This window comes from Miscanthus floridulus, chromosome 1, assembly GCF_019320115.1.
Source record: "Miscanthus floridulus cultivar M001 chromosome 1, ASM1932011v1, whole genome shotgun sequence".
Lineage (NCBI taxonomy): Eukaryota > Viridiplantae > Streptophyta > Magnoliopsida > Poales > Poaceae > Miscanthus > Miscanthus floridulus.
The window spans coordinates 125,862,882-125,934,340 of NC_089580.1; the positions used below are offsets into that span (position 1 = coordinate 125,862,882).

The following is a 71,459-nucleotide window of genomic DNA, read 5'->3' on the forward strand; positions in this document are numbered from 1 at the left end:
ATCGGTACCTCGTCCGAGGCCTTACGTTTGGAGCCTCGGGCGAATCGGAGAATCGGTACCTCGTCCGAGGCCTTACGGTTTTATTTAGGGCCGAGCCCGCTTCGGGTGAGCTCAGATATTGTTCGAGGTGGGCTGGGCGGTCCAGCCGAGCCTCAGATAAGGTGGGGGTTTGCCGGTAGTTGTCCCTTGGCTTTGATTTTTATAGGGTCTAAGTGATTTTTTTGGTTCTTGCTTAGGGGGCCCCTTTTATGGTACCCGACAGTAGCCCCCGAGCCTTGGGGAGAGTGTGAGCGCTCTCCCTGAGGTTTTGACGAGACTTGGCTCATGGTAGCTCCTGGTAGGATGGTGTTTCGTACTCAAGGCCTCGGTGGGTGCACGCGAGCGCACCCACCGGGTGTAGCCCCCGAGGCCCTGGAGGAGTGGATTTATTCCTCCAGGGGCTTTTCTCATGTTGAGCGAGGGGTTTTATCGTGTTTGCCGAGCCCATGAGTGCGAGTTCGGGTCGCTGGGTCTCGGCTTGGTTGCAGGAAGAGCCCTCGAGCCTCTACGTGGAGCAAGAGGGCGATCGGGAGTTTTCCTGTCTTTTTTGTATGGCCCTCACGCATCCTTTTCATTTGAAAGGAGGGGTGGAGTATGCCAGGCTACCCTCGGTGGGCGCGAGTAGTGACACCTCCAGTGAGCTGTTATCAGGTAAGTCCAAGTGGAGGCCCATGCCCCATTCAATAGGGGTCGGCCATGTACGGGCTTGCCCATAGTCATCCTTGACTCTGTTTATCCTAGGGCAGCTGTCGAGACCCTCGGGGGCCAAGCCTTCGAACCCCAAGACCATAACGGGGTTGGTGCCCTTTTTTGTGTTTGTCGAGCCCCCAAGTGCGAGTTCAGGTTGCTGGGCCTCAGCGTGTATGCAGGAAGAGCCCCGAGCCTCTACGCAGAGCAAGAGGGCGATCAGGAGTTTCCTAGTCTTTTTTGTGTGGCCCTCACGCATCCTTTTTGTTCAGAAGGAGGGGTGGAGTATGCCAAGCTACCCTCAGTGGGTGCGAGCAGTGACACCTCCGGTGAGCTATTATCGGGTAAGTCCAAGTGGAGGCCCATGCCCCATTCGATAGGGGTCGACTAGTGGTCCAGAGACGTGCTCCAAAAGTACCAGAGGGCTTCTCTAGTGGGTCCCAGGGCCATTCAATTGGCCCTGGGGGCTCGGTGCCTCCCTACGGTGGGATCCCATTTAGAGACCTCCCTACTGGTCTCAGACATGACTTAGGGCATCCAGAGCAATTGCTTGCTTAGGCCTTGGCCATGTACGGGCTCGCCTATAGTCATCCCTGACTTTGTTTGTCCTGGGCGGCTACCAAGACCCTCGAGGGGCCAGCCTTCGAACCCCTGGATCGTAACGGGCTCGGTGCCTAGTTCCTTAGTCTGAAAGGAATCGGGTGGGGGATATTCCCCTCCCATCGGCTGACAATGGTGGGTGTGCCTTTTGAGGTGGTTTCTCAGGGAGACAGAATGGCGCCTGCCATCACTGCGGTCAGATGCAATGCGATGTCTATGGATGGGACATTACTGTGCATGCGCGGTTAATAAGGAAAAGGTGGATGCATGGGCGGTTTAATCGGATCCGGATTAACTGCGCCAGATCTGAGGGAAACTTCCCTGGTTTCATTGCCCATCCATTTTGCCCCCTTCCCTCATAAATACGTGACGAGCCTCGCCCCTCCCCTCCATACCTTGCCTGCATATGCTTGACTTTTCTGCCCTCGAGCGGTTGCAAAGAACAGAGAGCATCGGGGAGAAGAAGGTAGAAGGGAGAGGAAGAGAGAGAGAGAGGGAGAGGGATAGCGAGAGCTTGCCTTACCATCATAGCTGCCTTCTCCACCGCATCCATGGCCAGCGGTGCTATTGTTGTCTAGGCAGACCCTTGGGGTCCATCTGACATGGCCCCAGCGACACTGCAGTCGCTTGTTGACAACGGCCTCCTCCGCCCAGTTACCAACCCCAACAGACCAGAGTGGATCGCTCTAGGGGGTGAGCCAGAGCCGAGGCCACGTGATGGCTACATCGTGAGCCTCATGGCCTTCCACGAGCGTGGTCTTGGCCTACCGGTGGACCGGTTCATGTAGGCGCTCCCGCACTACTACGGCGTGGAGCTCCACAACTTCAACCCCAACTCCATCGTGTAGGCGGCCATCTTCATCGCCATCTATGAGGGGTACCTAGGCATTGCCCCCACTGGGAGCTATGGATCCACCTCTTTCAGGTGGGGCTCACCACCAAGCCAATGGGCACGATGGGCACGCGGAAGGCGATGAGGGCCGGCGGCTACACTCTCCAAGTGCGCCAAGACCGACAGCTCCTCTACATCCTGGCCCAACTCACATCGTCCAACCATCGCTGGTACAATGGCTGGTTCTACCTTCGTAATGACAATGGCGGACTTCCCCCCTATACCAGGCGGGTCATGGAGAGCCAGCCGGAGAAGTGGAGGTACGGCGTCCCGATAGTCTATTAGCCCAAGCTATGGCCGCTTCTAGAGGCGCTGGAGAGGCTGCGTAGCCACGGCCTTACAGTGGCTGTGGTTGTGGTGGCCTTCCATCACCGGAGGGAGCTGTCACTGATGGCTCAGCGGCAGTGCCTGTTCGAGATGACACCGGACGAGCCGATCGATGGTGTCCGGTTGTCCGTCGTCGCCCTCTCTGACGAGGAGATTTTATGTCGGGTGAGAGAGATGGTGGAGGGGTGGCTGAGGAGCAGTGGTCTATCCCCATTCCTGATGCGCCCGACATGGGGGTACATCTCTCTGGTGAGTCACGCACCGCTACGGTCCCTGAGGCCTTCTCACTCCTTGCATTTTCCTGTTCCCTTATTTGCGTTCGCCGTTCCTATAGGGGATGAGGGATGTGCGAGCCTCCCCGCCGCCCGTTCCCGAGGACATAGAGCGGCGGTTGGTGAACAGGGCACATGCTAAGGCGTAGAAGAAGTGGAAGGACGTCGAGGAGGCAAGGCACAAGAGGAAGAACTTTGAGCGCAAGGAGCTGGAGAAACGTCGCCGGCAGCAGAGGCACGACAGTCTCATGGTGGAGCCGTCTCCATCGCCGTCACCGTCGTCGATGGATTCTTCGAGCGACGACGACGAGAGCGAGGCGGGGCGAGGTACCCTAGACCATCTTCCTGATGTTAGGGGGACAGTGCCCGGGGTGTTGGCGAGTAGCCTGGTGTTTCTAGGAGGAGGAGGAGAGGGCGCCTAGGGGTCGGCGATTGCCCACCCTAGGGCTGAGGCTGACGCACCCGAGGCACAGGTGTTAGGGAAGCGCGCCATTAGCCTAGTGGGCTCAACGGCGGAGGTGGAGCAGGTGGCGGTGGGGGCGACGCAACCACCTCCGCCGAGGGTCGAGGGGGTGCCAGAGTCCGGCGAGGGCCGGCTGGCATCGGCGAACATGGAGGCCGTGCCACCGCCGCCACCACTGCCGTTGCAGAAGACGAGGGACGTAGTGCAGAAGTGGTTGTGTCCCCATTCAAGGTAAGTGTTTTGTCAGTGGAGTTTGCAGCATCTCCCGCTCGTCCCTTGGTCGTATGCTGACCTTATGAGTGCTTTGCCTTCAGCCAGAAGCGTCAGGCGGAAGCACCCACCCTGGTGCCACATAAGGCGCTCAAGGTGAGCACTAGCTCCACCGCCCAATGGGTGATGGAGGCACAAGCCGCCATACAGCATGGCGTGGCCTCGGCTAGGGCTGACCCGAAGGAGCCAGATGCCCAAGGAGAGGCTACCGAGGTGGCCTCATAGCAAGCGAGGGATGAGGCACCTATGTCCCTCGAGGCCAAGGCCTGCATGTTAGATGGGGCCGAGGTGCCCTCAGTCACTAAGGCCACCGAGGGTGAGGCCGAGGCCCCTAAGACCTCCAAGGCCGAGGCAATGGAGGCCGGGGCGTCCAGGACCACCAAGGCCATGGTGGCGGAGGCCGGAGCTCCTAGGACCACCAAGGCCAAGGTAGGGGAGGCTAGCGTGGGCATGGTGGAGCCGGTGGCCCAAGAAGCGGAGATGGAGGTGGGGCAAGCTTTAGTACCGCGCCCGGTCCAAGACCCGTCGTCGTCGTAGGAGAGCACCCAGGAAGTGGAGGTTCATTTGATCTCCTCTAACGATACTTCCTAGGGGATGGAGGTGGCGGATGCCAAGGTGGCCAGCACCATGGAGCAGCCAGCTCCGACCTCTGGTGAGGGAAGCTCAGCCCTCGTTCAGGTACAACCCGAGCCCCACGGGTAGGATCACCTGCGCGTCTTGTGGCAGAGCCAGGACAATCCTAAGGGGGAGCCTCTGTTCGCCCTTGAGGACGTGGCCGAGGGGGGCGCTGGGGCTCCTTTGAGCAATTTCACCAGCTGGCGGAGCGGTCGCTGCGGACAGTGCTATCCGTCGTGGTTGATGATCTACCCAGCATTGCCTAGGTACGCACCTTCTTTTCTCGTGCGGTGTCGTCTTTTTCCTAAGTTTTCTCATAGTGCTTGACTCCTATTCTGCTTATCCAGGAGCTCGAGGCCCGATCCCTTGGGAAGTCGATGTTCCTCCGGTAGGAGAGGGACGTCTGGGACCAGCTCCAGTGGTAGAAGGACTTGCTCGCCCATGCCAATGAGCTTTTGTCGGTGTGGAGCGTGGAGGTGGAGGACCTCCGCCTTCGCTGTGCTGATATGACGGCCGAGGCGGCCATGGCTTCGAAGCAGGCCGCCCCTTTAGCGGCACGGATCAAGGAGCTGGAGGAGGAGTTGACCCGGGTGGCCGGCGAGTGGGATGCCTTCAGGTCTCGGGCCACACAATTGGAGGTCTCTGCCAAGGCCACCACTGGGCAGCTGGGGGCAGAGTAGGGCACGCACCTACTGACGAAAGGCGCCTTGGCGGACGCCCATAAAGTGGCCAAGGCCTCTTGGGTCGAGGCTTTAGTCTGGAAGGGAAAGGCTGAGAGTGAGTCCTGTTCCCCTTGTTTTATTTGTTTTTCTTGCGTTCGACCCCTAACTCCCCGATGTGATGCAGAGCTGGAGAAGGAGGCTTCTAGGGTGGCCGAGGCCTCTCGAGTCGAGGTCCAAAGCTAGAAAGAGAAAGCCGAGGGTGAGTCCCATAGGACTTCGCCCCTGTTTGGCTTATTTCCTTTTGTGCTTAACCCCATCCCGCTTGTCTTGGCGCAGGGTTGGAGAAGGAGGTCTCCCAGGTAGCTAAGGCCTCCGTTGAAGTGCAGGCGGTGCTCGAGGCCGAGATCGAGGAGCACAACACGCTGCAGAGCGCCACCCGTACAGCCTGTGAGGCCCAAGAGGTTGAGGGGGTCGAGTTGGGCAGCTCCCTTGGGAGCCGCTTGATCGCGTTGAGCGGCCAAGTGTGCGAGCGACTCCGGGGGGCGTTGCACATGGGCATCAAGCGTGCCCTGGCCGTCGTCTCTTCGTACTACGCCGGCATCAACCTCAAGGCTGTTAGCGATGGCTACGTCTTGACTGAGGATGATGAGGAGGCCGAGGTGGAGGTCATGAAGCTGGTGGAGGCGGCTGAGGCCCTTGGCACGGCGCTGGCCAAGCTGTTCAAAGAGGAGGTGGTTCCCCCCATGCCGTCCGCTAACGCTGGCGATCCAGAGTCTTGACCTAGGCCAAAGGGGCCATATAACTAGATTAGGATTTACGTTATTGTACAATAACACTTGTGGCCATCGAGGCCTTGTTTAAAGTACTTATGCATATATGCTTTTTAATCATTTTTATTGTATTTCGGAGCCTCTGCCCTCTGTCGCGTCTCTGAACATATCACTTGCAAAAAACTTCCTCAGAGCCTAAGCTGCCCTTCGGTCAAAAGGTGGTGAGGGAGTTGCTGTAGCCCAGAGGCATAGGCCGTCTCATGGCTTGGCCGGCCTTTTGGCCCTGAGACAGACTTTCGGTCCTTAGGTTTTTTACAATCAATTTGTCAAAGTACATGAGAGAGTTTGGCATAGAAATTTTTTTGGAAAATGATTAAAAATGGTGACTGGGACTTAGGGGAGTCCTTCCTTCTAGCCCCTGAGGGAGGCTTGGTTCTGTAGAGGCCGAGCCATGTCTTGTCCGAGCCCCACAGTGGGCACCTCTACAGAGGCAGAGCCGAGTCTCCCTTATGGTGTTATCATAATGCTAAGCCCCATGATGGGCTCAGGGGGTTTCTCAAAAAATTAGAACTAAAGAACATTTCTTTATTGTATTTCCAGAAACAATGTATACAATGCTTGGAAATTTAAGGGTAGAAGCGACATAGTTGTTCTATGTTCCAAGCGTTGGTGAGGATTTTGCCCATCTCATTAGCTAGCTTATAGGTCTCGGGCTTTAGCACTTGGACGATGATGTATGGCCCTTCCCATGGTGGGGTCAGCTTGTGGCGGCCCTTGTTGCTCTGCCTCAGTCTCAACACCAGGTTGCCCACCTTCAGGTCTTGGCTTCGAATGCACCGGGCTTGATAGTGTCGTAGGGCTTGCTGGTACTTGGCCGAGTGTAGCAGCGCAACGTCTCGGGCTTCTTCCAGTTGGTCGAGGGCATCCTCGCGAGCAGTGTGGTTGCTTTGCTCGTTGTAGGCCTATAGCCTCGGGGAACCGTACTCCAAGTCAGTGGGGAGTATGGCCTCAGCTCCATAGACCAGGAAGAATGGTGTGAACCCCATGGCTCGGCTCGGAGTGTTCCTTAGGCTTCAAATGACCGATGGGAGTTCGGCAAGCCATTTCTTGCCAAATTTCTTCAACTGGTTGTATATTCTTGGCTTGAGGCCTTGTAGGATCATGCCGTTGGCATGTTCTACTTGGTCGTTTGTCCTAGGGTGTCCTATGGCCGACCAGGCCACACAGATGTGGTGGTCATCGCAGAATGTCAGAAACTTGTGGCCGGTGAATTGTGCCCCAATGTCGGTGATGATGGTGTTTTGAACCCCGAACCTGTGGATGATATCAGTGAAGAACAGCACCGCTTGCTTGGATTTGATTCGAATGATCAGATGAGCCTCGATCCACTTGGAGAACTTATCGATCGCTACCAGCAAATAGGTATAGCCCTCGGGGGCCTTCTGTAGAGGCCCAACCAAGTCGAGCCCCCACACGGCAAATGCCATGTAATGGGGATGGTTTGGAGGGCTTGGGCCAGGAGGTGCGTCTGCGCGCATAGTACTGGCATCCCTCGCAAGAGCGTACCAACTTGGTGGTGTTAGCAACCACCGTTGCCCAGTAGAACCCTTGGCGGAAGGCACTTCCGATGAGCGTCCGAGGCGCTGCATGGTGCCCGTAGGCTACCACGTGCAAGTCCCAAAGTAGGGCTTGGCCTACCTTGGTGGTGATACATCGTTGGAGGACGCTAGATGGGCTTCGCCTGTGCAACTCGCCGTTGCTGAGGACATAGGTTTTGGCTCATTGAGCAAGCCGTCGAGCTTTGGTCCTGTCTGTGGGAAGCTCTCCTCGAGCAAGGCAATCAAGGAACGGGACTCGCCAGTCCATGCCCTAGTTGGCCTTGGGAGGCTCAGCATTGACTTCCATGGCCTCGAGCTCGACCACGGGGGCCTCGGTGACAGAGGGGGCCGCGGGCCCTATGATGGGCTTGACTGATGGGCCTTCTTCCGCTGCCGAGGCATAGTCGATGGAAGGCTTGTGGACGTCTCTGGCGAAGACGTTCGGGGGGACCGGGGCCCATGCCGATGCCATCTTTGCCAGTTCATCTACGGCCTCATTGAATTTTAGCATAATGTGGTTGAGTTCGAGACCATCGAACTTGTCTTCTAGGCGATGCATAAACTTGCAGTACGCCTCTATTTTGGGGTCATGGCAGTTCGACTCCATCATCACCTGATCAATGACGAGCTGCAAATCACCCCATACATTGAGATGTCGTACTCCAAGTTTGGTGGCGATCTGCAGGCCATTGACGAGGGCTTCATACTCGGCTGCGTTGTTAGAGGTGGCAAAGTGGAGCCGAATCATGTAGCTCATGTGCACTCCGAGGGGTGAGATGAAGAGTAGACCCATGCCTGCCCCAGTCTTCACCAGGGACCCGTCGAAGTACAAGGTCTAGCACTCCGCCTGGACTTGAGCAGGTGGCAGTTGGGTGTTGGTCCACTTAGCCACAAAATCGGCCAAGACCTAAGATTTAATTGCTTTCCAATGCACAAAAGATAGGGCTTCCCCCATGAGTTCGACGACCCACTTGGCTATCCTACCCGAGGCCTCTCGGTTATGGATTATCTCTCCCAGGGGGAAAGACGACACCACGATCACTGGGTGGGACTTGAAGTAGTGATGTAGCTTGCGTCGAGCTAAGACTACGGCGTAGATCAGTTTCTAGATGTGGGGGTAGCGTGTCTTGGTTTCGGAGAGCACTTCGCTAATGAAGTAAATAGGTTGTTGGATGGGTAGAGCATGCCCTTCTTCCTGCCTCTCGACTACTATGGCCGCGCTGACCACTTGGGTTGTTGTAGCGGCGTAGAGTAAGAGGGCCTCGCCTTTGGCCGGTGGTATCAGGACGGGAGGATTGGTGAGCAGTGCCTTGAGCTTGGCAAGGGCTTCTTTGGCCTCGGGGGTCCAAGAAAAGTGTTCGGATTTTCTCAAGAGGCGGTACAGAGGCAAGCCTTTTTCACCAAGGCATGAGATGAAGCAGCTCAGGGCCGCAAGACATCCCATGACCCTTTGCACTCCCTTGAGGTCTTAGATTGGTCCCATGTTGGTCACGGCCGAGACCTTTTCTGGGTTGTCCTCGATGCCGCATTCTGAGACTATGAATCCCAAGAGCATGCCTCGGGGGACCCCGAAGACACATTTCTCGGGGTTGAGTTTGATGCCCTTCTCTCTGAGGCATCTAAAGGCTATTTCCAAGTCGCCGACGAGATCACTGGCCTTCTTGGACTTGACCACGATGTCGTCCACGTAGGCCTCGATGGTTCACCCGATGTGCTCGCCAAAGACCTGGGTCATGCACCGCTGGTATGTGGCCCCTATGTTTCTGAGGCTGAATGGCATAGTCACATAGCAGTACATGCCAAAAGGTGTGATGAAAGAAGTTGCGAGCTGGTCGGACTCTTTTATCTTGATTTGATGGTAACCGGAATACACATCAAAGAAAGATAGGGTTTCGCATCCTGCAGTGGAGTCGATGATTTGGTCAATTCGAGGTAATGGGAATGGAACTTTTGGACATGCTTTATTCAAACTGGTGTAGTCTACACACATCCTCCACTTCCCATTTTTCTTTTTAACTAATATAGGATTAGCTAACCACTCTGGATGGGACACTTCCTTGATGAATCCGGTCGCCAAAAGCTTCAGCACCTCCTCGTCGATGGCCCTATGCTTTTCCTCATCGAACCAGCGCAGGCACTGCTTCACCAGTCTGGAGCTAGCCCGGATGTCCAAGGCGTGCTCGGTGACTTCCCTCGGTATGCCCGGCATGTCCGAGGGACTCCACGCAAATACATCAGCATTCGCGCGGAGAAAGTCAACGAGCATGGCTTCCTATTTGCTATCAAGGGTGGTGCTGATCCTCAGCACCTAGTCGTTGGAGCGGGTGGGGTCGACCGAGACGAGCTTGACGGCCTCTGTAGGCTTGAAAGTCCCAGCGTGACATTTGGAGTCAGACACCTCGCTACCAAGCCGGTCGAGGTTGACGATGAGGGTCTCGGCCTCCACGAGAGCCTCGACGTACTTGATGCATTCGACGTCGTAGTCGTATGCATGCTTGTACGTGGACTCGACTATGATAACGCCATTGGGACCCGGTATCTTGAGCTTGAGGTAGGTGTAGTTGTGGACCGCCATGAACTTGGCATAGCACGGGCACCCTAGGATGGCATGGTAGGTTCCCTTGAACCTAACCACCTCGAAGGTGAGGACCTCCTTGCGGTAGTTGGAGGGAGTGCTGAAGCAAACGGGCAAGTCAATGCACCCGAGGGGTCACATGCGTTTCCCTAGCACGATGTCGTGGAAAGGCGCGGCATCACCCCTGAGCTATGACTGGTCGAGCTCCAGGAGCTCTAGGGTGTTGGCGTAGAGGATGTTGAGGCCACTGCCTCCGTCCATCAACACCTTGGTGAGCCGGGTGTTGCCGATGATTGGGTCAACAACGAGTGGGTACTGCTTGGGGTTTGGGACATAATCAGGGTGGTCATCTCGATCAAAGGTGATCACCTCCTGAGACCAGTCAAGGTACCGGGGAGTGGCCACCTTAACCAAGAAGACCACCCGGCGCTCCCTCTTTCGCTGGCGCACCGTGAAGCACGCTAAAGGCCTGCCAAAGATCATGAAGGCGTTGTGCACCTCAGGGAACCCGTCGTCCCTATCACTGGCGCCCCTCTTCTTGGAATCATCGTTGGGGAGCCCGAGCTTGGCGTAGTAACACCGAATCATGGTGCATTCCTCGAGGGTGTGCTTCACCGGGCCCTGGTGGTAAGGGCAGGGTTTCTTAAGCATATCATCAAAGAGCTCGGGGCCTCTGGCGGGGCCTCGGGGGTTCTTGCGATCTACGGCCGCGACCAGACCGGCCTCGAGGACCTCCTACTTCCCCTGGTGACCCTTTTTATTTTTCTAGGGGAGGTGGGGGCCGAGGCCCCGGGGGCCTCGTCCCTCCACTTCCCCTTGGCGTTGTTGTCGGGGAAGATGGCCCCAACAGCCTCTTCGCCCGAAGCGAAGTTGGTGGTGATATCGAGGAGCGCAGCCACCGAGGTCGGCATGTTTCGGCCTAACTCTTGGACCAGGTCTCGGTAGGAGGTGCCAGAGAGGAACGCCTGGACAATTTCCGTGTCATCGACGCGGGGCAACTCGGTGAACTGCTTAGAGAAGCATCGGATGAAGTCTCGGAGAGACTCGCCCAGCTTCTAGCGACAACTCTTGAGGTCCCAGGAGTTCCCAAGGCGCACGTATGTGCCCTAGAAATTCCCGACGAAGACCTTTACCAAGTCACGCCAGTTGTGGATCTGCAAGGGAGGGAGGTGTTCGAGCCAGGCTCACGCCGAGTCTGACAAGAACAAGGGGAGGTTGCGGATGATGAGCAGGTCATCGTCCGTGCCACCTAGCTGACAAGCCAGGCGGTAATTGGCCAGCCACAGCTCGAGGTTGGTCTCGCCACTATACTTTGCGAGGTTGGCCGGTTGCCGAAACCGGGCCGGGAAGTGAGCGCCGCGGATGGCCTTGCTAAAGACTCAAGGGCCAAGTGGCCTAGGAGAAGAACTGTAGTCTTCCCCACTATCGTAGCAACTGCCTCAGTGTGGGTGGTAGCCTCGGGCGGGCCCCTCGTTGTTGTGGCGCCGTCGCCTGCTGACCACATCATGGTCGCCTTGCGCCTCGCGTCGGTCACCGAGGCGGTCGTGCACCGAGGGGGCCCTATTGGCCGTCGGTGCCCGAGCGGGCTCGGGATGAACCGAGGCCTCCCTATCCTACTGAGGCAGTGCCATGGGAAGTTCTGAGGCGCCTCTGCACCGTCGAGAGGTAAAACTTTTGGCCTGCTGCACCACTGTAGTCTCTACGAGGTCCAGAGCTCGCTGTGGGCCCGACGCCCCTCCGAGGTAGAGGGCTCAGGCATCATTTAGAGTAGCATCACCGCTGCCGCGACGTTCTGGCTAGCGCGATGAAAGATAGGGGGTTGACCATCCCCTTCGTCGTTGTTGATGCGGCAGTTGACGTCGTGAGCCCTCTACCGGGCTGCTTCGCCATCACCACGACCCCACTGCTCTTGCTCAAGAGTGTCTCAGAGCTGCTGTAGAAGGAGTCGATCTTGTTTGACCCTGGCTTGAAGCTCACAGAGCTGCTCTAGGTCTAGACGTCGAAGTTCTTTGGGGGCAAGGTCCTTGTTCCGCGCTGCCCAGGGCTCAACATGTGGAGGTGCGGCGCCGCCCACCCCCTCGGGGGCAGAGAGCGAGAACCTACCCCTTTGTCCTCATCGCCCGTGCTCGGCATCCTGAGCTCGACATGGAAGCACTCACGAGTGGGGTTGTAAGTGTCTTCGTCATCAGAGTTGGAGTAGCCGAAGCAGTAGTCGCTCGCGGCCAGGAAGTGGCGCATGGCTTCAGGGTCACGAAGCCCGGAGAAGTCCACTCTGACCCACGCCTCGTCCTCCTCCGAGGAGTCAGTGTGGGTGTGGGTCGGTGTTGTGGTGATGAGGTCGAGGGCAAAACATTGGTAGGCAGCGGCGGTATTGCCAAACCCGAAGGGGTACGGGGATGGTGTCGTCGCCGGGCTCTGCTCCGCTGGAGGCGACTCCTCCGAAGGTGGTGGGGCAGAGCTTGATAATGGGGTGTCGCTGCGCGCCACCGGCGTCTTTCCCTTGCCCAGGCTTCGGCTAGACAGGTCCCCAACCAGGGACTCTGTACCAATAGCCAGGCATGGGGCGCCGGTGGAGCGCAGTGTGTCTCCCTGAGCTTACACGGTGTTAGGGTGGTCCCACCCACGTCATGACTGGTGAGCGCGACGAGAGCGGCGGCCCAGGTGCTGCCTATGCCTGGGTTGCTGGGGCGTGATGTCATCATCGGTCAGTGGGGCTCTGGGTGTGAGGAGTACCATATCGTACTCACATCCTAGAGACATGAACTCTAGGCTCCCGAACCAGATCACCATGCTGAGACGCAGTGGTCGCACGGGGTCTGCCATTCAGAACTTGTTGGGATGACGAGGCTAACACGCAGTATGTCCCCCTACCTAGCGCGCCAACTGTCGGTGTTTTGGACCGGCGGGCCCTCAACCGGCTAGTAAAAGTGTACTGCGTGCCCCTAATCCCGGATGGTGATGCAAAGAGACATAAGGTTTATACTGGTTCAGGCAATAGGTGCCCTACGTCCAGTCTGAGAGAGCGATCTAGTATTCCTTGCACCGAGGTGCTTGTGGTAGGGGTTTACAAGCAGGGCGAGAGAGGGAGCTAGTCCCAAATCTCTACGTGGAGCGGCGTGGGTTGCTTGAGATGTTGATCTCTTGCAATGTGGGGGAGTGTGAGTTATAGAGCGTTATCCGTTGCTCGTCCATGTGTGTCTGTCTGAGTCTACGTCCATCTATAAGTGCGTGGTTAGTAATGGCCCCGGTCACTCCCTTTTATAGTTGAAGGGAGGCACAGGGGTAGTACATGCATTCGCTACATGGCGGTTCATGAGCAGTGGCGACGTGTCTAGGCCCTGTAGCTTGTCATTGTGGTGGCATGGTCGATGGAGCGGTCTTGTCCTTGGTGCACTGGAGCGACGTGCCGGTCACGCCCGGTCCTGTGCGACGTGGGAGCTCCTGTGATGGCTTGACGCAGGGCATGGTGCATGTTGTGGATGACGTGCCAGTCGCTGCATGTCGACAGCGTAGAGAGCCAAGGCCCAGTCGATGCAGAGGCCGAACTATTGCGGGAGGGGGGGAGGGCTCGGTGGGCGCGAGTCCCGAGGCTATGGGGTGCGAAAGCAGGTAGCCGAGGCTCAGAGGGAGCAGTTGGTCTTGTACGCTGATTCCGAGGCTATAGGGACCCGGACATGACTCTCCACGCTGCGCTTCCCTCAGAGCAGGTGGGGTTAGGCAGCATAGTGCAGCATGGGCGTCGATCAAGGACACAGCACCGAGCACAGCGATCGGTAACCCCCGCCCCATCCTATCCCGGACGGCATGGCATTGATGCGACTCCCACCTCGTCGGTCACTCCACTATGTCGAGCCATCGTTCGGCTGACGTCGCGGGAGTGGTTGGCCGCGTTAGTTGGACGTGACATCCTAGTCGAGGCGGCGGTGATGGGGTGGCTGTCGAGCCGGCCTCGAGCGAGGCAAAGAATTGGTACCTTGTCCGAGGCCTTACGTTTGGAGCCTCGGGCGAATCGGAGAATCGGTACCTCGTCCGAGGCCTTACGTTTGGAGCCTCAGGCGAATCGGAGAATCGGTACCTCGTCCGAGGCCTTACGTTTGGAGCCTCGGGCGAATCAAAGAATCGGTACCTCATCCGAGGCCTTACGGTTTTATTTTGGGCCAAGCCCGCTTCAGGTGAGCTCAGATATTGTTTGAGGTGGGCCGGACGGTTCAACCGAGCCTCGGATAAGGTGGGGGTTTGTCGGTAGTTGTTCCTTGGCTTCGATTTTTACAGGGTCTAAGCGATTTTTTTTTGTTCTTGCTTAGGGGACCCCTTTCTATGGTACCCGACAAGTTGGAAGTGAATGGAGGGTCAAATGCTGACCGGACGTTGGCTGCAGGGTCCGGTCAGTTCATTTGACCAAGGAGTTGCGTTCGGTGTGACCGGACGCTGAGTGGTCGAGTGACCGGACGCTGAGGGCCAGCGTCCGGTCGACTCGAGTAAGGTTCCCGAAGAGAAAATCTGCGACCGGACGTGTCCGGTCAGTACTGACCGGACCCTGGGGCTTCAGCGTCCGGTCGAGTACAGTAAGGTCCCAGTGAGGGTTAAATGCGACCGGACGTGTCTGGTCAGTGGTGATCGGACCCTGCCAGCGTCCGGTCAACACTAAAACACTGGTGTGCGGGTTGAACTGACCGGAGCGTCCGGTCACCCCGCAGAGGCACATAACGGTTTGTTTTTCAGCCCTTGTTATAAATAGAAGCTCTACTCGTGTGTGGAGTCACTTTTGCTCATTCCAGCAGCTGAGAAACACGTTTATGAGTGCCAAGAAGAACAAGGTCCTAGTGAGGTGATTAAGATTTGAGAATCCAAGAGAGTAGCCTCATTAGTGAATCAAGAGTAGCAAAGTGTGCATCCACCGTTCTCATTAGGCTTCACGTGGTCAAGTGAGAGTTCGTGCTTGTTACTCTTGGTGATCGCCATCACCTAGGCGGCTTGGTGGTGATTGGGAGCTTGGTGATCACCCGGCGGAGCTTGTGGGTGACCCAACTCATGTTGTGAGCGGTTGTGGGTGATTCACCGCGATGGAGTGTCGAAGAATCAAACCCGTAGAGAGCACTTGATCCTTGCGCGGATCAAGGGTGAGTTACACCTTTGCGCGGGTGCTCTAACGAGGACTAGTAGGGAGTGGCGACTCTCCGATACCTCGGCAAAACATCGCCGTGTTTCTCTCTCTCTATTTACTTTGAGCAATTCAATACTTGTTTTTACATTCATAGAATTGTCATGCTAGAGTAAGTTTGGAACATAGGTTGTAAGTCCGTTGTGCGTTAGATTAATAGAAACACTTTTCTAGGCACAAGGGGTTAATTGGGCTAACCGTAGGATTTTATTATTGCAAAAAAATTTAGAATTAGCCCAATTCAACCCCCCTCTTAGGCATCTTGATCCTTTCACACGAGCAGCAGTGAACTGGACGTAGGGACGTTCCGCCCGAACCAGTATAAACCCTTGTGTCCTCCGAGCACACCATCCGAGCCAGACGCGTAAATACAAATTTACTCATCGGTGGTCCGAGAACACCGACACATAGCCCTCTTGATAGTATGGTCAAAGAAAAACGAAAAGCCCTGGCACTACGTCAAAGTGCCTTCACCGCCAAGTCGTATTTGGATACTATTGTATATTTACCTTTCATAAATAATCTTGGTCCATAAGATACATCGAAGCCAAGAAAACCAAGAAACCTTAATGTAAGTAATGCTTTGTTATAAACCCTACAACGCAAAGTTAGTCACGTATTCTTGTGTTGATCAATCATCGAAACCCACCGGGCCTTGATGCGTTCAGCACCCCTCGTCGTAATGTTCGGTACACACTGTATAGCACAGTTGCACCAAACAATCCAATGACCTTGATCAACTAATCAAGTGCACTTTAAATTTTAGTTCTGGCTCCGTTTCAAGTGTGATCTTGTCCAATTTAATTTATCTAAGATTCTAAAATTATTCTCTATCTATTTCATCCACTCTTGATCAACTACGCTTGGAGTAACTCGCATGTGTGCATCAAAATGTTCTTGACTCTAAATTTGATCAAGCTACTAATGTCGGCCACTTAATAGTACGGACAAAGATAAACAAAAACCGCAACACCAAGTCTAAATGCCCCCAACACAAAGTCTGTACTTAGATATTACCGTGTCTTTTAGTCTTAATGAATATCTTGGTCCATATGCTGAATCCAATTACCGGGCGTCAAGAAGACAAAGTTAGCCACAAATCCTTGTGATTAGTTCCCGAAACTCGAACTAGGCGCCTCAACGTGTTTAGTGGTTAATTATTAACCAAACAGTTGCCGCACATTTTTTGCCAAACGTTAGGCGGCACTTGCGGTAGAAAATCAAACGGTACCCAAACTCAATTTGCCATAACTTCTAAAAGTTTGGCTACCTACCAAACGACTCTATTTTGCCACTTGTTAGTCAATGCCACAACCTTGGCATACACTTAACCTTAGTAATGGCAACCTGTGGTAATAAACCAAACAGACCTTAAGATCCTAACACCTTAATTGTATGATATCTTAATCGTTTGTTGGTTTGGATTGGCCCAAGAAGAAACAATTAATTAATATATAATGTAGCATAAACAGTAACAAAAGAATTATATAAATCATAACAATTCTAGCCACCTAATTTACTTTCTTTGTCACCTGCTGGTTCCACTTGGTAGTAGTAGTGTAAATGAGCAGGGCATGGACGAAGCAATTGTGTGTGTGTTTTAAATTTCGGGGGGGAGATACTGAATCATCAAGCACTTGTCCATGACACAATGCAGCATCACACGCATTCAGATCTGCACATTGCATTGCCGGCTGTGTCCTGAGCGCCGATGCGGCGATGCCGCGCATCGTGCAAAGATAAGATGCCGCCGGTGCTGGAGATCTGGATCAAGGTTGCCACGCCCACGCGCAGCAATAACTCGAGCCGGCACGCAGCAACGCGGGACAGCTAATGAGGTTTGAAAAGGCTGGACCGGCAGCGATGGGATGGCTTTGGCTGCACGCGGCTTGTCAATCTCCGTCTGTTCCGTTCTGCTTGACTGCAGCCGGCCGGCGCTTTGCTGCCTTGATTACGCATCGAATTGGTAAACGCTGTGAAAGGCTATCGGTCGCAACCTACCTAGGATGATAGGATAAGAAAAGAAATGGTTAGCAGCCTAGCAGCAGCAGCAGCTAGGAGCTTCTTGACTTTATAGAAGGCCACAATCGCAATGCATGCAAGTGAAACTGTTACTACTAAGTAGTAGTAAGAGCCCGTTTAGTTCCCGGATTTGGGAGTGACCAAATAATTAATGTATACTATAGTGTTTCGTTTATATTTGTGAATTATTGTCCAAACATTGACTAATTAGGTTCAAAAGATTCGACTCGTAAAGTACAACCAAACTGAACAATTAGTTTTTGATTTCGTCTATATTTAGTACTCCATGTAGGTACCACAAGTTTGATGTGACGGGGAATATTCTTTTTGCATAGTGCATTTTTCAGGAGTTTGGTGGCAACTAAACATGGCCTAAAGGGTAAAGGACGTGCCGGGAGGCCGGTGGGTGATTTGATTTGTAGCCGCGTGCTTTACCACTTTACTGGCAACGAATCATATCAGTAACTAACAGGTGGAATCTGTGCGGAGCCACTCCACGCAAAAGCAGCGGCCGGTGTAAGTGAAATGCAGGCATGTCGGTCCCGGACAGGTTTTTAAATTTACCGCGCGCGGGAAGACCGCCGCCTCTAGTTTCATTAAAAAAAAAGACCACCGCCTCTAAGGCTATCTCCAACAACAACATCTAAAATATAAGATTCATTCATCCTTTGGGTAGCGCTACAGGCAAAAGGTTTAATACCTATTCGGCATCTTCTCTAACAACAAGACACAAAAGATAATCATTTCTACAAATGGATTTTCAGGAGAGAGAATGCCCATATTTGGGTTGTGTCTCTCAGACAACCCAAAATAGGTCTTCCGTATAGCCTATAGGTACTTTGTTAGAGACTGATTTTAGATCTCTTGCTACCCATTTTGGATTTGGATGCCCATATAGGTTTCTTGTTGGATACAGTCTAGGCCCCCATTTGCAACGCGGGAGTTTTTACTATTTTCTACCTTCTGGTTTCTATAAAATCTATATATGATTCTACATTGTAAGGTGGAAGGGAGGTCTAAATCAACTTCTATAAAAAGAACTATTTTAAAATTTATACTAAATTTACAAACTTGAGCGAGTGAAGACTTTGCTTTCTAGGATTGTAAGCAGTGATGGATCTAGAATTCAAAACCTATCAAGCCAAGTTTGTTGATTTAAAGTGAATTAATACTCCCTTTATCAGTAAAAGGATGCAATTTTTTTTAGGAGTTAAATGATTCAAAGTTTGACTAAAGTTATCTACAAAGGTACTAACATTTATGTTACAAGATAAGTACTACTAAATTAATTATGGTATACATTTTCATAGTAAACCTCTATTCGATATAAAATAAAATAAAAAGTTAAGCTAATTTAACTAACGGAAACCATATAATTATATCCTTTTACAAACGAAGGGGTTACAAACATTATACAGTTTGGCAAAACCTGTGGGGACAAGTGGAATACACCACTGCGGTCAAGTACAACTTCCTTTAGGGTTGCACGGAAGTTTTTCCATAATTCTTGTCACAAGACGTTAACCTAGGGTTGTTTGTTCATGCACGAGAGATAACTATGCGGCGTCAACTATGCCTTTCTGCATCCCGAAATATACGACAACCATACTTGGTAAGGTAGTGCACATGCGTTTCGCTTCAGCACAGCGATGCTGAATGCTGAAACCAAGTGTCCAGTCAGAAAAAGATTGCACAGAAGAAGAAGAAACAGGGGAGCACAGCTCCGCTCAGGCTCGGGAAATGGTGTTTATACATTACAATATACTTTTCGATTAATCACCGACCGATCGGAATGAAGAAGATGATGATATAAATTATAAAGCAAGAGTGGGCGGGAGAGCGCACCTTGTACGCCTGCCTCCTCCATTTTCCCACACGGCTTTTTAGTTTTTTTTTGCTTGCCGGCCGGCTTGCAATCAGGGCCACGCATCATGCACATGCCAGCCAGCCTTACAGACCCAAACACTCGCACATGACGCCTGACCTAAAAGCGCGCCCCCAATGCATGCAACGACTCTCACTCCAAGGACCATGATCATGCATGATACAACTGCAACGACACGATGACCAGAGACACAACGACTAGCCGTTCCGTTTCGCCGTACGTACTTGGTAGTAGTAGTAGTAGTCTAGTGGTAGTAGTGATGATGACCGAGCCAGCCGAGGTAGTGCCCCAGCCAGCCAGCTCCAGCTCCACTCCAATTGCGGGCTGGGCTGGGCTGGGCTGGGCAGGGATCCAATCAATCAGCTACTGGTACTGGACGAAGGAGCGGTAGAAGCTGTTCGGCCTCCAGTTGGCCGGGATGACGTTGTTGGCGACGAGCGTCTTGCCGGACTCGTTGCGGATGCGGATGGAGAAGGGCGCCTGCATGCGGTGGTTGGTGTCCATGCGCCAGATGGAGCCCCAGGACTCGCGCATCGGCGTCCACCGCCCCGTGGGGGGGCCGTGCGCCGTCTTGGACTCCATCAGGTCCACCTGCACCACGTCGCCGTCGCCGTCCTCGTACTCCACCAGCACCGCGAAGTAGACGGGGTTGGAGTACTCCTCCACGTGGAAACCGATCTTCAGCCCAGGGAACTCGCACGGCACCCTGCAAATTTATGATTCAGTTTGGTTTTAGTAGTAGTGCTAGGCCATCTTAGCGGCAGCACAGAACAGAACCAATGCAAGAAAGAGCTTTGCTGCGTCCTCTAATCTGTGTTGCGAAGCCTAATCTAATCCTACTGCAAGTGTAAGGAATCCTTGGCATGGGCCCAACCAACACTGCTGCTGCTGGGGGTGGTGGCAATTGGCATACATACAGAGAAAGCGAAAGGAAAGGAAATGGGGCTGGCGGTGGTCGGTCACCGGCGGTGGCGTGTTGCAACAGTACAGTGGACGCAGGCAGATACGTTGGGCTGCAGAAGGGGTGCGCCCCACTAGTAACCGTACTCACAACAAATCAGCAACGAACTTTCAGTCATTGGTTTATCAGCGACGAACGAAAACTTTCAGCCAAAAGTGGGCGCTGTGCCGCAGCGCAATAAAAGTGGCCCTTTGGCAGCTGCGCCACTTTGCTGCACATGCGGTGTCCGGCGAGCGGCAGGAGTAATGGGAGCGAGCGGTTGTTGGATTCACGACGCCTCCCTCCGCTCTCACCAAACTTTTCACTTGCCGCGCGGGCTACGAAATTAAATTAAACAGCAGGTAGTAGTATGGAGGGAAACTACTGCTACCAGCCTACCAGTAACAATTCGACAGCTACGCTACCGCGTCTTTAGCAGCACTTTTACACTCGTGCTTCCAGTGGCAGCACAACAGAAGAGAACAGAACAACACACACACACACAACAAAAATCAAGAGAGGCACCGACACCGACCTGGTGAACTCGATGTCGATGATGCCGGAGTGGCGGAGCTTGTCGTTGAGGCCGGGCTTGGACAGCCTGCCGAACGCCGTGCCGCTGAGGTCGAAGTGGTACTTGGACACCGGGTAGTAGTTCATGTCGGTGATGATCACCGTCTCCGCCTTCCCGGAGCAGGATTTGTCCTTGGTGCACCGAATCTGCGTGATCCGCGGCAAATCGCTAAAAACGGCAGGTACGTTCGGCTACCATACTCGAGATCAAGCAAGAGTCAAATGTACAGTAAATGGCACTGTCACGGAGATCGAGTGAGACGCGCACATGCACGCGGGCCCCACCTGCAGCCAGCTGCTGGGCTGCTCCGAGGACCCTGCCTGGACTGTACGGGTAGCGTCCTACTTTAACAGTTGCTACTCCAGCTAGTGTATTGCAGATTTTTTTTATGGCGCTCTAACATGTACTACAAGGACAATTGTTTTTTAAAACAAGTGGAGCACTGGTAGAATTGTTTCCGCTATAGAAATAGAAAACTACAATATACAAATATGCTTCAGATAGATAGAGGTGTCGGTAAAAAACTCCATGCTAGCTGTTGTTTTTACCTTGTAGCAGGAGCCGCAGCCCTTGCCGTCCTTGAACAATGGCTGGTTGCCGCAGGACCCCATGGACATGAAGGGGTACTGGTTGGTGTGCTTGAAGCCGCACGCGCCGCCTAGCAAGGTACGTACGTTTCGTGAGCCACATTGCCACCACAAGGCACCAAGACAACAAGCACGCGGGCCTTGAGGCCTGACGGAGGGGAAGACGGAGCAGACTGAAGAAGATCTCGGAAGAATGCCAATAATGCTCACCGTTGTCGTCGGGGCCGGCGCCGTTGGGCTGGCCGTACCAGGTGGCCCGGGCCTTCTGCCAGGGGCCCCAGTACACGGCGGCGTCGCTGGTGTTGTAGTTCTCCGCCGTGCCGGCGGCGGCGGCGGCGGCGTCCGTGGCGTCGAACTGGGCCTCGCGGCAGTGGCCTCCTCCGGCGAGGATGGCCAGGACCACGAGCGCCGCCGCGGCGGCGGGGAGGGAGGAGGGGGAGCCCATGCCTGCGCCTCCTTCTTCCTTGGCCCTTTCCCCTTTTCAACCTCCTCTAGCTACAGGCAGTGGGCAGCGGCGGTGACTGTGAGTGAGTGCGAGAGCAGTGGTGGGTGGTGGTGGCCGTGGTGCCGTGTGGGCCTATTTATAAGCCCGATGGCCAGATGGGCACCGGCACGCTAGCTAACGAGCTCTGTGTGTCTACGCAGCTTAGCAGAGGAGCGAGGGAGAACGTGCCATGTTGGGTCGCACATGGGCCTGGGCTGAGCAGCCGTCCTAGCCTCCTCCCCTTGCTCAGCTCACTCTACTCGTCTTGCCACCGCAGCTAGCGCGTATTAAACGCTGGCGGATGAAGGTTGGGGCCGGCCGGCCCTAGTTCGGTGGATGGTTGGACCGACGGATCGGCTCGCTGCCATGCCGCGGCTGAGCTCACCTCACTGGTCGCCTGTCAGTGAGAGGGTCAGGGCAGGGGACGGACGGACGGACCAGAGCAAGCAGAGCGGAACAGGGCAAAAGGCTCGCCCTCCCACCTCGGCCCCGGAGCTTCTCCCGAGAAAGGTGACTTGTTTGGGCTGTCGGCATGTGCCAGCGCCCTGCGCTTCCCCACGGGAAAAGCCTCAGGGCCTCCACCTGTGCGCAATGTGCCTTGTCTGGCGCGCCTTGCTGCCTGCCGCGTCTAGTTGGAAAACTTCGTTCGTTCGTTTGTGGTGTGATGGTGTTCGTCTTCGTTCGTTTGTTTACCTTCGTCGTGGTCTGGCCGGTTCTCGCGAGCGACTGAGGTGGATGGATATCAGGATATGGATGGATGCCGGATGCGTGCTGGTGTACCTTCAGCTGCTTGTGGTGGACTTGTGGTTCGGACCTTTTTCCCGTTGAGCTTGGTCGCGTGCATGTGATGTGGGAAAAAAGGGTGAAAATGCAGCTGCTGGGGCACGGTGTTCCCACTTAACTGATAGGACCTGGCATGCCCGTTGCCACATTATTCCATTATCTAAAAAAAATGCCCGTTGGCACAACAGGGCTACATGGTCTGTGCTCGTGCCAACCAACTTCTACAAACTACTACAGTTTGAATGCCTGCTTTCTGTATGCATCGACTCAAACAGTGTTTAATCTTAGTAGCACTCGCATTACTTGGGCATCCATAATTTGGAGATGCTTCCCGTAAGCACACACGTTTAGGCGAAGGTTACATGCTGTTACGCGTTGGGGAGCATCTAGTTCGTTGCCTAACTAACCCACTCGTGTTCAGACAGCAAAAGCTTCAGAACATAACAGCTACCCAGCTCGCTCGTCAGTGCTCGCCGCCTAAACACACCTTTCACAACGTGCTGTGCTGGGCTCTGCATTGCTCTCCAGTTCATATCTTTAGCGCAATAATTCGCAAACCCTCACTAATTCTGCCCAAATTCGATGTGACAGATCGGTCGATAAGCGAAAGGAGAACCCGGGTCGGGGTCAGTGCCATGCGCCCAAGAGCAGAGCAGAGCCCACGCTGCCTTTTTGACTCCATTTGTCCTTCGTCTCCATGTCACCCCACGTCCCCGTAAGAGAAGGGAAGCGATGTCTTTTGACCCACCCCATCGCCAGAAATTCATTTGGCTGGCAAACAGTATTATTAAGCAGACAATTTATTTGTCCCGGACGACGAACTAGTTGGGCATCATGCCGTGATGAGCTAAGAGATTGGAACCTCTGACGTTGGGCTGGAATGGAATGGAAGTACCATCTCTATTAAAATGAAGAGTAAACTATTACACGATTTTGGTTCAGATCTTCAAACTATGGAATTGCATATCTATGTCAACAAACTATTTTAAGTATACCATCCAATCCAAAGCAATCACGTCATAGTCCATTAGTTGACGTGGTGCTCCAGCGTGAAATTGACATGTATTCCCTCCGTCAGGAAAGAATGCAATTACGAGATTCGTGCCTGTCAAAGTAACTCGAGTTTGATCAAGTTTATAGTAAATAATATTAACATTTATGTCTTCAAAGAATGATAGTAGTTTTTTATATATAAATTTAATCAAAGTTTAAATTGTTTGATTTTTTGAAAAACGAGAATTACATTCTTTGTTGGACTGAGGGAGTAGGTTCCAAACTATAAAATTACTTATCTGGATCCCTAATCTATTAAAGTACTACAATTCCAGTCAAAAGTAATGTCTTGATGCCATCTACCAGTACAGTTGGATCGGGAACGCGTTGGTGCCTTGGTGGTGGATATTGTTGTTAAGTGTGTGTTAAGACACCTCAATCACTCGTGGTGATATGGAATAAGGCCATGTTTAGTTCCCAAAAAGTGGTACAGTAATCATCACATCGAATCTTGCGATACGTGCATGGAGCATTAAATATAAATGAAAAAAAACTAATTACACAGTTTGGTTGGAAATCGTGGGCGAACATTTTGAGCCTAATTAGTTCATGATTGAACACTAATTGCTAAATAAAAACGAAATTGCTACAGTAGCCAAATTTTCAAATTTCGCGAACTAAACGCGCACTAACTGGCCAACAACAATTGTTTGCTCGCCGGCGGTTCCATGTTACCATGAGCAAGTGACGTATTTTAGCACACACTCGACGACACTGTCTGCCAGTATGTCCCCTATTCCAGCTATACTAACAGATGACGTCAAGACATTGCTCTCCAATATAAGATGAGAAACAGATCGCAAGCAGTTCAATAACAAGCAAAGGCTCGAAGGCCTATCTGGCAATCCACGCGACGATGGATGGTGCGTAAAGAGGTTTCTTTGGACTAAGATTTTAGCACTTGGATAGATTACGGACTCACATGAGTAATTTTATAGTTTCGGACCTAGGTGAGAATCACACAATGTTTTAGGGACCGTCCCTATAATTATGTGTTGCGGACTCATGTTAGTTCAACGTTGGAGTGCCCTACGTGACTGTTTTTGACTGAGGTGGTATACCTCAAATAATTTAATAACCTAGATATGCAATTTATAGTTTGGGAACCTATATGAGAAACACATAATATAGGTTAGAGACCGCCAGTGTAATTGACTCTAAAAATATTGCAATTTTAGGTTGATCATATCAAGCTACCTTAAGTTAACCTAATATGACAAATAAAAAAGAACATATGGAGTAATTTTGTCAAACAATATATAGTTTGACTTTGAACGATTTTAGAATTGCTACCTTTCTTGTGGAACGGAGAGACTAGTACCTATACCTATACTACGTAGCGCGACTTGTGGTGACGGTCCTACGGAATTAAGGGGCGCCGAGCCAACCCTATGAAACTGGACCGGCCTCCTGGGTCGCTAGCTGCAGGCAGGCACGCACCCCATCTGGCCCGGCAGGCCGGCATGGGTAGAGACGAGACGACGCTTCAAGGACACGCACACGCCGGGGGACGAGATCTCATCAGATCGACCACCAGAGTCAGCAGCTGCTGGCTTAGCATTCCACCGCCTACACGATGATCATCGGCCGGCCCACACCCAAACAAATCGATCACGGAATTGCTTGCAACCTTGCATGCTTGGCTCGTGAGCATGTGTGTCGTCGATCACTCGATCGGTTAGGTCGCTTTTCCGGCTTCTTTTTCGGGAACGATCGATCGATATGATCGGAGAGTGGGTAACCGTAGTGCGTGCAGGTGAGCTATGGTGGTACGGCCAACTGGTCGAGCAGAGAGCACGCACACCTAATAAACCTTCATTGCAACTCCCGGGAGGAGCAATTATGTATGCTCACACTGCTCTATCCGTCATGCTCTGCAGCACTATTTTAGCAATACTTTTCAGTGAAACGAACAGGGTTATCGCCGTCGGCTGACTTACGCCCTGTTCGCTTAGCTTATAAGCTGTACTTTTTCAGTCAACGAACAATATTTTTCTGTCACAATAAATCAGCCTATTTTTCTCTCACAACAAATCAGCCAACAGTACTTTCAATCATGGCTTATCAGCCAAACGAACAGAGCATCGAGAGACACCAACTACCTAGTGGCGCCGCTTTGCTGCTTTGCTTGGATTGGATCCGACGTCCGCGTGATCCCGTCGCCGGCAGTTGAGCGTAAACCTACACGTACGGTTACGGAGTACGTCGCGGCGCTCCCAGTGTACCGACCGACGGATGGAGCCACATTCGCGTACTCCTATTTGGTCCAGTTCAGATCTGAGTAGCAACCTTCAGATCGACGTACGCAGGAGTTGCAAGGAATAATTGGGCCGGGTTTGGTCTCTGGTGGTGTAGCTCGCGTCGCATGCGAGGACGAGGACTCCTGCCGCTGCCGGTCGGCGGCGGCAATCATGCAATGCAACACGCAAGGCGCGCGGCCGTGTCGCGCGAATCATGCCACGGCCTGTGTGGGCTGTGGCTACCATGCGTCCAGGAACAGTATCGATTCCAGTACTAAAATACTCACCTCTCACAGCGCAACTTCTGCACCAATGATGCGCGGTGGCACACGGGTAGATCACTTGTACTCCACCGGCCACCGGCCACCGGCAGTCTCTTGCATTGGTGTCTGTCAGTACTTGCTGCGGAATTATGCAACTGATCTCCATCATCCATGGCCGTATGGCGCGCCTCACTTGCTTAGCGACATGCCTCGGCCGTATCATTGCCGCAACAAGGCATGGCCAGCAGCAACCTACGCACGCAATGACTACAGGATGGCATGCAGCTGTGGTTAGACAACTGTTAGGGAGTATTTGGTTTCTCCTCCTAAACTTTAGTCATTGTCTCATCTAATGTTCACATACATCAAATATTAAATATAGACTAATTACGAATCTAATTGCACAGTTTACGACTAATTTGCGAAACGAATCTTTTAATTCTAACTAGTTCATGATCTGACAACGTGGTGCTACAGTAAAATGTGCTAATAACGGATTGGTTAGGCTTAATAAATTCTTCTCGTGGAGTACTGATGGATTATATAATTTATTTTTTATTAGTATCCGAATACCTCATATGATATCCTTACGTGATACCTACTAAATTTTAGTCACCGGATCCTAACACCCCTTACACTAGCAGCAGCATCTGGGCTTCAATTCCTGAACATGTTCTCTGGCATGCAGCTGTGAAGTTCTCTACTACGCCGACATGCATGATGATTGCGACGGCTGTGGAGAGGAAGGAAAGGAGAGGGGGAAAGCCGGAAAGGCACGCACATGGCGATGGATGGGAGAGATACGCATACGCACCGGGCACCGCCGGATGAGTCCACAGTTCATCCGCGAAATCGGTGTTTTAACACGGCAGCGGGGCAGATGATGATGCATGTGACGGCCAAACGACAATTCACATGCCGTCGCCGACGCTCGACGCCGACGGATCCATCTGGTAGCCATGGCCCGATTTGTCAACCTGACGTATAGGGTTCCTGGTGCTGATCGATCAGCCAGCCGGATTTTCTACGGTACGGTTAACAGTGTCCGCAAGTGCTGAACCTATCAGTCTCTTTCGACTTTCGGTAAAGAGGCTGGCAACAGCTAGAAGGTACTCAAGGTACACAAGGTAGCGACAACTTCAAATTAGCGCAGGTCGCAATTCCGGTGCACTGTACTCCCTCAGTCCGAAAAAAACGTAATCACGAGAACCGTGCGGATAAAACTAATTTACAGTAAATAATATTAACATTTATATCTCTAAATAAATTTATTATAAAAATATACTTCCCTCTGTTTGTGTTGGCTTGTCAGCAACTTTTTTTACTGTAGCAAATTTGACCATATGTTTTTTCTTCTAAAAAATCTTAGATACTTCAATGTATATAACACTAATGAAGTATGTTCAATAAAGAATCATATATGTGAAAACTTGATGTATCTAAAAATCTTTTGCAGAGAAAAACGTATGGTCAAAATTGCTACAGTAAAAATTCGGTGACAAGTAAACGAAAACGGAGGTAGTATTTTATAATAAATCTAACCATACTTATTTTGTGTCATAAATGTTAATATTTTTTATATAAATTTAGTCAAATTTTAAATGGTTTGACTTTTTTTAAGCCTCTCATCTGGGTACAGCTGTAGTATCTGCACACACATGTAACACCTCGGGTGTTACGAACTTGCTTAGTACCTTAGCAAAACGAGTTTTTGAATTTTAACGAGTTAAAACACACATGAAACAGAAAGCAATTTTGGTAAACAAAAACAAAATATAACATATGTATAGTGCTTATGTAAAAGGATGAGCAAATAGTGCAAATTAGAGTGCAACTTTTAATTTTCGGGATGTGAATAGTGTTAACCAGAGTTTTGGGAGTTCAAACATCATATCCGAGCTCTGGACCTTCCAAGACTAAAAGGAAGAAGACAATGTCATCTTGGCGTTTACGTTTTAACTAAAATACTTAAGCACTAGCTCCACGGGTTTCGTTTCGTTGGTTGCCTCTAGGTGAGTGCTTTAGCAGGGTGTGGCCTATGGATGAGTTGGGGTTGTCGTGGCGTCGTAAAAATTGCCCTAACTTTGTTAGAACGCGCTGTCGGTATTGTTTTGGGCTTCGGTTGCGAACGAGCATTCAGCGCAACGAGCTCATATTGGCATCCTTCCATTTACCTCTCTGTTAGCTCTTTGGGAGCGTGGTTTGCTTTGCCAGCTAGGTGTTAGTGTCGGCCCTAGGTTGATAACTTTGGTTGAACCTCCACCGAGCTGGGTTTGAAGTTTGGCGCGGTCCAAAAATCGTGCAAGCACGTGGTTCGGCCGTTCGGGCGCGGGGACGCAGTCATCGCGTTCGGAGTCGCGCCGTCGCGGGCTACCTGCACTATAGCCGGCCGCTGCTACCATGCGTTGCGCTGCGCGTTGGCTGGCTTACCCTGTGGCCGTGACCGCTGTCCTGCTGGCCAGCCATGTGGCCGTCGGCTGGCCGTCGGGCCAGGCGTGTCAGCAGACGCTCTCCGCCGTGCGCGGGAGGCTGTCGATCGTGGCGCTGTCCCAGCGCACATGCAGGGTTGCGCCTTGTCCTCTTGTTGTTTCGGTCACTGCAGTGCTCGCCCTTCGCCACTCAACACACCTACCCAGCTCTGCTCTCGGAGTCGTGGCATGACTTGCCGCGTTGCAAGGCCGCGCTGCCGCGTGCACATGGCCACACAGGCACCCCCTAAAGGCTCCACCCGAGCATTAAACAACATGACCCTTGCCCTCGCTCGTGCGGTTGTGTCCTCATGCTGCCATGCCTTGTCGGGTCTTGGTCGGGTCACCTCAGTGGGGTCCGCTCCCTACGACGCGGCGGTGGCAGTGCGTCGCTCTCCTTTCCCTTCATTATCACCAACTCAAAGCTTCCCAGCCCAATTCCTCGCGTTAGTGAGAAGCAGATGAAGTTAGCTAGGCGCTCCGTTCTCGTCGGGTCCAACAGTGGTCTGTCTGCGGCCAATTTCAGGTTTTGCTCGTCGCGCAGCCACGAGCGCCGCCGCGACCAGTGGGTTGGGGTAAGTCCCAACCCGAGGGGAAAGGACTCAATTGGTCGTGTTTCTAGACTCATCTTGATTCCCTTTAGCTGGTGCTTGCGTCAGGTTGGTCCTGATTTCCGTCGTGGGTACGGTGACGTTTCGGTGCCGTGCTCGGAGCGCCGCCACATGGCGCGGGCGCACGTGGCCAGACCACCTCTGCACTCCTCGGGTTCAATCGTCACCGCAACACGGTCCACGGTGAGTTTCTGATTCTTCTTCGTCGTCTCCACCCCTCCGTTAGGGCCCTAGCTCGTTGGAACAGCCGTGCCGCCGCCACGGGTAGCCGCTCGCCGCTGCAGCTCGCGCCAGTGTGTCCCTGAGTCCCTAACCGCCACCAACATACGCGTTTAGCCGTAGATGGTGGTCGACCCCTTACTCCCGTCGTAGCGAGCCTAGGTTGACAGGCGTAGCTGCCTTATGCCGTCGGCCTCCGCGCCGGCGAGCGTAGGGATTCCAGGGACTTCTCCGTGGTGAGGATGAAAACGTTCGAGGGCTTGATCGCAAAACCATTGTCGGTAGGAATAGTGCACATAGCATTCGCATTAATCTCTAGAAGCTCGGGGGTTTTTCTGCAAAACAGCCAATGCGTGCGGGCCTCCCGGCCTTGGGCTGTGCTGGGCTTTTGGGTGCCTTGGGTCGTGCACGTGTTTTCTATAAATCTAGTCAAATTTGTAGCACGGAAACAAAAAACCGACAGATAATATAGGACAGAGGGAGCAAGTATACTAACTGCATGATGATTTATATGCCATGTGTCACCATTTTTTGTGATATATCATCTCGTTAAATAAGAATCAAACTTCTACTAGGATCGGCAACAAAGAGAAATTAGTAGTTAAAAGTATGATGTTGTGAGTGGTATTATGGTAGCAGCACACTTAGTACTCTGTACACTGTACTTGTGATCACAATCTAAGAACGTGGCGTTGCTCTCTGCTTTGTCGTCGTCGCGTCGCTACGAGCCACAGGTTCCTGGGGAGGTGGTGGTTGCCTCTGCGCGCCGTGCATTGATTTTTCTTTTGATAAACTGCATTGAATTTATTGTCAAAGCTTCAAAGGACTACAGTACCAGTCGGTAACCGAAGCATTGAATAATAGCAAATTGGCGATACTCCTACGGCTACGAGTACGCAGGAAATGGATGCTCGTCCTCCATGGCATGCGCAGCCTCAGAGTAGAGTAGCGCCCTGGCCCTTGTCCCTTGCTCCTCGTTTCTCGAGAGCAGCATGACAATTTTAATCCAGGCCTTGTTTAGATCACCTCCAAATTCCAAGTTTTTTCACTCTCTCTCCATCACATTAATTTTTAGCCGCTTGCATGGAGCATTAAATGTAGGTAAAAAAATAACTAATTGCACAGTTTAATTCGAAATCACGAGATGAATCTTTTGAGCTTAGTTGGTCCACGATTGGACAATATTTACCAAATAAGACGAAAGTGCTACTATTCATCGGGTTGAAATTTTTTGCAATCTAAACATGGCCCCACTCCACGTCTCCACTGCGCTACTTCCGATGCGTGTGTTCTCACGCTGCAGGGCTCAAAGAAGACGTGAGCACTCCGCACGGCACTGCACAGGGCGAGCTCGACAGACCCGTGAACGAATGACTGCAGGAGTGCAGGGCGGGACAAGTGGCAATCTTGAATTCTGTTTTGTTTTTTAGGGATGTTTGAATTGCCGAGCCGAGAGCGAGAGAGAATGCCAGGATGGGCGCGCTACGCTACATGCTCGTGGAGACAGGCACTTGGCTTTTTCCTCGTTTCTCCGGGAAAGCAGGAGTAGAGTAATGTCATTTGAAATGGTCAATGGAGGCACGAATGCGAGAGCGAGACCGAGAGGTGCTTTGCCATGGCCGCCACGGAGTCCTCTGCACTTGCGCTGCGCCGGGGGTAAGGGACCATAGGTCCATAGCTACTAATGAATAGTGACCATTAGTACATTAGTCGATGGCGGCCATTATACATCACCCTGTTCCTGTTGGATGGAAGTGTATAAGCATAATAATAGCATGCAAAAAGCTGTCTTCTGATCCCTTGCTTTGACTTTACCCAAACAAAACATCCCCAATTATGCGGGCCGACGAAATGACGACAGACAAAATATTCTATCTGGCCTGGCCGGATGAGATGAAATCGTCGCAAAGGCCAAGCAAGTTCCCAAGAGCAAGGCCGGCCGGCGCGATGCTTGCCGTGGATTGGGGTATTTTTCTCCGTTGGGCGGGCCCAGGAGACATGCACCAACTGGCCGTGATTCAAGGTGCGTTTGCCTGCAGCAAGCAGCAAGCGGATCAAGCAATGGTCTCTTTGCACTCCTTTGCTTTACCGGGCCTGATGAGTGATGAGTGCCGATGCCCTGGAATCTTTAGGCGGCCCACATGGCAGCGAAACAATGTTGTGAGCCTGTTTGGTCCGAGAGATCGATCGGGACCCAAAGTGGGGAACAAATCGACGGCCGAGAGACGAGATGGGCGCAGAGAGCCGGACCGAGACCGGAGGTCGGATGTCGTCGCCGGCAGGGTCCACCACTAACGGTCCCCTTTTTAGGGCCGGGCGCCTGCCTGTTGCGTCTGGGGCGTGGGTCCTTTACCCTGTCCCCCACTCTAACGAGAAAAACTGTCTCAACCAACGCACGCCAGCCACTCCTTCCGTCGTCAGACCCACCAGTAAAAGTTAAAGGCAGCCTTGCTGCGCCCTGGTAGAGTAGAATAGTAAAAGTAAAGACATGCCTGCTGCAGCAGCATGCGACCTCTGCGCCCATGCTTGCTATTGCTAGTGCATGGAGTATTTATGGAGGTGGTGAGGTGGTCTCTCTGCTCCGGCGAATAAATTTTGGCATCGGTGGCCGGTGGTCGGTGCACGGCTGCCCCCGGCGGTGATCGGGATAGTTCCCTTCAAGTGTGTACGTGTCAGCTTGGCTTTGGACAGTTATGTCTCTCCATTTGCCTACATATACGTACTCCCGTGTAGCGAAGGGATCTCCCGGGGTTTTTAATTTAGGCACTCCAATAGTCATGAAGGGTCAAGCAAGCATGTCTCTCCACTGCAGTAGATTAATCTCCAGGCAAGGGTCAAGCAAGCATGTCGTGAAGGGATAACCTAGTGCGCTCAGAACAAGTGAATGAAGAACAAAAGGGTACTGCGGTATGTGTGAACGGGGTCCTCTGTGCTGTGCACACGCCACGTGAGTGCACGTTCGCGGGAATCTTAACTCGCATGAGATTGATTGCTGGCACTGGCAGCCGGCACAGCTCACGTATCGCAGGCGGTGTTCCGCTGACAGCGAGGTCCACCACGCCTGGCGCCTGGGCCCCTTCTTATCCGAACCGGTGGAAGATAATGCGAGCCGTTGCGCCGACGGACACGTAGCCGCAGCGGATAGGAGAGGCTCGCAGCGCGGGGGCCCGGCCTCACACGTCGGGAGCTCGATGGATCATGGATGGGGTCGGGACGGGGGATCTCATCTCTCCGAGCGGCAGGCCGGCAGCAGGCAGCAGGCAGCAGCGCTGCGCACGTACGGTCACATGGGCACCGGCGTGATTTCACTGATGTGGTGGGGTGGTTCCGCCTTTCCTTGCCGCCGCGCCCGCGATGAAGGCGATGCCGAGCGCATGCATCGATCGTGGTGGTTGGCGTTGCTGCGGCGGTGTCAGCCTTGCATGTGAAATCATCCAGTCCCCAGCCGGCCAGCAGCCCTCCTGCTCCTGGACCGGGACCGGGCTTCTTTTCTTCGCTTTGCTTCCCGCCCTTGCTGCGCTCCGTTTCTTCTTTTTTTTTTCAGCTGTCTTTCGGTCGCGCTGCACGCTTGCAGCTTGCTCTCTTCTGTTTCTCACTTTCCCGCCAATAATCCCTGGTGGCCCGCAAATACCATTCAAATCAGGAGCTGAAGGCTGCCACATTCCTTCCCGATTTCCACATCCAACGAGTAACAACCTTGGCAGGCAACCGCAAACTCGTGTTCGCCTTAAGGATGCCTTTTGTTTCTTTTAGTAACTCACCTCCTCTGGCTGAGCCAGGATTTGAAGTCATGCAATGTGATTGGTTGGTTTGCTAGTAGTCTTACGGTTTGAGCAGCCAATATTTCTTTCTTTTTTTTTTTGGTAAATTTCCTTGCTATCACGAGCAAACCGGATTGGCTCGGGGGGCCTGCCCTGGCAAACTTCCCAAGGCCTGTGGCCCTGTGGGTAAGGCAAACTTGCTTGAGCAATAACATGCGAGTCTAGCGAGCTGTAGCTCAAAAAGATAGAGTAATTAAGATCGTGCGTTGTTACCGATCGTAACTCTATGAGGTGTATACACATATATTCTAGTACTCTTTCCGTTTCAAATTATAAGTCTTTTTGATTTTTTTTGTTCATCCATTTTGCTATGTATCTAGACATATTATTATATCTACATGCATAACAAAATAGATGTATCAAAAAGTCAAAGTGACTTATAATTTAGAACGGAGATAGTAGTGATTTTTTCTTGTCCACTTGCATATAGTCAAAATTTCTCGGGACACATATAAACAAGACAATGACAGAAGCTCAATTATTACATAGACTTTAGTTAGTTTTTTTTTCCGAAAAGCCAGGAGCAAGAAATTTGCTCGGCATGTATTAATAGAGGAGGACTTTAGTTAGTTAAGCTTAGAGATAAAGTTCGTTTGAGTTGTATGTTGTGCGCTCCTGCTTGATGCGTATTGATCTGATGTGCTTGCTTGCTTGGAGGTGATTTATCCATGTTTTGTTTCTCTCTACCGCTACAGCTAAAACTTTAGGTGTGTTTGATGAAATGCCTGTTCAAGTTGACCTTTTTTTTTATCTTGCAATTGAGCTGTGATGCGCTTGCTGCATAGTGGTGTAACTAGGTGCTAGATCACTAGGTCTAGATTCCCACGAACTAAACATATTGTTAATCTTTTATTTCTTTCCTATTTCTTATATAATGGATGCTTATTATACCCAGAACATATATAGAAAGCATGAACACTGAATTTAATAATCTTGTCCATGTGCAAAAAAAAAAAAAACCCCCCCGTGACTAAGCCATACCCAACGTGTGATGGAGCATTCTCACGAGCAATACAAGAACTAGAACAATTGATTGAAATTCTTTAACCCATTATATGCAAGACTATGTTATAGCCGCCGTAAGTAGGGTTGTTTGGTTGGTCGGTCGGTCGCCTGGCCAATGCTATCCGGGCCAGACCATCTAATGGCAGGCCTCTAAAACCGAAACCCCATTGAACTCTTAATACCGGAGCTCTTTGTTGTTTGGACTTGAAGTCTTGGCTTAGTTTCGGGCCGGTTGAGCCTACGGCCTCGAGAGCTCAGGTTACATGGTTGGGGCCCAATAGCAAGCCGAAGGGATTATGTCTGGGCTGAACAGTTGGGCCGATTTGGAAGCCAGGCCTCTCGTACCCGTACCCCGTACCGCTTGATGATGATGGTTCAGTTAAAACGTGGAACGCTGTTTTGCAGACACTTTCAGAACCAGTTCTGAAACGCTACACACTCTCGTTTCTACTGCTTCAAATTCTCAAATAAATCAAATAAACTCCTCTGAACTCATCAAACGTGAAAGGCGCGGGAGAGATAGTACACGAGTGTGTTGCCGGTGCTAATAAGCGCACAAGGTCATCTTGCCATACGTTGGTCCGATAATAGTTTTTTTATGCCATTATTAGTAGTTGTTAGGGCTCGTGGAGTTAGTAGTCTCCAGGACAGTCACATCGCCAAAATATTGAGGCCCTGATCGAGTTTCCCGTACCAGCAACTTACAGGGCAGCTGCCGCGTCGTTCACTTTGCAGTGTGCTAGACACCACTGCACCTTTCTTCCAAATTGTAGACGGACAGCAACACGGCATTATTCTGCCATTCACCGTAGCGTCGTTGGACTAGTATACCAAGCCTTTGGGTACATGAAACTGAAACGGATTGGGTGCCGCTTCCAACCCAGCTAGTAGTAGCTAGCTAGAAACATGCATGATACATATGGGTTTGGTAGACCGGATCCATGCAATGATTACTCGATCGACAATCTCCTCCCATGATTTAATTGTAGACCTGTCGTTCCTTATGTGGCCCCGTTCGCGTGTCCTTAAACCACGCTTGATTCGCTTCTTTTTTTCATCCGAAACCGTGTTTTCCTCTCACAAATTCCTCCAAACCATCCAAATTCATTCAGAACCATACCATCCGAACGGGCCTATCCGGCTGTACATGCACGAATCTCCCATTTCCTAACACTGCACATACCAGACAAAGCGAAGGCAGTACATACATCTCTTATGCACAGGATTAAGAATTCCCATCAAGAATCAGAATCAGTGTATGAACCGGCCGGTCCTAGCAACTCTTGATAATACAGGCCACACCGTGCGATAAACTGCCAAGAGGCCGTTGCTTTTTTAATGGTTCACCCGTGATCCGAACCCTCCGTTTCTCGCATGATTTGCTCCGTAGCCATGTGACCCCTACACACCAAAGGCCAAAGCACCACGCCGACGGGCGCAACGGCCGTTGATCGAGGAAGATCGCCTTCCTTGGAGATTCTTTTCCCGTCTATAAATACCCCAGCACGGCCTCCTTCCAGATCATCGAAACGCAAAACTCCTCCTGTCGGGCAAAGTAGCTACTACTGTAACTCTACTAGCAGCTAGCAACTATGGCATCCTTCTCCTCCTCCAAGGTGCTCGCACTTGGTGCGCTCGTCTTCTCCCTCCTTGTCACGTATGGCTCGTGCGCTAGACCGGCGGTCAACTTTACCGCCTCCGACTTCACCGCCGATCCCAACTGGGAGGCGGCCAGAGCCACCTGGTACGGTGCGCCCACCGGCGCCGGCCCTGACGACGATGGTACGTACGTGTAGATCGACGACGTCGTTGCAAGGCGCAGGATCGTCGTATACTGCGTGCTGTGTATCGTCATGCATTGCATGTGCTGTGCTGTTGGCCTAACGCGCTTTGTCCATTGATCTGCAGGTGGCGCCTGCGGGTTCAAGAACGTGAACCTGCCACCGTTCTCCGCCATGACGTCGTGCGGCAACCAGCCCCTGTTCAAAGACGGCAAGGGATGTGGCTCCTGCTACCAGGTAGCTTAGATTAATTGGTCAGACGAAGATCCTTTAATTTGGTGCCAAAAACACCCTGCCTGCTCCGGCAAGCTCCAGCATAGTTTTGAATTTTGACTAATGAATGAACTCCGTTCTATTTTCTTTCCCAGATACGATGCCAGAAGCACCCTGCGTGCTCCGGCAACCCAGAGACGGTGATCATCACTGACATGAACTACTACCCCGTGGCCAAGTACCACTTCGACCTCAGCGGCACGGCGTTCGGCGCCATGGCCAAGCCCGGCCGCAACGACGAGCTCCGCCACGCCGGCATCATCGACATGCAGTTCAAGAGGTGGGTATCGCCGTGTCGGCGTCATGCGCAATTGCACATGCACTGCACGTTGTACAGAGCCACAAAACCACAAATTTGCAGGGCCCACCTGAACAGAATATAAGCTACTACACCTGTGCTGCATGTGGAGCTCTTGTAGATCCACAGAAGTATTACTAGTTAAACTGTACCTGCTCCTATCTGTATAATTAATCTAGATTTTTTAGGACTGTTGTCGGATTAGACTAATGGATCGAAACATGTCACGTGCAGAGTGCCCTGCAACTACCCCGGGCAGAAGGTGACGTTCCACGTCGAGGAGGGCTCCAACCCCGTCTACTTCGCGGTGCTCGTCGAGTTCGAGGACGGCGACGGCGACGTGGTGCAGGTGGACCTCATGGAGGCCAACTCCGGCAACTGGACGCCGATGCGCGAGTCCTGGGGATCCATCTGGAGGCTGGACGCCAACCATAGGCTGCAGGCGCCCTTCTCGCTGCGCATCACCAACGAGTCCGGCAGGAAGCTGGTGGCCAGTCGGGTCATCCCAGCCAACTGGGCGGCCAACACCTACTACCGCTCCATCATTCAGTATTAGCTCTGCTACGTACTGCGCTCTGATGATTCGGTGTCAATGGCTTTCACTGGAACTGTATGTAATTGTATCTTCGGTGCATAGGACTGCGGTGCCTTGACTAGTGTTAGTCGGTGAGACGTCAAGATATTGACAGAGTAGGAGATGAGGAAGCAAGTTTGGAGGTGCTTTCCCGCTCACTGTCAGTACATGAATCAGTGTGATCAAGGTTATAAATTACTCCTATATAAAAAGCAGCTTCACAGTGGTATTGAGCAGCTCAGGGGAATCTGATCTTAGACGTCCAAACCAGCAAAACTGAGTTGGTCAGTTTTTTTATATAGTTCTCCCTCCACCCCTAAAAAAATTATATAAATTTCGCTCCTCGGAAGTTAAAAATTCTTTTTTTTTTCATGTAAGAAGTTAAAAATTCTAACTTTAACTAGGTTTATTAAAATGGTTTCCTTATTTATCCTATTGTATAAAATAAAGAATTAATATATATTTTACATATTACCTCATAGGGAGTAAGAGAAGATTTTTGTCTGGGTCTTCGGTTCCGATGTTAGTCCAGTGGCAGTTGCCTGTCATATAGTTGGAGTCCTTCCAGCGAGACAATTGAAAAGCAAAGTGAAGTTTATCCAGCGGGAGATTATATCCTCAACAAACCTATCTACTACTAAATGACAATTAAAGGGACGCCAACCATTGGAAGGTGATACTGGTGATGGTAATGGTGAAGGTTCTTCTCTTTTTCCTGGGTACATAGAGATTAGAAGAAGGCAACGAAAACCTAGGTGATTTTAACTATCCGATCTAGTAATTAAATGAGTGGCTTATAGTGATTTGTAAATAGTCCAATAAAAAACTTTATTAAAAATAGTATCAACACCTATATCTGCCTACATATGTTTATTATAAAAAATTTTAAATATAATTTATAATTTGATTAGTTTAATGATACTTATATTACACATCAAAGTATTAGTAATTTTGGGAACGTTTGAGGAGCAAGACTTCCAATTCTTTTGGGACGGAGGAATTAAGACCAATTACGATGGTTTGAGCCTCTAACTCAGCATGGAGACTTGCATTGTTGTCTTATTATTTTTTAACAGCAGCTGACGTGCTCGCCGAAAGCAAAACAGGGGCAATTTCAAGTTTTGTCATGTTCATAGAGGGGGTATCATGAGTGTAATGCACCGGCACGGCTGCATGTGATCGCGAGTGCCCAGGCGCATTAAGTCCTCAGCCCATTGAAAGACTTCTAAATTGCATAAAACTGAAATGTCTGCAGTGACAACTTGAGGACCGTGATTCCGTGGCTGAGAGCAGTGTTCTTCTTTCTTCAAAGTCCGATTCATCGCCGCAGATTTGGCAACCCGGCCCTGGAAATTGGAAACTGAAAAGGAACATAATCATAATTCCAGCAGCGGGCAAAACAGGTCTCTAATTACTGTGACGAGAACGTTACGGAATCATCCATGGGCTTCACTGCCGTGGGAACCGGGCAACCGGCAAAGCCGCCGCTTAAGCGACCTGAACCGAATTCACGCCGTGAATACTGAAGTCAAACCATCACCATCTCCTGTCACTTCCAATGACTGCAGCAGTCAAAATGTGGATGCTGAAGGAGTTTCACAGATTTAACACCCCCCACTCCACACCCCCAAAAAAAAGGAATCTTACATATTCATATGAAGTCGTCACCAAGATGATAAATGAGTGGAACCGCTGGAGCCCGGACGTCCGATCATATACCGATCCTACGAACGGTGCCGTGGCATAGACCGATTCGTTTCCCGCGCGCGCATCTCTCCGCACCCATGCTAGCATGCCTCCGCCCGTGCCTTCTTTTTGCGTGCCCACGTGAGGGCTGTTTGTGCCCCCTCCTGCTTCCCATGCGCATCCCGTGTGCAACACCCATAGATGGCTAACGGGCCGGCACGGCACGCCGTGCCTCCCGGGCCGTGCCTCATAGGGCCACAGGCCTGGCCTTCGACCCAGGCACGGCCCTATGGGCCGATTTCCGTGCCGGGCCGACCTGAGAAGCACGGCCATTTTCACAGGCCGTGCCAGCCCGAGGCCCACTGAGTCGCCGGGAGCAGGCAGGGTCGCCGTCGCCAGGACGTAGGGGTCGTGGAGGAGCGGCGGGGGCTCGAGGCCAGCCACCGCGCGGGGGCCTTGGGGGAGGAGGGCGGCTGCCGGCGTGCTCAAGGCCGAAGCGTGCGCCGGCCTTGGGGGACGAGGTGGCCGCCGAATCTGCCCACCCGCGCGCTCCTAGCCGTGCGTCGCCGAGGGAGAGTGAGGGAGGAGGGAGGCTGGGACAAGGAGGAGGCGCCGAGCCAGCGTCGAGGCAAGGGTGGGGAGCCAGATCCGCGGTGGAGAAGACCTAGCGTGGCCAGATTTGGTGGTGGCGGGATCGAGGAAAGATGCAGCGCGAGGCCAGAGATGGCAGTGGCCGCCGCCCGTCGGCGAGCTTGTCTTGGCATCGGATCTGCATCGGGGCGGAGCTCGGGGCCAGCGCGCTCGCTCCCGCAGTGGCGTCGCTCGAGGAGAGGGAGAAGCAGAGGCAGGGGGCGTCCGCGTCTGCGCTCGGCCGTCGGCACTGCTAGGAGAGGAGAGGTTGCGCGAGGAGCCGAGGACGCCGAGGAGAGGGAGGAGGCATCCTGGACTCCCGGTCCCGTGTCCGCTCTCACTCACCTCGCCCGACGTGGGGGAAGGGGAAAGGGCGTCCGCGGCGTCGGCTCTAGGGTTCGGGGTGAGGGAGAGGGAGAGCCGCCACAGGCGTAAGGGAAGGGGAGGGGGCAGTCCTCCGTGGTGTTGACTCTAGGGTTTGGGGTGAGGGAGAAGGAGAGTCGCCGCGGGCGTGAGGGAAGGAGAGGGGGCGTCCGCAGCGCCGGCTCCCGCTTATATATGAGGGGGGAGGTGGGCCGGGGATGGCGGGGAGCGCGTGGGCCGCACTGGGCCGTGGGGAGGGGGGAGGAATGAGGAGGGTGAGGCGGGAGGCCAGGCCGTTGCCGGGCTGCTCGTTGAAGGCCGAGCCGTGCCGTGCCAGCCCACGGGCCTGAGCAGCGGCCCAGGCACGGCCTGCTCCCTCGGGCCATGCCAGCCCGGGCCATGCTTGCCACCGGGCCGGGCCGTGCTTGGGATGGACCAAAAAAATGGGCCTCATGCCGGGCCGATGGGCTCGGGCTACATGGCCATATATAGCAACACCCGATCTACTTTTGAAATATCCATATGCAACACTTGCAACATATATCCGAAGATAGATGAAACACTTGAAACATATGTCTAAAAGACCAAAACACTTAAAAACCATTGCAAACATACGCAACATCCTGATAAAACACTTGCAATATATATGTGAAACATATGCAACATCTAGATAAACACACTTGCAACATACGTCTGAAAAAACAGAAGAAACATTGGGGACAGACGCTTGCAACATATGTGTACAACCATTGCAATGTATGCAATATCCCAATCTACTTTTGCAACATTCGTGTGAAATACTTGCAACATACCTCTAAAACATCTGAAACATTTAAAATGTACACTTGCAACATGCATCGTATCTTGACACGACCTCCTTCGCCGTCTGCATCGGGACGCCACAGCCGTAGTAGGAGATGAGGCCAGAGAGCTACCGCACCAGGGCCCGACGCTTCTTCTTGCGCACACGACGTCTATCGGCGTCGTTGGGCGGGGCGGCAGGCGGTGGAGCAGGATCAGCGGGGCAGGCGTGCGGAGTAGGAACTGGAGTAGTGGCAGGAGCAGCGGGTGCAGGCACGGGCGCACGGAGTAGGAGCATGAGTAGTGGCAGGAGCAGCGGGACGGGCGACGAAGCAGGAGCAGGAGCGGACGGGGCAGGCGGCAGGAGCAATGAAAGGAACAGATGCGGGAGGTCTATTGGTCTGGTCCACTGGCCTTGGAAAAGGTGTCCGAACGGGATGGACGCTCTACACATAGCATTTTTTTTATTCTAAATGCATCTTAAACCCAGTTGGTCTCGCTGCGCCAATAAAAAACATTTGTGTTCCGCTAGCTGTGTGTATAGCTGTCCATGATTTTTGTTTTTCAGACACAAAGAGATAAGGACGCAATGGCTTCCCCCCGCGTCACCTCTGAGGCGACTCGGGGCCTCGCACCACCGCCCCTCGGGTCCCCTCGGGGCTAGCCCTCCGGCCGCCGTCACCGCTCCTTCGGCTTGCGGTGACGGTGGCCCGCGGTGGCGCTCCTCAAAAAGGCAGCGGCCGCACCTTCCTCTCCCCTCGCCCTCTCTCTTCCCCTTCCGATCCCCTCGCCCTCCTTGAGCTCCCCTTCTGCTGGCGCCGCTCCTAGGCGTCGATTTGCCGAAATATGTGGCGGTGCTGGCTGGTGGCAGCTGTATCCGACGGCAGGGCCTGCCCCTTGGGCGGTGGCGGCTGGATCTGGCGGCCGCTCCCGCCCTGGGCCGCTGCAGGCCTGATCTAGTGGCCGCGTCCGCCCCTTTGGCCGGTGGTGGCTGGATCTGGCGGCTGCGCCCGCCCCCTGGTCGGTAGCGGCCAGATCCGACGGCCGCGCCCACCCAATGGCCAGTGGCGGTCCAGCGGCCGTGCCCCTAGCGCTGTCCGTGGCGGTGGATCGGCTGGCCAGCTGTGGTCGGCCCTGGCTGTGGATCCACGGTCGGTGCGTTGTCCTTGGCCTCTGCATGGTGGGGCCAACAGCTCCTGCGCCTGCGCCGTCATGGCCACGTGTGCCGTCGTTGGGATGCATGGAGTTTTAGACAAAAGTTCAGCTCGGCTTTGGCCGGGTGGACGACGGTGACGCCTCTGGCACCACTTACCTCCTTGGGGGCTTCGTTGTTGAACTACATGCTTCCTGCCGATGGCGTCGGATTCTAGGTGTATGTTCGGCCTTACAAGCTGTAAGGCCAGCGTCGATGGCGTCCAAGATGTCACCTTGGGCGTCAACTCCTTGAAGGCGTCGCTGAAGAATCCCTCAGGTTCGCCCCCCATGTGTGGTCGCCGACACCTGCACCCTCTTTCGGCCCATTGGCTTCTGGTGGAGTTCCTCGCTGAGCCCGTATGTGCCCATATTCTACTCGCAATGATTCCTCCTGCAGCAATCGACCTTGCCGTCGTCGTCTGGCTTTCATAGCGGATGCTTTGTCACTATCATTTCCTCTGGCGGATACTGTGCCGCCGTTGTCGTCGTTGGTCTCCGCTTTGGCAGATGTCTGCTGCCAAGTGTGTCATGGCCGTTATCTTATTTGGCGGATACTTGGCCGCCGTGTCGCTGGTGGATGCTTTGTCGCCGTTGCTGCTTGGGGTGGATACTTTGCCACCATGGCGTTGTCTTGTTTGCAAGTGACCATTGCGTTGTTGTATCATTTTTGCAGGCTCAGTTAGTAGGTTTCGGGTTTTGAGGGCAGTCGCTCTTTCTTTTCTCTCCTTTTTTGTTGTTCTTGTAAGTTGTATTCCATGTTACTCACCACCTGCTTGGTGGTTTGTAATCTGTGCTACGAGGGGTTTTTTTTTTAGTTGCGTCGTGTAATTCTCTTTGTCTTAATGGTAAACAGGCTATATTCCCCCGTCGCGGAAAAAAAAAGATCCCTTGATTTTCCTACTACCCCATTTCCGCATATCATCCAATCCAAACAAACATAATGAAACAGTCAGCTCCGGAAAGGTTTCTTCTTCCCTAGGTAACGCACGATGTGTCCATGCGCCGCGCATGTGCCGACGGCGAGGGGCGTCGGATGACGACGGCTGCGCGGCGCTGCGCTGCATATTCGCATGTGAGGTGCGGGTCACGTACCCCGAAGGCAACAGCCGACGGGCCCGGGATGTCTAACGGACTAATGGCTGGCAGTCTGGCACGCAGGATGCCAGTGATCTCACCATCAGGCGAGCGTGCATGGTCGCACCAGATTTCCAGGGCCCGCGACGTCGTCGTCGCACCCACACCCACCATCTCGCGGTAACGGGATATGCCGGGCGACCTGTGCAGTGTGGAGCCATGGCATTGTGTGGGGATGTCTCCGGTTGCGCGCGCACGGTGGCATGGGGCATGGGCTGCTCTGCTTGCAACGTCAGGGTTGTGGGCTACTGGGTTGCACTTGCACGTATCAGCAGAGCAGCACTTCATGCCATGTCGTACTTGAACCATTAGTGGAGCCAGAAGTTTTTAAGGAGCCCGAGCAATTTTTATTATGCAAAAATATTTAGCTAGAAATTTACACAGATCTATTTTGATATAAAGAAAACTTCCCTTTGAACATCGGCAACGAGGGTCGCCGGGCGGTGGCTCCGCCACTGATTGAACTGTTTGATGATTAGCATTTAGCAATAATTGGTCGATTGCTTAACAGTCAATCTGACGCTGCTTCCGAAAAAAAAAGAAAGACTGAAAGAAAGAAAGAGCAAAGAAGGCAATTTCGTGTGCATCAGCAGCAAGCTTTAGAAACCACCGGGCAAGATTGACATGGTTGGACGGTTGGCGTGCGCTCAAAGTTAAACTTCAAACGTTAGAAAAAGGCAAAACACAGTATTGGTTTGATGGCGGAGCATGATTCCTTTAGGTCTTGTTGGGACCTAGTCAGATTCGCATCAATCTACATGTGTTGAGATAGATTGGAGTAGAACTTAAACTAAATTCTATCACAATCCACCCCAACGCATGTTAATTGAGGTAAATACGATATAATCCAAATAAGGCCTTACTAGGATTCAAATCCTAGTTTCTACTAGCAATGTCATACGACATGCTGTGAACTCATAATTAGCTACGTATCCTGTTGAATTTAATTACGCTTGACCCAACATTATTTGAATTAAATCCTAAGACCCACTATAAATGCTAGCTGCAATAAAGAATTAAGCTCATATGATAAATTGATCAAAGATTAAACGACAATGCTCCAATTATGACGTCCGGACGGCTCACTTTGCTCACTCCCGTATCCAATCCCTCACTTCCCCCTCCCTTCCACGCTCGCGCCCCACCCCTACCCCGACGCACGGCCATGGGTGCCTCCTTGGCTGGTGGCGGCGCCCCTCCCCCACCCCGGCGTTCTCACCCACCGGGAGCGCCCAACGTCCGCGGATTCGGTGGCCCTCTTCCCCACCCCGGCGACCGAGCTCCGCCCACCCTGGCAGCGCTGAGCCAAGCCCGATACTGGTGGCGGTGGTGCTCAAGTGCAGCCGCTCGCCGCCGTCTCCGACCCCGACGACCGGAATCGACCGGCCCAGCCTTCCCCTCCCGTATATGACATATGTATGTTTCAAGTGTTGTATGTTGCAATTGTTTCATATGAATGTTGCAAAGTAGATCAGGGCATGTTGTACATGTTGCATATGTTGCAAGCGTATGTTTCGAGTGTTTCAGAGGTATGTTTCATTCATGTTTTCCGGACACATGTTGTAAGTGTGTTTATCTAGATATTGCATATGTCTCACACATACATTGTATGTGTTTTATTTGGATGTTGCGTATGGTTGCAATGATTTTCAAGTGTTTTCAGATGTTTTTTCAAGTGTTTCAGAAGCATGTTTCAAGTGTTTCAACTGTCTTCGTACGTATGCTGCAACTGTTGTATTTGAATGTTTTAAAAGTAGATCGGTATTGTATCTCTCCTCCCCACCTTCTGCTGCATCGTCTCGGTGTGTCCTTCTCTAGGCACTAGCAGGGCATCCATATGACGTTGCGGCTATGTCCTTCCGAATCAGAGGCGCCGCGCCCCTCCCCTCTTGTCGCTCGGGCGGCGCGGGCCCTGCGTGAAGCGCGCGAAACGGAGTGCATCGCGCAAGCGTCCGTCCGGCCGTCCGGACGCTAGCACGACCGAAGATTAAATCAGCTTAAATATGTGCCAATTGTTGTCTGTATCTGTTGTGTGGTTAAAAAAGCTAGAAGCCTAGCCACACATGTGCATGTCAAGTTGCGACACGTATGAGCTGGGATTCGGTCGAGCCGCCACATGAGTTGTGCGACGCCAATATGGTTTTGCAAACTCCAAACTTAGGTGGAAGGCTGGCCACATGTGTGCGTGCCAAGTGCGACACGTATGGGCTCAGACTCATTCGGCAAGGCTACCACATGAGTGGTGTGATGCTACCAAATATTGAAACTTTCTAGCATGTTTATAGTCCACCATGTTATTGAGTCGTATCGACGACCCATATAGAAATTGTCTAGCACCTTTTTTTTATTCTCTTTCGTTGCTAGGTTGGGTCAGCATCCCGAAGTGAACAACTATAGTGTAATCTTAATCCATCTAGTCAAGTATCTTAATCATAAATTATAGTGTTTCTAGGTTGCATCATATTGGATGAATTTAGACTAAAGAGTAATTGAATCAGATATTGGTTATTTTATTTTAGGCCAGTCTGAATAGGAGTTTCATGAGAATTTCATGGGTACTAAATAAGCTGGTATAGTGTAAATTAAAAGAGATACTAAAAAGAATTAAAAGAGATACTAAAAGTTTTATGGGATAAAATGAATTTAATCGGGGTGAAATTTGTTTACATTGTTTCGAACACCTGTAGTCATTAAAGCTGGGACATGAAAACACTGGTGAGACTGACCTTAGGATAAGTTAGGACTTGGACTTTTTTTTTTTGGTTTCTAATTGGATTTATTAATGGATTGTTGTAACCCATCAACATCTCTACCTATGACACATATCTATATACCCATAAGATAGTATATCATATTTGATATGCTCTAATTTTTTTTAGGTCAAGCTTGGGGGATCAAAATCAATCCCCACCTGATTTCATTCCACTTATTCCAGTAAGACTGGTGGAAGGGGCCGAGCCCTCCAAGTTACAAAGCAAGAATTGAGAGAGGGGGGATGAGATTACATATCAATAGCGCTGCTCCAGTTTCTAGCCATGGTCACTGAATCACTGATTAACTTGGTCACTGATTCTTGAACCGGACCCGTCAACCTACGACTTCACCGCCGACCCCAACTGGGAGGGCTACAAGGGCCACCTGGTACGGCAGACACCCAGTCGGCGCTGGCCCGGACGACGACGGTACGCAACGCACATGATCCGTTGATCAGCGGTGCATGGCGCGTCATCGTATAGCGCATTAGGTGTTTATAGGGCGATCTATACCATTAACTAAAACCATTTGAATGAGTGCAGGTGGTGCCTCTGAACGTGAACCTGCCGTCGTTCTCCGCGATGACGTCGTGTGGCAAACAATTCCCTGTTCAAGGACGGCAAGGGCTACGGATCCTGCTACCAGGTACTGTGTACTAGATAATTTGGTCAAAGTCACGATATCCAGGGCAACATGTTTATGCTGCCGCCTACCCTGGTCGAAATATGGAATCTGCCGAGAGAAGCTACTTAAACATGGCAAAGTTTGACAAACTCCATTGCCGCTTTGCCGTTTTCAGATACGATGCGTCAAACACCCTGCCTGCTCCGGCAACCCGGACACTGTCATCGTATCACTGACATAAACTATGACCCGGTCGCCAAGTACCACTTCGAGCACGGCCTTTGACGCCATGGCCAAGTCAGGCATCATCGACATCCAGCTCACGTCTTGTTTGGATACATGTGTAACCACTTCAATCCACATGTGTTGGAGTAAATTTAAATGAAACTTAGTTTAATTCCAGTACAATCTACTTAAACACATGTGGATTAAGATGAATACATGTGCATCTAAACAAGGCCTCAAGAGATGGGTAATAACAGCGTGCGCACATTCAGTGATGCATCTAGAATTTTGCTGAATACATTTAAAGTGAACGAATTCTATCAAATGGACGAGTTCTAAATCCATTAGGATAAAATACAACACAACACATCATGAACCAACATCACGAGCTCCAACAGAACAACTATAATACATTGTTGGTATGCAACGAGAAAATAAACGTCGTCAATGGGCGGCATACTGACAATGCATGGGCATGAACCCACCTAGTAAAGGCCAGTAAAAAGAACAAGGCATTTACATTTTTATTTCTTTCTTGCACTAAAAATGATTATGATAAAAAGATTAACAAGATATTTCCTTTTGATATGTTTCATAAATGTCTCATGCCTCCAAAGGAATCTTCACGTTAATTCGCACAAGACACATTGAAAAAAGATATCTTAGACATTCTCACAAAAATTAGAACCATCTAGCTTTTATTTTTAATTTGGTATAGCTGTTATTGTAGTCGTCAGTAATAACCATTAGATCTATTCCTAAAAATTACTCACATCCATCATTATAAAAATCCATAAAGTAACCCCTAAATTTGCATTTAAATTACCCACATATTCCATTATGAAAGATAAATTAAAATAACCCCTAAATTAGTATCTAAATTGTCTATATTTTGTAAAAATTAACCACTAAATTTACATCTTAATTAGCCACCTTTGTCAATTATGAATGATAATTCAAATAACCCTAAATTTTCTTTTAAACCACTATGAAAATAATATAAAGTAGCCCTTTTAGGTTGTATGTAAACTTCATGCCTCTTGCATTATAAAAATAAACTAAAACATCTTTCAATTCTATGTCTAAATACCAATATAAGCTATTATGAAAAAAATGAACCAATTACCTTAAAGTACGCTATATATATTTCTTAATTGCACAATTCTCCCGGTGCCAAAATAAAAGTAAGCATAAATGTCATATGACACCAAGTAAACATGCAAACATTATGATAAATATTATTTTATATATATTATAAATCATGGAAAAATTAATCCTAACAAACTACATACCAATGACATGGACAATTTATTCTAAATTGTATTAATACTCCAGGACAATAAATTTTTTCAAGCAAGTTTATACATTTTAGTATGACATATCAATTCTGATAATTCAATTGTAGACACTATGTTTTTATGAAATAATACTACTACGCATATAATTCTTCACTTTAGCAAATAAATGCAACATCTCTTGAGTGATGCTGCATAGGCTAAAATGATTGTTCGTGCAATTGTAATAACAAAAAGTGTAGTTTAGGACATATGCTATATTTTTAATAACATATAAAAGGAAATTTTGGAAAAAAAATATAAAATAAGCATTAGAATTTCAACTTAATACATGGATACAAAAATTAAACAACTACTAAGATCAAAAGTTCAAAGCTAAATTATAGACCCGCGATGTCAAAAATGATGCAACAAGAGCTAACATAAAATTAAATGGAAAATTTTCCATATGCCATTGGCTAAAATTTATTCCTAATCTGCCACCTAAAAGATTCATATCCTATCAATGACATTGTTCATAAATTTTAGTCTCTTCCAAGCCCATGTTGACTATGTTCCAATAGTCTTGGTTAATAGAAATATCAAATGACCCATTTGCATTCCCCACGGTTGGATATAAATTTAAGTGGTCCCTTTTATGCCACAGACTATAATCCACCAAATCATAGAATATATGGTGGCCGATAAACTGAAATGTGCTCAATCTAATAATCGAGGGTTTGATGTTCAAGGCATCGATGAGAAAGTCAGCCGCGCAGTTGTGTCTCTCTCATGGTCCACGGTTTACAGCGACACTTCATTCACATTTGCATGTGGAAGTTGTAACTACTCACCGTATCATATAGTACCACACTAAGACAATTTACACATGTAGTAAATAGAAAATTTATATGGTATTTCACTAATGAGTTTAGACCGCCGGCACATGCTAGTGAGGAAATGATTTCCAGGAGCGGTCAAAAACGGTTTTTAAGAACATTTTTTAAGATAACACTAAGCCATCGATTGCAAAGGATGGAGCCTTTTATAATTTGTTATCTAATCATGTTTTGTTTCTTGTTCCCTAAGTTGCCCAGCCAATAGCTGCTAGGCCAACTATATGGAAGGACATATTTAATGGAGTCTATTTGGGAGAGTTCTACTAGCTCTAGATCCACGAAATGACTCCAGATTTTCTTTTTTAAGCCAAACACTTAATCCCCACAAATCCAACGTAGAGCAATTCCATGACATCATGGATTTGCCCCAGATACATGGATTTTGTGAAGTACCCCAGTTAGTGCTTTGCAAACTTAGAGATTTGTAAAAATGGAGAAAATTACCCATCACTGCCACAAGATACCGGTTCATTTTCTTTCTTTTTTCTTTGTCAGTGTTTGTTCATGTCGCTCGGCTCCTCCATCTGCCGCCGACCACATGCCCGCAGACCTAACCATCAATCTCGTCCCCGGCCCTCTGCCGCAAGCTTCGGCCTGCCTGCAACCGGCGCGCTCTACCCCCGCCTGAGCCTGGCCGCGCCTTGAGCTCTAGCGCTCCTTGCTGGCATGCCCAGCTCTGTCCGCGCGAGGCCCTCCCCCCACCCACCAAGACCGGCGGGTCCCGTCCATACCCGAGCTCACGGTCGTGAGAGGAAGACAAACATGCGGCTGTGCCTGGCCTTGTTTTCATTTTAGCCCTGTTTAATTTTTTTATATTTATAAATGAATCCATATGAAAGCTGGAGCCCTCCCAAACAGATTGGCAGGAGTTCAAATCCACGATAGAGAGTTGCTCTACGGTGGATCTGGTTGGATCTAGTGCTCCAGATCTATGTTTTAGATCTGGAGCTCTCCTAAACAGGCCCTAAGCAGAGGATAAACCTTGGGTGGATAAATTTGCTTGAGACCAAATACATCTTGTATGTGCGTACAAACGTATTAGGTAATGCCATTATCCACTGGATTAACACCTTCAAAAAGATCAGAATTATTATCACAAACCAAGGAGGACTTCTCTGATCTAATCTCATAAACAACCAATAGAATCCATGTGTGCACATTATATGAGAGAAATTAAGAGAATATATGAGGATCGTATGACAAGTTTACTCTTTGGCATGCCCTCAAAAAAGTTTACTCTTAGGCACCGTTCCTGCACTCACAGCCAAGTAGTAGCACAAGTGTAGGTTAGTCGTGGGCTGTGCAGTAGCAGCCAGTGACCACGCAGCCCTCAGCCGAGCAGTCCGCACAGACGCAGCCGACACACGGCAAGCAGCTACTAATGAGCCCAGCAGCACACATTGCCGATGCCCTGATTGGAGATCCAACATTGCGAACACACTCTCATTTTTTTTTAGCTTCCAACGTTGGACACCTCTGCACAATTCAGAGTAGGTTGGGTAGAGGCAATACTGACATGTGTAATGTTTCCTAATAATAGTTGATTCTCGTTAGGCAATACCGGATTATAATTTAACACCAATGAAATATACAAGAACTATGTTTTCTAGCTGGTGGATTGAGGATTTAGATTTATGCGAATGGCAAACAATGAATTTTTGAAGACCCGCATAGGTGCAATGCAAAGGACGACAACATATACAATAATAGTGACATTAATTATCACAAGATGCATTAGAAACAAAGATAAATTCTAGAAATTATCACAACAATCAGAGATACCTAACTGTTAATTCGGTGGACTCTAATCATCATAGAGAATAACAAGGTAGGACCTATTCTATTTTGTAAAATGATTGCCCACTTCTTCTATCATGAAGGACATAAATTATCCCCAAATGCTCTATCTAAACTAGGGAGGGAGGGGCTAGGGTGGGTGCCTGGCACCCCCAACAGCCTATTAATTACTCTATTAATCCTTCATTGGCTCTTAATTTTTAGTGTTTATTAGCTCCTTTATGAAGATATGCCCCCCCCCCCTTAATTGAAGCTGCCCCCTGTCTTCTATTTTTGGCTCCACCCCTGCATCTACCATCATGAAATATAAATTTTAAGTAACCACTAAATTGCATACATTACCCACCTCAGCCATTACGTAACATAATATAAAGCAACCACTTAATTGCATCTAAATTACTCACCTGACATTATAAATGTAAGCTAAAATATCTGTCAAATCTACATTTAAATTACAAATATGAGCTATTGTGGAATATTAAATAAGTATTAAGTGTACCATATATCTTTCAAAATACCCATTTCTAGAACTATTAAAATCAAAGTAAACATAAATACTATGCATAACTCTGTAGACAAATCATACATGCATATATTAGTGATACATATATATTTTTATAGTTTATCGACTGTGAAAAATCCCCTTAACAAACCATATAACAATGACACTGACAATTTATTTTAAATTATATTAAAACTCTATGACATTAGAATCTTGTAAGTGGTTACTTTGGATAAGTTTATACATTTTCACTAAACAATATGACATATCGATGTTGGTAGCTTAATTCTAAGCATAGAATATTTAATTATTTGTTTCATAATAGCACTACTACACACATAATTATTTGATAAAGGTAATTAAATATCTTGACTGCTATGATGTTGGCTGAATTAATTGTTTATATCAATATTGTAACTAAAAGTGGAGTCTAGGATCTCTAATCATTTTTTGTAAAATATAAAATGAAATTTTGGATAAAATATAAAATCAAAGTTTGTATAAAAAATTACAAAAATCTTATAAAATCAAAATTGTAAGCCAAAGATTTATAATATAAAAAACACAAAAGAGTTGATATGACTTAAACTAAAGTTCAACCAAAATACATTCTGAAAACCAACGAAGTTCAACCAAAATACATTCTGAAAGCCCGCGAAGTATAATGTTCTGAAATGAATAGAGAGGGGGTGAAAATATAATCATTAATATGAAATAAATTTATCGACGAAGATTCTAGATTAATTGTGTTGGAGCACAAGTTGACAGGTTATTAGTCAACTAGTAAAGAAAATGAACACTTGCGTGTTTTGACATGTCCAATGTACAAAGTGAGGGCAGATTATCAATCAATTAATAATTAACATATCGCAGGCTATCTTATATTGGAACCACCATATTGCCCGATGCAGTTTTATAATACACAACACGGCGTTCACCGTATCATTGTAGTGTACTACTAGCTATTAAGCTATATATCGTGGTGCCGGTATGGCATCTCTCTTTTTCCACTACGCCAGATTTTTACATTAGGAACGGGGACATTTTTACTATAGGGGCAACTGGGGTTGAGGACGCTCCTATAGTAGGCGTCCTCGGGCACAGCAGCCCAGCCGTCCAAACTGATGGCACTGTACGGGCGACTAGTAACCTGAGCCGCCCCTACAGTTGGGGCTGATCTGTAGGGGCGGCTCAATCACCAGCCGCCCCTGCAGTGCCCACTTGTCTTTTTTTAAATTTCAAATTTTGAAAGGTTCAAATTTAGTCAAATGACAAGATAACCAAAATAAAAGTTGTAGATCTTGATGAGTTGAACAACTTTTGTATTAATCACTTTTACATATGAAATCATTTAGGGTTTCAAAATTTGGTTTGAACTTGTCAAATTTTAAATTTTAAATTTTAAAATATGTAAAACATTATCACATGATCAAACTTAAATGCTCAAGCATGATTTTAGAAATTTTTAGAAAAAAAACCATCACATTTATAGTTAGTATGAGGGAGAACAACTGGTTACAAAGTTTATCCACAGAATAAAAAGAGAAATCACACTGTTCTAGATGATCCTTACATGATCATAGTGAACAGTATGATTTCTTTTTTTAATCTGTGGGTCAACTTTGTAACTAGTTTTTCTTCCTCATACTAACTCCAAATTTGATGATTTTTTTCCTAAAATTTTCTAAAATCATTCTCTATCAATTTATTTTATTGGTTTTGTCAATATATACATATGAAAAGTTTAAGCAATTTAAATTTTGAATTTAAAAAAAATGCAACTTCAGACAAGATTTTGGTTCCCCAAATGATTTCAGCTGAAAAAGTGATAAATACCAAAGTTGAATAAATCATCAAGATCTATAACTTTTGTATTGGTCATTTCTTCATATAATAAAGTGGTAACGACATTGTTCACAAATATGACACATCTCCCTTAAGGTTTTATAAACTATATGAGACATATGTAAGATTAGTGAACAATGTGTGCTAAGAATTTGTTAAATGAAGAAATAACCAAAATAAAAGTTGTAGATATTCATGAGTTGAACAACTTTGGTATTTATCGTTTTTTATGTTGAAATCAATTTGGGTCTTAAATTTTGGTTCGAACTTGTCGTTTTTCAAAATTTCCAATTTGAAAGGTTCAAATTTTGTCAAATGACAAGATGACTAAAATAAAAGTTGTAGATATTAATGAGTTGAACAACTTTGGTATTCATCACTTTTTATGTTAAAATCATTTTGGGTCTCAAATTTTGGTTCGAACTTATCATTTTTTAAAATTTTAAATTTGAAATGTTCAATTTTTGTCAAATGATAAGATGACCAAAATAAAAGTTGTAGATCTTGATGAGTTGAACAACTTTTGTATTCATCACTTTTACATATGAAATCATTTAGGGTTTGAAAATTTAGCTTGAACTTGTAAAATTTCATATTTCAAATTTTAAAATATGTAAAACATTGTCACATCCAAGTTTGATCAAACTTAAATGCTGAAACATGATTTTAGAAATTTTTAGAAAAAAAACCATCACATTTGGAGTTAGTACGAGGGAGAACAACTAGTTACAAAGTTTACCTACAGATTAAAAAGAGAAATCACACTGTTCTAGATGATACTTACGTGATCATAGTGAATAGTGTGATTTCTTTGTTTAATCTGTGGGTCAACTTTGTAACTAGTTTTTCTTCCTCATACTAACTCCAAATCTGATGATTTTTTCTAAAATTTTCTAAAATCATTCTCTATCAATTTATTTTGTTGGTTTTGTCAATATATACATATGAAAAGTTTGAGCAATTTAAATTTTGAATTTCAAAAAAATGCAACTTTAGACAAGATTTTGGTTTCCCAAATGATTTCAGCTGAAAAAGTGATAAATACCAAAGTTGAATAACTCATCAAGATCTACAACTTTTGTATTGGTCATTTCTTCATATGACAAAGTGATAACGACATTGTTCACAAATATGACACATCTCAAGGTTTTATAAACTATATGAGACATGTGTAAGATTAGTGAACAATATGTGCTAAGAATTTGTCAAATAAAGAAATGACCAAAATAAAAGTTGTAGATATTCATGAGTTGAACAACTTTGGTATTCATCGTTTTTTATGTTGAAATCAATTTGGGTCTCAAATTTTGGTTCGAACTTGTCGTTTTTCAAAATTTCCAATTTGAAATGTTCAAATTTTATCAAATGACAAGATGACTAAAATAAAAGTTGTAGATATTAATGAGTTGAACAACTTTGGTATTCATCACTTTTTATGTTGAAATCATTTTGGGTCTCAAATTTTGGTTCGAACTTGTCATTTTTTAAAATTTCAAATTTGAAATGTTCAAATTTTATCAAATGACAAGATGACCAAAATAAAAGTTGTAGATCTTCATGACCTCTACAACTTTGATGTTTATCAAATTTTCATTTGAGATCATTTGGTGTCTCAAAATTATTTTAGTAGTTTTGATTTTAATTTTTTAAAATTTAATTTTTTTCCTAAATTATTTCGACCGTTCGATCTCCACAACCGACGACACAGATATCTTGGATCGAATTCTACCGGAAGCTGATTCTCCTGCTTTGTCTTACCTTATCCGGCTTCTGCTCAGCTTCTTTCTTGCATCTCCCGCTTCTCGTCGGAATCCACCCAAACAAATATATACTCAGCTTCATCTTCTCCTTTATGAAACTTCTCTTCCCCTCCTCTCTCTCGTGTTCGCTCTCTCTCGCTCTCCCTCTCCGACGTGGGCAGGGGGCCACGGCGGGCGCGAGCGTTCGTGCCGGCGGCTGGCGCGACGACGGCGGCCACCATCCTCCTCCTACGTAGCCCTCTCTCGCTGCGAGGCGGCCCCCTCCCTTTCCCACATCCTGCGCGCGTAGCTTGTCAATGCTAGGTTCATCCACCGCCGTTCCACCGCCTCCTCCACCGTCTCCCTGACCCCAACCGTCGCCCCCGCCCCATCCACCGCCGTTCCCCAGGCCACGACGGCGGCTAGGGTTTGGGAGCGCTCGCCCGTGGCCGGCTGCCTCGTCTCGGACCTCGACCTCGACCTCCGTCCTTGCCGGGCCGGCTAGGGTTTGGGAGCGCTCCTCGGCGCGGCCCGTCCGTCTGCTCCCCCGGTGCGCGGCTAGGGTTCGTCGTGCGGCTGCCCCCACCCCATCCTCACCATCCTCTCCGACCTCGACGCCATGTCTCTTGGGTTACCGCTCTGTTTCGCGCCATTCACCGCGTATATATCCACATCCCCGCTGTCTCCCTTCTCAGTTGCTCACCATTCGCTCAGCTCCAGCAGCAGGTGCTCATCCCCTCTGTTCATCTTTTTTCCTTTTTTCTAGTGTTTGTCATTGATTCAAGCCGGCCTAATCCCCTCCCTCTGTGGTTGTTTTCCAGGCGCTATGGATCTGAGTTCTTGAACAAGCAAGTGAATCTGGTTGTCCCCATCGCCCCTCCCTCTATTTTGTTCATCTTGTAACCCTAGATTCTTGGGGAATAGGTCGATCCCTAATTATTTGGTCTCATACTTGATGTAGGTACAACAGATCTGTCATCCCTTGTTTGTTCATCTGCTTTTGATTGTGGTGCTATCACCACATCTGTTCGGTATAAGCAATCCTCCTCTTTTGAACCCTCCCCTCCTCCCTATTCTGATTATTGCAGTAGTACTTGATGGATGATGTCAGTGTTGTCTAGATCTGTGAATGAAATATATTTCTAAGCTCATGTCCAAGTCAATGATGTTGCTATTTTTGCTCTGTGCATTTGTCCAATGCCAATGATAATCTGTGCTATGATGTTTATTTGTTACTGTGTTAATTTACCTGAGGCTGCAGGCATGTACTATGATGTTTATTTGTTACTCTCTTAATTTACCTGAGGTTAGAGACATGTGCAATGATGTTTATTTGATCTTATTACAATCTGAGTGGGGTGTGCCAACTAAACTAGGGGATGGCTGAGGAGATGAATGTTGACATGCTTGCACCAGATGAGCTTGTGTTCCCTGGGATTGGTGCTCCTACTAGGTTTGCTGCTGTTGGGGCTGGTTTGCCTGCTAGGGCTGTGATGTTATTTGTTCAACCAAGGTTGAGGATTCCCACCTAGAGCTGTATGGGTCTGTGATGTTCATGCTTGGATTTGCTGATGAGGCCACCTTCTTGACAACAAGCCCTAGGGTACTGCTTTTGTGAACATGAATGCAGATCATCGTGTGCTGTGGCTGAGAACCTTCTTGGCCAAGCACTATTACAACTGAGCTGCTTGCTGGTCCGTTGGTTGATCCATCCTTTGTGCAGTGCCTGCCCTCTCCTGGTGGTATTTTGTATGCATGGTTTGGTGCAGTGGCTGCTCTCTCCTAGTGGATGCATTTGGTCTTCTCTAGTGGCTTCTTTTGTGCATAACTCACTCCTGTTGGGCTTGGTTGTGCAGTCGGCTTACCCATCTCTGTGCAGTTGACATGTTCCTGCATTCTTTTGTGCAGTTAACATGCTACCCTCTACTAACTGTGGCTAACTATGGCTTGTAGTTAGTGACTATATGCCACTACACCCTTGCATACTTCTTTGGGTCAACCTACCTGATGCTAGTGTGTGTATTTGCCTTGGCAGTTTGATCATGTGACCCAGCCATTCATTTGAACATCTTATTGTTAACTCTTCTAAGCATATTACCTGCATTCTTCTGAGGACATGTCTGTTGCCTGTGATGTATTTTTCATATAACTGAGCACATGTCTGTTGCCTGTGATGTGTTTTTTATGTAACTAAGCGCATGTCTGTTGCCTGTGATGTGTTTTTCATAGAACTGAGCACATGCCTCTTTGCCAATGATGCTTACACATGCCTCCTAGTGGTATTTTTGTTACTACACTTCCTTTTTGTTACTACACTTTACTTTTTCTGTAGCTATGGCATGGTATGTTGTTCATCGTAGGAAGGAACCTGGTGTGTACTCTAGTTGGGACAAAGCACATGCTCAAGTCGATGGCTTTCAAGGGTAATTGCTACAAAAAAATCAACTCAAGAGAGGAAGCTTTTCAAGCATTCTATGGCCAAAGACAACATGTGAATCCACCTCAGCTCGAACCTGCTGGACATGATCAGTTTCCTCTGCGGCATAATTCATTTGAAGTTAAAGATATAATAATCGTAGTTCACTTTCATCCCCTCTTATCTTCTTTACTACCAATAATGATGGACTTTTTGTGAATTATGACTTGTGATGATGTTCTAAATAATGGTCTTGTGTTTGTGGATGTATATATGTATATTTGTGGCGGTCAGATTCGAATTTGAATTATATATATATATATATATATATATATATATATATATATATATATATGTGGTCAGATTTGAATTTGAATTATTTATTTTTTTGCTGAAAAATCCACTGTAGGGGGTTCTTGATTGAACCGCCCTTACAAATACACACAGCAGGGGCGGTTGGTGATACAGCCGCCCTTACAGAAGTCCACTACAGGGGTGGCTGATATTACCAGTCACCCCTACAGAGGGCACTGTAGGGGCGGCTGAAAACACCAGCCGCCCCTACAGGGGCACTGCAGGGGCGGTCAGGAAACCGCCGCTACAGAGGCACCCTCTGTAGGAACACCCTGGGAAGGGCGGCTGGCGCAGCCGCCCCTACAGAAGCTCTAGAGCCGCTCCTACAATTAACTTCTGTAGTAGTGTCCTACATGAAACTGAAATGGTTAGGTGTCTCCCTTCCAACAGAAATGATCCGCAATTTGGTGCACAGAATCGTTTCAGTGCATCAGTACCAATAATGATCAGCCTGTTTGGTTGGCTGGTTCGTGAAGTACTGCTGGCTGGTTTGTGTGAGAGAAAAATGCTGTTCCGACTAGAAATTTACGATCGTTTACGACAACCCACAGCCAAACGAACAGGCTGATGATGTCTGTGTTCTGATTGTGTAAACCTGATGCCTTTCCTTCTGTATCTGGCTGTACGCGAATCTCCCGTTCCTAACACATCATCACAGAGCCCGGGTTGGCTGTGCATTTCTAGTCGATGAAGAACGTTAAAAATGTGTCTCGAGAATCAATCAGTGTGCAGGTAGCTAGAAAGACACTGTTGAAGTATATATAAAAAAAAGACAGTGTTGAACAATACACAGCATGGGGTCATGGGGATATATAACTGCCAAGAAGCCGTTACTTTTTTAATGGTGCACGCATGACCCGAAGTCTCCGTTCCTCGCATGATTTGCTCCAGAGCCATGTGACCCCTACCAAAGAGCGTCGGGTGCAACGACCTCTGATGGCGATCGCGGCCGGGGAACTGCGTTCTAACGATGCTTTTCCTGCCTATAAATGCCCTTGGCAGAGGTGCTCTTCCCCGACCATCCAAACGCACAATCTCATCAGTACTAGCCACCTTCTTCAGCTTGGAGTAGCTAGGACTGTCTTTGCTGCACTAAGCCAAGATGGCAACGACCTTCTCTTACAAGGCTCTTGCATTTGCAGCGCTCTTCTTCTCCTTCCTAGTCACGTATGGCTCCTGCGCTCGGCCTGTAAGTTTTAACGCCTCTGACTTCACCGCCGACCCTAACTGGGAGGCTGCCAGGGCCACCTGGTATGGGGCACCTACTGGTGCCGGTCCTGACGACGACGGTACGCACACGCTTGGTGTTAGTTATTACCGTTACCGGCCTGTAAATAAATAAACTCAACTTTATATAGCTAATTGCCCTGTTTTTGGACGATGTATCAATAAACTTTGCATGCCGCGCGCGCGGCATCCATTTGTGTGCATGCAGGTGGCGCCTGCGGGTTCAAGAACGTGAACTTGCCTCCGTTCTCAGCCATGACGTCCTGTGGCAACGAGCCACTGTTCAAGGACGGCAAGGGCTGCGGTTCATGCTACCAGGTACGAAGAACCCGGCCTAGTGCAACGCAAAGGGAAAGCTCATGCACAGTTTTGGTTTTTGACTCACATCACGCGCACTCAGTAGTTTTACTTCCTGGTTAGAATCGTAGATTACCTCTGTGTAACTGTAGATCAGAGTAGACCTCTTTAGGGTTCATCTATTTCGCCCGGGTTGCGCTGCAACCTCGCGGACGCCGGTGTCGAGGCAGCTCTGGCTCGGTGGCGAGGTCCAGTGGTGATCCGGTGGCCTGCAGAGGTGAGGCAGAGGTCACGACGGTGCGGTGGGGCATCCCGTCACTGGCAGCACAGCCTTTAGATCGGACTAGATTTCTGTGAGTGGGATTGCGGCGGCTCCGGACAACTTCGGTTACCGAGCCTAGTTCCCCGCTCCTCTATTTATATGTGTTGTGCGATAGGGGCCCACCAACCATATTAGGGTTGGGCTCCCCCGATCAGGAAGCGGAGACAAAGACCAAATAAGCCGTTGGGCCTATGGATAGAGATCAACTAACATCCCTTTCTTTGCAGATCCGATGCCAAAACCACGCTGCATGCTCCGGCAACCCGGAGACGGTCATCATCACCGACATGAACTACTATCCGGTCGCCAAGTACCACTTCGACCTCAGCGGCACGGCGTTCGGTGCCATGGCTAAGCCTGGCCGCAGCGATGAGCTCCGCCACGCCGGCATCATCGACATCCAGTTCAATAGGTAGGCGGAGTAACATGCATTGCTCGCTGCACAGAGCCAAATAAAGAGACAGTGCAACAACCTGCAGTAGACCCTACTACCTGAACACAATCATATTTCGACCGTCTATTTACTGGTGCTGTGGAGCGAGCCCCTGTACTTTGCTCAACTAACTCTTAACGACAATGATCGATTATCCATTATTGGGCAGTCCCAAGTAGATTCGCACAGATCTTAGTACCATATACTTCGACGTACTTCACAACTTGGCTTGCGTGTACTATACCTGTGTTCTACTATCTGAAGCCTAATGCCTAATCCAACATATCATATGGGCTTTAATTCCTGCAGAGTACCCTGCAATTACCCTGGGCAGAAGGTGACTTTCCACGTCGAGGAGGGGTCCAACTCCGTCTACCTCGCGGTGCTCGTCGAGTTTGAAGACGGCGACGGCGACGTGGTGCAGGTGGACCTGATGGAGGCCAACTCCGGCTACTGGACGCCGATGCGCGAGTCCTGGGGATCCATCTGGAGGCTCGACTCCAACCACCGGCTGCAGGCGCCCTTCTCGCTGCGCATCACAAACGAGTCCGGCAGGACACTGGTGGCCAATCAGGTCATCCCGGCCAACTGGGTGCCCAACACCTACTACCGCTCCATTATCCAGTATTAATTGATTTGCTCGATCAGGACATCAACTATTCGGGGTCATTGTTTTTTGATTAATTTGGTATGTACCGTATCTATGTTATACATTATTGGATTGATGAGGTGTCTCAGTTTAATTAGTAGGTGAGATATCAGGAATCCGGCTATATATATGCCGTCTGTACGAGTTGTTAGAGTGCAGCAAGAGATTCACGAGTGGGAAACGGAGGCAAGTTTGCATGTGCTCCCCCCCCCCCCCCCCCCCCCCCCTGCCGATGTACCGTGTTATGTGATCAATCAAAGTTATAATGTATGAACACTATTAACACTATTTGTGTACCACAAACTAAGGGCGATACCAATGAAAAAACTACTTAGACCTTGTTTGGACGGTAATGCTTGTATCTGTGCGTCCGTCCCATGACTCCCGTCCGAGCTTCATCCACTCATTCATGGACCCATCCTCATCCACTCATTCACGGACCCAGCCTGTGTCGCCTGCCCACCCTGCACTGCATGCCCCCGCTTGGGGGGACGACTCCGCTCGCTCGCGCCACCCCCACTCGGACGGACTCCGCCTGCGCCGGTCGCCGGCGCCGGCGCCGCCCCCCACCCGCAACGCCCGCCATCGCAGGACGGACTCTACCTGCGCCGCTCGCCGGCGCCGCCCCCGCCCGCCCGTCGTCCGGACTCGCGCCTCCCGCTGCGGCCGCACTGCATCCGCCTGCCGCGGCCACTGCCGAGGTCCGTGCCGCCGCCGAGCTCCGCACCGGCGAACTCCGAGCACTCCGTGGCATTGAGTTGCGCTCCAACATCGAGCTCCATAAGGACGAGCTCCATTCGGCTGTTGACACAAAAATATGGCGATGTGATCAACACACAGCAAGCCGAAAGATCTAAGTGGAACGAGACCAGAGATCTGCATGGCTTCAACACAGAACCAGCCGATTCTGAAAAATCCAATGATGTGCCAGTCAATTTGACCTGCAATTGACAAAGAGAGAAAATCTTATCGGTAATTTAAGGTAAAACATGTCGGTGTTGTACCAAACAATTCTAAATGTACGGCAAAATAGCCGATTCAATAAGGCTATGGACTAAATAGTCGATATCTAGCGTATCCATAAGAAACGATACAAGAAAGCATCATCGGCTAAATGAAACATGATCGATATAAAGTGTTGAGCCAATAAGTTTAATGAAAAGAGTATAGCATGCGAACAAATCGACTGTCTAATATAAATAAATCTACAAATAATTTAAATCTAATCTATTATCATCAACAATGAGGCTCGATTGTATCGATACAACTATGATAATGATGATAAACTAAAGCCAAAGAATCTATAAAACCATCTACATATTGACAGATTCATGAAAACATGCTATATGCGTGAGAGTACAGGCAAATCAACTAAAATAGCTGATGCGATCATAGCAAACAAACAAAGTACATATTTTGATCATGAACAAGACCACTAATCGATAATTTCTAATCTAAAACCTTACCAGTGAGGTTCGACTGGATCGATGCAGCTATGGTAGTGTCATTAGATTAGATCTCATTAACTAGTGAGTTTTATTCAAGATACTATGTTTGATTGGAATAGAAATAGAACAGCTGATCTAGCAGAATTAAGCCATCAATCATAAAATTTAAAGCATAACCAGACTAGAAGACGACCAATTAAGATGATATGATACCGATCTATCTCTATCTTCATCAGGTAATTTATTAGAATTAATAAAGCATTAATTATAACAAAATCAACAACTGGTGAATCAACCAAAAGTAAAAAGAAAAATCTTACTAATCTCAGCAGATTCGATAACTAGTGATATTATGTTAAACAACAATTTATCTAATATAAAATCGATAACTTTGGTCTATATTATGATTCGTAAGAGATTAATTAACTGATGCAGCCTTACAAATTATGATATAGATCAATAACTAACTTATATTATGTCTCATAAAAGATCAATCAGCTGATGTAGCTTTGCAAGCACAATACAAGTCGTGAGAGTACTCACAAGCAAGCTAGAGGTCGATCAGTCGATGCAACCCTATTTGCTGAAGAAGTCGCCGAGATCTACAGTACTCCTACTCCTAATACGATGGCAAAAGCCGAAAAGATTGTATTGATTGTGTGTTCGTCCCTCTTTACAATAACCATGGTCTAATATTTATACCCAGAACCTAAACATAAATTCTACTCAAATACGACTCATTACAATTTTCCTTATTCATAGAGTTCGACACGTCTCCTTGGCGCCACTCAAGTATAGCCTATTGACGTCGTCTGCTGATGTCATCCATAAAATAGCCGATTCTAACATTACATCTAAATCAGCTGATACCGATTCTCATCCAATCGATTCCTTGATGACACAATCCTAGAAGCTTCGAGTTCCCGCGTTCTTCTTCCCAAATTTTCGTGTAAACACATGCCCCCCAATTTTGAGATAAAAATGATTTTATTCCAAAATTCATATTCGGTTCCCCGTGTTGCAACCGCTCATTCCAAAACAAACACATGGCTCTTGACTTCTCGGGCCAAATTCTATATAATACCCCAACAGTATCATCTCCAATTCGCTCGACCTGCTTACTTTTCTCTTCTTTCTCGAACAAACTTCAACAGCCAAAGCCGCCGCCACCAAAGCCTTAACCCTAGCAAATCCTCTTGCTCTATCAAGCTGCCGTTCAAGTAGCCTTCCTCAGATTCAGATCTATTTTGGCTACAATGGCAACCAACGATCACGTTCCCGAGGTATGCCTTCAAACTTCTGCCTTTCAAGTGTTAGCCGCTGTTTACACCAAAATTTGGAAGAAGATGTTACAGGGACCCGAAAACTTCCAAGATCATGTCACCAAGGAATCAATTACGTGCAGATCGGGACCAGATGATTCAGATGCAGAAAATGGAATCGGCTTTCCATAGATAGCGCCAGTAGACAACAACAGAGGCTACGTTCAGCGCCAGGACGAAGCATGCCGGACTCTGCAAAAAGGGAAAGATTAGAGTCCAAGTTATCTTAAATTAGGAATATTTTCTCTAGGGTCAAAAATTATAATAAGTCATGCTTAGGCAGGAGTCATGCACAGGGCCCAGGTATAAATATCAAACTCTGGCTATTGTAAAAAGGAATCAATCAATCCAAATACAAGTCAATTACTTTTTTTTTGGCTCCGGCCACCCCTTAGGAGTAGGAGTAGAGTAGATCTCGACGAGTTCTTCAGCGAGTACGGCTGCATCGATTCAGTCGACCTCCACTGCTTGTCTGTAGGTACCATCATGGTTTATACCTCTGTTCGTATGGCTGTATCGATCCGGTCGACACCCACTGCGGCTCTGGTATAAGCTAGTTATCAACTCTTGTTTAATTCAAGTATAGCCTGTGTGATTCTGCCTCACACCCCACTGCTTGAATTATATCAAGGTCAAGTTATCGGCTCTACCTTAGGATGACAGTCTTTGGTACATTCATTAAGTTACCGATATTGCTTATTGTTTCATTATTTATCTAATTATAGCAATATCATTCTGCCCAATTGAGATTGATTTAGATCGGCCTTATATCTTATTTGACCCATCGTTTGCTAACCTAAAACTGATCCAATCTACACCTTAAATGATGAGTTATGTCTTATTGGCTGTTTTACATCAAGCTTGATCGTGCATAACGTGTTGTTAAGGCATGTTGCGTCTTGAGTAGATCTATTAGCTAGAGAGAACCGTTCCACGGTCCGTTATCATGGCCTGTGTGATTCTGCCTCACACCCCACTGTTAGCACCGTGGAGTGGGGATTGATATTTAGTAGATCTATTCCTGGTAAGGCATGACTTTAACTATGCGTTATGCTTGAATCGGCTATTTTAGCCGATATCGAGCGCTTTCACGAATAGTTCGCATCACGAGACCGTTGAAGTAAAGATAGATTGAAAGATATGTTAGCCCCATAATCTTATTATTGTATTACGACCTGCATGATTCTGCCTCACGCCCCACTGATATTAGTAATGAGTTAGGGTCGTCGAGTCTATTGTTATTTCTACGGCCTGCATGATTCTGCATCATGCCCCTCTAGTCATGATGATAGATGAGATCTAACATGTTCATTAGATTTATCTTTATTAAACGGTTAAGTGGTGTTGAATTGTTTCTTTATATAAAATGGGGTTTGGTTAATTATAATCATTGGCTTAGCACAAACCGATCATTGTTGACATCTTATTGCCATTTATTAATATCTGTTCGATTAATGATATTTATCCTGAATGATAACCGATTCTTCTTACACAACCCTATGAACTCTAATTGATTTATTCTCATGAATATACTGGAATCGACTATTTAGTCGATCTCCTTTCATATCGGCTCTCATAGCCGCACATTCAGGACTGTCTGGCAACACCGGCAAGTTCTGCCCTTAATTACTAATGAACTTTCTCTCCTTGTCAATTGCAGGGTCAAATTGACTATCACGTCTTGGGAGGATCGCGCAAGATCGACCACCCCTACGCTGAAGTTAGGCGGATCTGCTCCATCGAGCGGATCCTTCTGGCTTGCTGTGTGTGTCCTCGGCACGAGGCGAAAATTCTGTGTCTACAGCCGCTACTCTTTATTTTCCTTTTTCTTAAATTTGTCCCAATTGGTTTCTAGGAAATGAGGAATGAAATTCTGATTCCATCAGCTGTTGTTCCTAATGCCTATTATCTTGGACCCATGGGTAACCCTGATCCATCTGATTTCATCAATCAAGAAACCAATCGAATCCCCTTCAAATAATCTGTAGTAGCTTTATCTTCTTAGAACACCAAGACTCCCTTTAGAAACTGACCCAAAATGCCTAAAGGATGGAGGGATTAGTTCCATAGGGTATCAGAGAAAAAAGCTGGAGATTGGGAAACTTATGACTTGAATCAATGCCTGACACTCTCACTGTCTGGAATGGAGAGGAATAACTCACTTCTGATTTTTGCATCTTACTTTTGGTCCAACACTTTGAATGCTTTTGTTTTTGGTCACGGTTCAATGACCATCACTTTGGCCGATATTTACATGTTGACCGGCTTTAGAATAATAGGATCAATGTAACCCTATGATTTCTTAAGTGTTGGGTCTAAAAAAATTAGCCAAAATATCAGACTGCATAGGATGGGCAAGCTATATTCTAAACCATATTGGAGATGTATCGATTGTTGACGAAAGAGAGCATGTAGCTTTCCTGAACATGTGGCTGAAAAGATTAATCTTCTGTGGGTCATCTTACGGGCCAATTTATAATCATAAATACATGGCAGAGCGTCTAGTAGCCAGCAACGATATCCCCCTCAGAAAATATCTACTGGGGTCTGCTTATCACCTAATGCACCAAGTATCTGTAACACATAAACTTGATGATAATTGTATTTTTGGTCCGGTTAGAAGTGCCGATTTGAATTAGCCAATTTCTGATTTCTGACTTTACTCTGACTTAACTTAATTTGAAAACAGCTTTCATCACAAAACCCTTCGAATTCCTTCTTAGTCATCAACACCACGTTCCCCTCGGTATTAGTGAAGCGGCTCTCCCCCTTCCATTAATTGGTGTTACTTTCACACGTCCCAAGATATCTACCTTCTCACCTTTGTGGCTATAAATACCAGCCAAGGGCTTTAGCCTCAAACACATCTAGATTTGCAACTACTCTCATTCTCCTGCATCCCTCCACCTTCATAGACCCTATAGCAGTTTCCTCTTCTCCTCCCCTCAAGATCTAAACCAGCACCCATGGTCGACGAAGATAACCATGGCAAGCATGCAGCGGAAGATCTCCCAGAGGAGGAGATGCCGGTGAGCCAGCGGCTCCGCTGTATGAAGTAGGACAAAGCAACTCCTGCTCCTGTCAATAGATCACCTTCTGACATGTCTGCTGGTTTGTCTTGAACAACATACTTCCTCCTTCTCCTCCTAGGGCCAATGAGCCCTGCAATGTTGAGTCTACTGCCAGATTTATCATCGGACTCCTCCGACTCCTATACCGGCGACAACGCCTGGCGCTTCCTCCAAGAATGGAAGGCAACCAAGGACTGTTACTTCGAGGCAACTTGAGAGAATGATCAGCTTGAGATCTACCTTGAGGCCTCTCAAGCTGCCCTCCTCACCGCCGAGGAAGAAACCAACGCCGCCCGGGCACGGTTGGCTAAATCGGACGCCATGGTGGTGGGTAAGATGGATTCCAAGAAAACCTCTATTCTTATTTTCTCTACCTTTGTCTTGATAGTTTCTTTGTTTCTGTGATTGCCAGCCCTGATGGTGTAGTTGGAGAACCTCCAACTAGCGGCGAACGCGGCTATGGCAGCCGTCAATGCCCGCGGCCCCTTACTCATCAACCGTCTGCATGACATCTCAGCGCGTGTCTAGGAGATTGCCCTCCATGGCGTCCCCTATGGCGCAGTAGTGGCCCTGGCCATGGCGTAGGTCCCGACTGGGCACGAGCACCGCACCATGGAGCCGAGCTTCCCGATGGCCGACGTCCCCGACATGCATGAGGACTTGATCGAAGACTTCGATGATGCAGCTGCGGCCATCAAGGACATTACATCCGCCCAGGATGTAATCAATAATTTTTTTGATTAGTTTGTACTAGGAACAAACTATCAATGAATATAATTTCTGCTTCTCTTCATGAATGCGTTTTTGAATCTGCTGAAATATAAGTCTGATTGTCTTTGTGTGTATTTTTGCTCTTTAGGCGATACATATCGTATCGGTTTTTCCCCTTAGGGTTGATTTTTGAACTAAAGGCGATACCCTCCTAGTACCGGCTATTAGAGCCGATGACTAAATAAATAAGCTATCAAGTATTAATCCAAATGCTAGGATAATACTTCTTTAGGAATTTTCCATTGATTGCTCTATCAAATTCCTCTTCCCCTTCTAGCGTTTCCAAAATATAAGCATTATCAGGTGCACACCGTTTAATCCGATAAGAACCTTCCTAATTAGGCGACCATTTACCAAACCTGCTGTCTTTAGACCCAATCAACAATCTTACTTTCCAAACTAACTCTCCTTCGCAAATCTGTTTGTTCTTGACCTTTTTATTATAATGCCTTGCAACTCTTGGCCTTAATATTTTTAAGAGCGCGCAACCGATGACAACTTAAGTCCTCCAAATCATCCATCATAAGGTTTTTATAGAATTCAACTGTCAAATCATTTTACAATGTAACATGTCTTGATCCAGTCTGAATCTCTCAAGGAAGAACCGCATTATGCCCATATACTAACTCATAAGGTGATGATTTAATCTATCCATGGCAAGTCATCCTATATGCCCACAATGCTTCATTAAGTGTCAGATACCACTTCCTTAGTTGCTTTTCAATTTTCTTCTTAATCAATTTAATCAAATTTTGATTGGACACCTCTGCATGACCATTAGCTTGAGCATAATAAGGAGAAGAATTTAATAATTTAATTCCATACTGGTAGCAAAATCTCTAAATTCCTCTGATGTGAACATTGTTCCTTGACCAGTAGTAATGGTTTGAGAAATCCCAAAATGATAAACAATATGCCCCTTGACAAAATTGACCATATTCTTTGAAGTTACTGTTTTCAAAGGAATCACCTCAATCCACTTAGTAAAATAATCTGTTGCTACCAATACAAACTTGTGCCCTCTACTTGAAGGTGGAAAAATCTAGCCAATCAAATCAATTCTCTAGCCTCGGAATGGCCATGGCTTAAATATTGGGTTCATAGCTGATGCAAGTGATTTCTGACTACTACCAAAACGTTGACAATCCTAACACCCCTTGTAATTTTCAAAACAATCTTCTAATATTGTTGGCTAGAAATATCCAGACCCACGAATAACCCATTTCATTTTATAAGCCGATTGATGAGCTCCACATATTCCTTCATGTACCTCTCCTATCAATAGTCTTGCTTCTTCTTGACTTAAACATTTAAGCAAAACTCCATCAACTGTTCTGTAATACAACTGATCATCTAACAAAACATACTTAGTTGATTTATATCTCAATTTTCTAGTAACCTTCTATGATGGATTCTTGGGTAATTGGCTATCTCAACTCTCCAATCATCAGCCAAAGTTTCACTGCATAAAATTTCTAGGAACACTCGATAGCATGACGCATTTTGAGCTAACCGATTGGCCTCTTGATTCTATGCTCTTGGAATATGCTGAAGAGAAGTAAGAGGAAACCCCTCAAGCAACTTTTGACATTCATCATGATATCCCTTTAGAATATCATCCTTACATTCATACATGCCGATCAACTAATTAATAACCAGCTGTGAATCTCTAAATATTTCAATTGACTCAGCCTTTACTTCCTAAAGAAGTTGAAGTCCCTTAAGAATAACTTCATACTCTGCTTGATTATTGGTGGTCATTGGTTTGGTTTGAAAGGCAAACTCAAAACTTGCCCCCAGAGGCAAATTAATAACAATACCAATGCCACCCCCTTGTTTACATGATGATCCATCAAAGAATAATGTCCAAGACATATGTTCCACATAGCCGATGCTTGGTTTATGATGTTGAGTAATAAAATCAGCCATCACTTGCCATTTGACTGCTTTAGCCAATTCATACCTCCAATCAAATTCTAATAATGCAAGAATCCACTTTCCCATTCTCCCATTTAATATCAGCATTGACAACATGTGTTTGATCACATCAGCTTTAGACACAATTGTATACTCAGCCGATAATAAATAATGTCATAATTTAGTGCACGAGAAATATAAGCATAAGCATAAGCATAACTTTTCAATAGGAGAATATCTTATTTCTGGATCCAAAAGTCTTCTAATTAAATAAAAACAACCTGTTCCTTTCCTTCAAACTCTTGCATCATGGCCGATCTAATTATTTGGCTATTGACCAACACGTACAACTTAAAAAGCTTACCTTGCTGAGGAGGAACCAACATAGGTGGAGATTTCATATACTCTTTTATCCCTTCAAACGCTTTTTGTTGTATGTCACTCCACTTAAATTCTTGATTATTTTTCAACTTCAGCAAAGGAGAAAACAATAGAATCCTTTCTGACATATTTGAAATGAATCTTCTGATGAAATTAATTTTACCAAGCAGAAATTGTAATTCTATTTTATTAGTTGGTGGTACTGCCTCATCAATTGCTTTCATACTTTTCTGACCAATCTCAATTCCTCTCTTGTGGACCATAAAACCCCAAAATTGACCAGTTGACACTCCAAAGGCACATTTATTAGGACTTATCTTTAAACCATGTTTTCTTGTGCACTCCAAAGTCTCACATAGATTAGCCAGATGTTCTTTGTACCCTTTGGATTTCACCACCACATCATCAATATAGATTTCAACAATCTTGCTGATCAACTTATGAAAAATATAATTCATTGCTCTTTGATAAGTTGCACTGGCATTCTTTAATCCAAAAGTCATCACAACCCATTCAAATAAGCCGATTGCACTAGGGCACCTAAAGGGTGCTTTCGCTATGTCTTCTTCAGCCATAAAAAATTGATTGTAACCTGCATTACCATCCATAAAACTAATTACCTTATGCCCAGCCGCTGCATCTACCAACATATCGGCTATTGACATCGGATAACCATCCATCGGTGTAGCCTTGTTTAAATCTCTGAAATCAATACAGACTCTCAACTTCCCATTTTTCTTATACACATGAACTACACTCGATATCCACTCTACATATCGGCAAGGTCGGATAAATTTTGCTTCTAATAGCCTTTCAGTCTCCTTCTTAATATCATCGAGAACATTCAGATTAAATCTCCTTGGAGCTTATTTAAATGACCGATATCCAGGTTTGATGGGCAACCGATATTCAATAATTGACCGATCTAAACCAGGCATTTCAAAATATTCCCAAGCAAAATAATCTTTAAATTCCTTTAACAAATCTATCAATTTTTATTTATACTCAGGATCCAATTTAGCACTTGCATACATCGGCCTAGGCCTATCTCCAGGACCAATATCTATTTCTGCTTACTCATCGGCCGACGTAAAGCCATATCCTAATTTACCATCTGTACCATCTATTGGATTATCTATTAAAACAAACTTTCAGAGCCAACTGCTCGGATCGGCTGTTGGCCTTCATCATTGATCCTAATAAAGCCTCCTTCCCATCGCTTGCTAGAAAAATACTCAAAATCTTCTAGTTCCCAATATATTGGATCAGCTGTTGCTATACTCATAGAATCATCAGCATGAACTAGCTCAATATTGTCTCCAAGCCACTGAATCAAGCATTGGTGCATAGTCGATGGTACGCAACAATTGGCATGAATCCAATCATGACCAAGAAGTAAACTGTATGAACCCTTTCCATCAATGACAAAGAATGTAGTGAGCAAAGTTTTGCTTCTAATTGTCAATTCAACATTTATTGCCCCCTGGTCTTAGACACATTACCTCCAAAATCCTTAAGCATCATGTAAGTCTCAATCAAATCCTCTGGTCCTTTACCAAGCTTGCGAAAAGTAGTATAAGGCATCCGATTAATAGAAGCACCTCCATCAACTAATTTTTACTCATCGGCTTCCCTTCGATAAAACCTTTCACATATAAAGCCTTCAAATGCTGATGCTTAATTGGTTTATCAAATATAGCTTGTTGTATCAATGTCAACTGGGCTACCATCTCTTCATACTCTGATTCATCAAAATCTGAATAAACTTCTTGATCGGCTAGAGCTTTAAATTCAGATGGTAAAAGAAAAGCCATTTGAATATTAGCCGATGGTTGATCCTTATCGGCTATTTGTTTAGCACACCATACTTGCGGTTTACTAGATTTCTAAGCCTGTTCTAATTCTCTGCTTCTTAGGCATTGTACTCTTCTCTTCTGACTTCTTGTTAAACCTCCTGGACACCACTGTCCTTCTTGCCAAACATACTCTTCATCATCTTCTTCTTCATAATCAACCCAGTTCTGGTCAACAACTCGCTTTCTATGCCGATCATAAATGCTTCTATTTTTTAAGCGCCGATCCACATCATTACATTGATATTCAATTCGATCATGGATAGACCGACGGTTGACTTGAGATTGCCTAAACTCCCAATATTGTTTGTTACATTTTGGGCAATTATTCCTAGTAGGTAATCTCAAACCTTCGTTCCAACAATGTTTGAAGAAAGGGCAATTCCAATGTGACTCAGCTTGTTCTATTTCATATCTTTCTTCTTCTTGTTGACATTGATATTCCTTTTCTTCCAACCAGCGCTGATAATCTTTCTCTTTCTGCCATTGCCACTTATTCAACAGGATTCGAGATGTAACACGTGGTCTCATCGCACCTTCTCTCTATGTTTCTCCTTGCTCATATCGACTCTTTTGTTGGTCTCGACGCCTTTTAATTTTTCTATATTCATCAGCCGATATTTGCATCTCTAGATCAACTGTTCTAGTTTCTCTTGCCCTGGCTGATGTTAAAACTTTAGCTTTCCCTTTGAAGAACTTAGCATCAACCATATTCTGAT

The 71,459-nt window shown here is 48.0% G+C and overlaps 3 protein-coding genes across 3 annotated transcripts; 2 read left to right on the forward strand and 1 right to left on the reverse strand.

Moving 5' to 3' along the window:
• Positions 1-18,683: 18,683 nt before the first annotated feature.
• Positions 18,684-21,504, reverse strand: LOC136540414 (expansin-B4). Its single transcript, XM_066532429.1, has 4 exons — positions 21,150-21,504; positions 20,901-21,010; positions 20,314-20,498; positions 18,684-19,544 (listed from the first exon to the last, which is right to left on the reverse strand). The coding sequence occupies exons 1-4, from the start codon at positions 21,382-21,384 to the stop codon at positions 19,202-19,204; spliced, it is 873 nt and encodes a 290-aa protein (XP_066388526.1). The 5' UTR covers positions 21,385-21,504; the 3' UTR covers positions 18,684-19,201.
• A 13,894-nt stretch (positions 21,505-35,398) lies between these two features.
• On the forward strand, positions 35,399-37,041 carry LOC136540425 (expansin-B3-like). The gene is made up of 4 exons (XM_066532435.1): positions 35,399-35,668; positions 35,795-35,904; positions 36,036-36,220; positions 36,473-37,041. The coding sequence occupies exons 1-4, from the start codon at positions 35,479-35,481 to the stop codon at positions 36,792-36,794; spliced, it is 807 nt and encodes a 268-aa protein (XP_066388532.1). The 5' UTR covers positions 35,399-35,478; the 3' UTR covers positions 36,795-37,041.
• Positions 37,042-58,078: 21,037 nt separating this feature from the next.
• Positions 58,079-60,183, forward strand: LOC136540436 (expansin-B3-like). Its single transcript, XM_066532445.1, has 4 exons — positions 58,079-58,338; positions 58,485-58,594; positions 59,123-59,307; positions 59,638-60,183. The coding sequence occupies exons 1-4, from the start codon at positions 58,152-58,154 to the stop codon at positions 59,957-59,959; spliced, it is 804 nt and encodes a 267-aa protein (XP_066388542.1). The 5' UTR covers positions 58,079-58,151; the 3' UTR covers positions 59,960-60,183.
• Positions 60,184-71,459: the final 11,276 nt, after the last annotated feature.

Bases quoted from the DNA above. Each gene is read 5' to 3' on its own strand.
- LOC136540414 (XM_066532429.1), bottom strand. From the start codon at position 21,384: ATGGGCTCCCCCTCCTCCCTCCCCGCCGCCGCGGCGGCGCTCGTGGTC. The intron at 21,011-21,149 runs GTGAGCATTATT...GTACCTTGCTAG, and splicing joins CGCCGGCCCCGACGACAACG to GCGGCGCGTGCGGCTTCAAG. The intron at 19,545-20,313 runs GTCGGTGTCGGT...ATAAATTTGCAG, and splicing joins ATCGACATCGAGTTCACCAG to GGTGCCGTGCGAGTTCCCTG.
- LOC136540436 (XM_066532445.1), top strand. From the start codon at position 58,152: ATGGCAACGACCTTCTCTTACAAGGCTCTTGCATTTGCAGCGCTCTTC. The intron at 58,339-58,484 runs GTACGCACACGC...GTGTGCATGCAG, and splicing joins TGCCGGTCCTGACGACGACG to GTGGCGCCTGCGGGTTCAAG. The intron at 58,595-59,122 runs GTACGAAGAACC...CTTTCTTTGCAG, and splicing joins GCTGCGGTTCATGCTACCAG to ATCCGATGCCAAAACCACGC.
- LOC136540425 (XM_066532435.1), top strand. From the start codon at position 35,479: ATGGCATCCTTCTCCTCCTCCAAGGTGCTCGCACTTGGTGCGCTCGTC. The intron at 35,669-35,794 runs GTACGTACGTGT...ATTGATCTGCAG, and splicing joins CGCCGGCCCTGACGACGATG to GTGGCGCCTGCGGGTTCAAG. The intron at 36,221-36,472 runs GTGGGTATCGCC...TGTCACGTGCAG, and splicing joins ATCGACATGCAGTTCAAGAG to AGTGCCCTGCAACTACCCCG.